Raw genomic sequence first — 71,378 nt, 5'->3', positions numbered from 1 at the left:
AGCCTGGCGTGGGCCTTGATCCCACGACCCTGGGATCATGACCCGAGCGGAAATCAGGAGTCGGATGCTCAACCAACTGAGCCACCCCGGCGCCCTTGGAACCACGGATGATCTTAACATAAGTTAAAATATGTTTAGCATAGTAGTTTCAACATAGGTTAAAAAAAAAAATGCCCACGCTTATCGGCAGAACCCCTCCCAGCAGGGATCCAAGGGAGCACCCCAATAAACCAGGGTCCTTCCTTGCGCTCTTTGTGCTATCACTTCCTAGATGTTCTGATGATATCAAACAACGAAAACGCAAACTCTGGTTGCTTGTGGTCCTTTCACATTCCTCTTTCTCAGCTGCCGTCTGCCCGTACATTTCAGAGTTACAATTTTTTCCCCCCTGCCCCGGGGATGCGTGACGGTATTATTAACTCTAGTCCCCTGGCACCGCACGCAGTGACAGATTTTTTTTTCCTCTCCCAGACATTTTCGTTGGCAAATTCAACCTGCAAAAGGAAGTGTCTTGCTCTCCCAGAAAACGGAATTGCGATGGGGATGAGCCCTCACCGGACGGCAGTTCTCCAGCTACACGATCCTGTCCGTAAGGCAGGTGTGTTATTTAGGAGTTATCTAGAGATTATGCAGCCGTGTTCGACACAGTGAATCATACCTTCTGGCTCTGGGTCACACGGGCGTTGCCACATGCTGTGTAAACATTAGCCTCCGTCCAGTTTCCTAGTCTGCCGGTGGGAAGAAATATTAAGCTTCATAACAAGAAAATTATATGTTAAAAGCCAGTGGAAATAAGTTATGGCCAAAGTGAAAGGGCAGTAGTCGCAGAAACGTCCAGGACTCACAAGTATGTGGATTAATTATCCTAATGTGAATACTCCCAGTGTTTTCAGGGTTTCATTCAATTTTTTTCCTCGTCGGATGGAAACCTTGGTGGCATTGTTTCTACTTCTTTGAGGATGGGAACCCAGGATGGGGGTCCTCCCTGTTGGGGGGGGGAAATCTCGTTTTTCCACTTCTCCCCAAAGAAGGTGGGTCAGGGGGGCAAAGGGTAAGAAAGACCAGCTAACGTTAACCGAGCACTTATCACATGTTAGACACTGTTCTGAGTCTGAGAACTTTAATACGTGTTAACTCGTTTGTGGTACACGCTTTTATTAGTCTGATGTCGCAGATGGCAAGGGTAAGGTATGAAGGAGAGTTTGCACACACGAGAGTCTGTGGCGGGGCCAGAATTTAGACATATGTGATCTGACTCTAAAACCTGGCTCTCAACCTGTATGATTTGTTCTGCCCCTTCAGTTGCACCCCTACCATTTTAAGCTATAATCTGCCCATCATGACTTGTGGATTTTCTGTTAGTGGATTCATCTACTCGCCAGTACTCATCGCTGTCCTGGTCCTTCTCAGACACGTGCATGCACGACAGGGGTGCCTGGGTGGCTCAGTCGGGTGTCCAGCTTTGGCTCAGGTCATGATCTCACGGTTTGTGGGTTCGAACCCCGCGTCGGGCTCCGTGCTGACAGCTCAGAGCCTGGAGCCTGCTTCACGTTCTGTGTCTCCCTCTCTCTCTCTGCCCCTCCCCCACTCGTACTCTGTCTCAAAATAAATAAATGTTAAAAAAAACTAAAAAAAAAAAAGAAAAAGAAAACCCCCACAAGGTGGCAAAAACACGTGAGGTGTCCGAAGCGAGCCCAGGGTCACCTCCGCCTTCCTGCTCTGGATCGCCATGAGGCAAGCAAGCGTCCTTTCCCTGGTATATTTGGTGCCATATTTTTCACATGTTTGCGTTTTTTAATTAAACAAAAATTGTTTTATTGGTGATTTTGTTGCTGGAAGTGGCTTCCAGAGGGAGTGCTGAAATGCTGTTTGGTGTTCCCAAGTGCGAGAAGGCTGTGTGTGATGTGCCTTATGGAGAAAAATACGTGAGCAGGGAGGCCCTGCGGAGCACGAGTTACGGCGCTGTTGGCTGTGAATTCAGCGTTAGTGAATCAACAATAGATATCAAATAGACGGGCTTTAAACAGACGCACGCGTAAGACGGGGCTATCTATTGATTGGTTGATGAAAATATTGTGGTCAAAGACTCACGGGAACCCGGCCTCGTATTTCCCGTACGAGCCACGGTTCAGTATTTACTGATTCCGCGTCCTTGGTGACTTTACGGACTACGACTGCTAGGAAAAATGAGAACCAACTGTATTTACATCGGTGATTTCTACACCTATCAAAACAACTAAGCTTCCATAGTGTTAAAATGTGTCATTAGAGCGAAGCCTCTCCAGCAATGTGGGAAAACGATTGCTCCACTGGAACCATCCTGCTCGCTTGAAGAGTTGAGTGCCGTGTGAGGCTACCGTAAGCCCTTGGGACACAGTGACCAGTGAAGGAGAGCGTTCTGAATCACTTCAGGTAGGTTGGGACAGACCAGCAAAGTGGCTCCCAGTGTAGGCATGAAACCCACACCCTGCTCCCACCCTTCCACTAATAACAAGTCCAAACTTCATAAAAATTAAATTATATGCCAAAGTCCAGCGGGAATGACTCACTGGAGGAGAAACGCTGAAAACATGTCCTGCACCAGGCACGAAGGTGAATCTGCCACCTACGTAGGGCCCAAGTGTGTCTTATGATGATTATTTTGCAAAAGACTTTCTCCTACTGCTTTAGGGTTGACCGCTCAGAGTTGGTTCGCTTCAGTTGAAATTGCCGCCTATCATTCAAAGATTGGGATTTGCTGGTTTTTGTGGTGGCCGGCTGGCGACTGACCTTGGGACAAACCGGGGTTAATTTTCACAAAGAAATAAAGCTGCAGAACTGTGTCTTTTGAGGGCGAGGAGGAAAACTCAGACGTGAATGAGTTTCCTGCCCATATTTACGCAGATGAAGGAATTCGGGTCCTGTCTCCCACCCGGCCCCACCAGCTGGTGAAAGAGACAGCCTCAAGTCTAGACCCCATGACTTCCATTCAGAATTCTTGTCAGCACACTTTGTCCCTAGAGCGGACGGAACAAGTCCCATCTTCTTGGCAAAAAGGAAAGCTAGGGGGTCCTAGCTAGGGCGGACACTAAAGCATTAAGCTGTCTTCCAGCCATCTCTCCACTCTGCCCAGTGGTGGTCAGCGTTTAAGACACCTGAGCTCAGTTAATGCCTGAGTGGTCAAAAAGGGCACCATTCATCCGGCCAGCCACCTTCTCAATGCATACGATTAGTCCCAAATGAGGCTAAAAATGTGTGCATCAGCGCAAGTCCTGCCAAGCCGGAAGGATCTTTCAAAGCATATCTCACTGATCCTGGATAGGTACTTACGCTACGGCCCTTGACATGATGACAGTAGGTCCATTTACTGATCGCTAAGTGCCGGGTACTCTCCTAAGTACGCCACATTTCCCATCATTCAGTGCTACTGAAGGCCTTTGATGGAGGCACGGTCAGCGTGCCCGATGTAAAGTTGAGGAGAGCAAAGCACAGAGCTGTGCTCTATGGGCGAATAAAGAGGGAAGAATTGGAGACAGGTTACCTACTGGTGCGCCAATATTTCCCTCCAGCGGCACGGTCTTTTGTGTGGTAGATGTGGGAATCTACCCAGGGAACGCAGGCCAACAGATGTGGATTAAAATTTCAGCCCCTCCAATGAACCTTCATCCAGATTCTTAACCTCCTGGATCTTTGGTTTCCCCGCTTCTAACTCGGCAATAATAATACCTACCTAGTGAGCAAAACTGTACCATGAATGTCTCTAATTAGAAGGCTTACCTAGAGGGAAATCAAAATGGCCACTTATTTCTACGTGTGGATGAGGGAACTGGGGGAACTCAATGCGCGGGGTTGAGCGAAGCGGGGGGAGGGGGAGGGGGGGAAGGTGTCTTTGGATGGCTGGGTCTACACGCGCTTCACAAAATAACCCACCCAGCTTTCTAGAGATCGAGTGCTTATGAAGTCTTCCATCCTGGAGTCAACTCTTCTGCACCCTTTCTTGAGAGGCTGTTTGCTTTCCTTTGATAGACCACGGTCCGCGAATTCCCGGAATAGTTTCGCCGTAAAAGCCAAGATCCGGGACATCTACGATCCACTCTCTGGACTGTGCCTGTGTTCACTCCCACTGGCTGGAATTTTTTTCTGGGAGTTCGGACAAAGGCCATTTTGTGGCTACTCCCTCTGCCCCCTGCCCAGAACTGGCTCTCCTGGAATGTCCTAATTGCTGCTGAACAAAAGGACGCCTATGTCCCTCGCTACTCCATGGCTGTGCATTGATTCTTTATGGTGTTGGCAGCAAAACAGCCAGTGTTTCTACTCTGTGGTCATTTTGCAGCGGCCGAACACAGCACCTTGGTCTCCTAGGGAAGTGCGAGCGAGGCTGTGGTATGCAAGAAACGACAGGCTCCCTTTACGTAGCAGCCTGTGGAGGAAAACACCTTCGGCTGGTCGCAAGAGTCTGTTCCAATCTGTTACAACCATTCAAACATATGAAATCCACCAGCTGGGTGTGGGCCTCAGAAGAAACGTGGTCCTACCCAGAATGGTTTTTTAAAAGCACAGGGGAACCTGGGCGGCTCAGTCGGTTGAGTGTCCGACTCTCGATTTCGGCTCAGCTCGCAATCCCAGGGTCGTGGGATCCAGCCCCGCGTCTGGCTCCCCGTTGAGCGTGGAGTCTGCGTAAGATGCTCTCTCTCCTTCCCTCTGCCCCTCTCCCCCACTCGCGTGCTCTCTCTCTCTCTCTCCAATAAGAAAGAAAATAAAAGAAAAAATTAAAACAAGAACAAAATGGAGGGCACGATGAAGGGGGTGGACAGAACTCCTATGGGAAAGTTTCTTGAAGTCAGAAATCCATTAAGAGCTCGAAAAGATAAGATTGCATTCCCGTAGACAATAAGGATGAGGGTGGTTCTTGAATACGGAGGGCAACGCAGAACAGCAGGCAAGCCGCCCAGAGGACGTTGTGGTGAGAGGCTGAGATGCAGATATAGTGACGGGAGGGAGACCCATGCGTGGTCTTCAGCTAAAAACACAGGCGCAGCTAGGACTCCAGGGCTTTCTTTGGGGGCAGTAACGAGGGCTGCATTCGGAAGGCCAGGCAACTGCTTCCCCCAGCTCCTACTTCCAGAAGCAATGGTTTTAGTAGCGAAAGTGAGCTCTCGGCACTGAGAGGGAAGGAAGCGCCCCCAGAGGCTACTGAACCCCAAGAAGGATGGAGACCCGTCCACAGCCAGAAAACCCCCTTTGCAATCGCTAAGAGCAAAGTGCAGTGAAAACACACCCCATCCACAGCCAGACAGGGAGGGAATTCTCAATACAAAAGGAAGCATAAGAGTGACCATTCCAGAAGAACAGACACCAGAAAGAGAACCACCGAGCATAACAGGGTGTGTTTGTGGGGGAAAATCATCCTCCAAGGAAATAATAAAAACAGAAAAATACTGTAAAATAAAGGTAGTTAATATCTTATAATGGGTTAATTGGATAATCACCATGAGATAAGAATAGCTGATGTGAAAAAAAGAACCAAGTAGAAATCCTATAAGCTGGGGTGCCTGGGTGGCCCAGTCGGTTGAGCGTCTGACTTCAGCTCAGGTCACGATCTCACGGTCTGTGAGTTCGAGCCCCGCGTCGGGCTCTGTGCTGACAGCTCGGAGCCTGGAGCCTGTTTCAGATTCTGTGTCTCCCTCTCTCTGACCCTCCCCTGTTCATGCTCTGTCTCTCTCTCAAAAATAAATAAAGATTTAAAAAAAATTTAAAACTGAAAGTCTGTCCTTGTTCCACGTCAACTTCCCCTTTCCCCTTCCCTCCAGCCCCTAGAAGCCACTATTCTATTTTCCATCTGTATGAAGTTGACTCCTTTGGGGACTTCGTACAAGTGGACTCATACAGTATTTGTCCTTTTGTGACTGGCTTTTTTTTTTCCCCTTAGATAATGTCTCCACGGTTCATCCATGTTGTAGCCCGTGTCAAAGTTTCCTTCTCAGGAAAGGCTGAACAATATTCCATTGTATGTATATAGCACATACACCCTTCCACCGATGAACCCTTGGGTTGTGTCCACTTTTTGTCTATTGTGAAAAACATGCCATGTTCTGGATTTTTATACAAACAATCAGAAGAAAGAATAAGACAAAAGGTAAGAGATCTGGAGATCCAAAGCTCCAAACACCAAATTCTGAGAAGGTTTGAGAAGAAGTAGAAAACCCAAAGAAACCAATAAGCATAGAAAGATCGAAAAGGCTATGAAAAATCTAGCCTTTATTTATTTATTTTTTCAACGTTTTTATTTATTTTTGGGACAGAGAGAGACAGAGCATGAATGGGGGAGGGAAAGAGAGAGTCAGAGCATGAATGGGGGAGGGGCAGAGAGAGAGGGAGACACAGAATCGGAAACAGGCTCCAGGCTCTGAGCCATCAGCCCAGAGCCCGACGCGGGGCTCGAACTCACAGACCGCGAGATCGTGACCTGGCTGAAGTCGGACGCTTAACCGACTGCGCCACCCAGGCGCCCCGAAAAATCTAGCCTTTAAGAGGATACAAGGCCCAGGTACTTTTCTGGACAAATTCTCCCAAGAAATATAGTAACGCTCCCAGAACACAGAAAAATACGTAGACCTTCCCAATGTGTGCGATGATCTGAACGTTGAAACTGGAAAAGAACAGAAGGAAAAAAAAAAAAAAAAGAGCTGGTGAAAGGTGGCAGACTAAATATACGCGAATGTCTTTTCTCTCTCCCATCTTTCCATCCAAGACCACTCTGAAATAACATTATAGGAGGGAAAAAAAATGTACATGTTCATAAGGCTGAAGAGGGAAGATAGAAGCCACCCACGGACAAGAGAGTTAAACACAGTTCTGGCAGATGGAAAACGGATGGGAGGGAGGAGCTGACTTAGGAAAGAAGAAACTTTTCGGGTGATATAAGCAGGGAATACTGAAGGAAAAAGAAAACTATTTAATTCCGTAAAGTCCCCTGAAGACCCTAGACTCAAAGGCATTAGGTACTTTGGAAAGTTGGAGGCAAGCGGGGGGCTGCAACTAGGCAAGAGGACCATCACCTTCCTTCAGAGCAGCTGGTCTACGTCGCCTCCCTTGCTCCACACAAAAAGCTGAGGGTTTATATTCTGGAAAGATAAGACAGAAGGAGCCCTGGTCTTGGACATTTAAGGCATGGTGCTCTGCTCACACAGTGTCAGCAGCTGCACAAGGGTCGGGGTTTGGGGACTCTTCCCCAGAGAAAACAGGTGCACCCGGTGAAATCTGGAGGTGTCCAGGTACGGAGGCCACCGGCTCATGGGACTTGTTCACATAGAGCTCCCGGTCGCCATCTTGGCACCTTGCTCTGAAACATAAATGGACAGTCAAGGATCACCAGTGACGCAAGTGCTCAAAGCCAACATAAGAAAAGAGGAAAGAGGGGCGCCTGGGTGGCTCGGTCAGTTGAGCATCCGACTCTTGATTTTGGCTCAGGTCGTGATCTCGCAGTTTGTGAGATCGAGCCCCGGGTCGGGCTCAGCACTGACAGCATGAAGCCCACTTGGGATTCTCTCTCTCTCTCTCTCTCTCTCTCTCTCTCCCCCCCGTCCCTCCCCCCTCAAAATAAATAATAAAAATAACCTTCGAAAAAAGAAGAAGAGGAAGGATATTATGCTGGGAAGAGAAGGCAACTGAAAATACTGCACAGTTAATGTTTCCAAAGAGGCGGGAGATGACCACTGCATCCACACAAGAACACCTTTCTCATAAAAAAAGAAAAGAAAAAAAAACTGGATTGCAACGGAAAGCTCTTAGAGATGAAAAGTATCACTAAAATAAATGTGGCAGGAAACCTGGGGATAGGGTCGAGGAGGTCTTCCGACAGCGGAGAAACTGAACGGCAAAGTCATGGCAAGCAGGAGAGAAACGATAAGAACGTTAGACGCTCGATTCAGGGAAGCCAAATCCACCTTACATCGGTTCCGGAGGAAACAGAAAGGAGAAAATTGTCCAAGAAAGAGCGCAGGAAGATTTTCTGGAACTGATGGACATGACAGCCTACATCGTGAGGGCCAGCCACGTGCCCAGCATTACGGCCGATCAAACAAGGGAACGCCGACTGCCTAAGAAATCTATCTTCATAAAATTCCAGAACAGTAGAGATGAAGAAGAGGGAAGGAGAGGGAAAACGAAAGGATGGAGAATCACAGTGATATCACACAAACCGGGAAGGCAGATGACAAAATCCTGAAGGAACATTTTTTTTCAACCTGAACTTTATTACTGAGCCAACCTGCGAATGAAGAGTGAGGGGAGGATGATGCCATTTTCAGATAGACAAGGAGCCGCACATTTTACTGACCGTGAACTTTCGCATAGGAAGTGATATTTATTCCACCGAAGTGAAAGAGAAAACTAGAAATGAAAAAAAAAAAAAAAAAGCCAAGGAGCCAGGAAAGAGAATATTTAATAGAGAGAGGGAGAGGGGAAAAAAAAAGAAGACAACTGCCAAGTCTCAAGATGTCAGCTCTGCGAAGTGAAACTCACATGCGATCTGAGAAAAACATTCCACTGAGTAGGGAAATGTTCCCTGGGGTCAGGGTGCCTTAGTTTTTGGTCCAGATTCTGGCAACAGTGTGACTTTGGGCCACTCACTGAAACTCCCCGGGTTTCACCTGGGTTTCTTTGTTTGCAAAGAAATGAGACGAAGCTGTATAAATTTCTAGTGTCCTTAGATTTCTAATATTCTTTGCAGAGCAAGAGGAAGAGGTCAGTGATTAACTTTTTCCAGAAGGAGAGTGCAGGTGTATCTACTTTTCACTTCCTGTGGAACGAAGTGTTGGTACCAGAAAAAGATAGAAAGAAAAACAAAGCCGCTTGACGTTCCTTCCAGTTCTAAAAGCCGACTACTCCTTCGTTTGCGTGACCATCAGAGTTCAATTTGGGGTGGTCTGTGTGCGTGCAGCTATCGTGAAACTGAACTAAGCCAAGTAAAAATGCACTCAGTGTCATCTTTCTTGAGGTCTTGTGTTGGCCCGAGCCCCTTCTGATGGACCTAGTCGAGGCTGAGGCATCTCTACCAAACATACACACTACTTGTTAAATATTAGCCCATGTTTAGATCCAAGAACGTGTTCTTAAATCTTACGGTTATTTTTTTTTTTTATTTTTTTTATTTTTTTTATTTTTAAAAAAAAATTTTTTTTTTCAACGTTTATTTATTTTTGGGACAGAGAGAGACAGAGCATGAACGGGGGAGGGGCAGAGAGAGAGGGAGACACAGAATCGGAAACAGGCTCCAGGCTCCGAGCCACCAGCCCAGAGCCTGATGCGGGGCTCGAACTCACGGACCGGGAGATCGTGACCTGGCTGAAGTCGGACGCTTAACTGACTGCGCCACCCAGGCGCCCCATCTTACGGTTATTTTTAACCAAGCAAACATCTGAGCAGAAACACAGGTAACCCCTTCCCCCCCCACCCCCCCCCCCCCCCCCCCCCCCCGTTGACCCAACATCCTCAAGCTCTGGGTCGTGTGATATTTGATAACACACCCTAGTCCCCGTTGACTGGTGTCACCACTTGAAGTCCCATGTAAGAAGGAGTCACAGAATAATCAGTGCTGTCTTCTCTGGGTTCCAGACAAGGGGATGATGGCGTGCTTTCTCCTGCCATGCCCGATGGCATGCCTGATGGAATCCACCAAGATTTAAGAGCCAAGCATCCCCAGACCCTGAGTAAAAATCAAGTTTTTTTTTTTCTGGGGCGTCAGGGTGGCTCAGTCAGTTGGGTGGCCGACTCTCGATTTCGACTCCGGTCCAATCTCATGGTTCATGAGTTCGAGCCCCACATCAGGCTCCACGTTGACCATGCGGAGCCTGCTTGTGATTCTCTCTCTCTGCCCCTTCCATGTACTCTCTCAAAATAAATAAACACCCCCCCCCCAAAAAAAAAAACCCCATAAAATGAAGTTTCTTCTGAGGAAGCAAACAATGATAAGTGTCAGAGATGTAGATTTAAATTCTAGCACTGTGACACAGTGGACTAATTTAGTTCTCTAAAATCTTGTTTTTTTTCTCCTCTGTAAAATGGGGTTAATAACACTACCCCTTTGTACAGGGGTTTTGAATTTCAGTGACATAATACATGTGAAGCACACTGTCCTATCTGGGACACATGGAGCGCTCAACATACACTTGCTATTTTGTAGCACTTGTCGTAAGCAAATTCAAGTTTCTTAAGGTACTCAGTAAAATTTTATAGACGTGGAAATCTTGGCAATCACTGTGCAAACAATGTAGTTCCTTCATCCATTGCCAAATCCAAGGCCGTGAAGATTTTCTACTGCGCTTTCTTCTAAGAGGCTATGGTTTCAGCTCTTTTAGGTCGTTGGACCATTTTGGTTAATTTTTGTCATATGGCGTGAGGGAGGTGTCCAACCTCATTCTTTTGCCGGTAGATACCCAGTTGCCCCAGGACAGTTTGTGGAAGAGACTGTTCTTTTCCCATCGGATGGTCTTGGCACCCTTGTTGAAAATCAATTGACTGTAGATCTCCGGGATTATTTCCAGACTCTCAGTTCTATTTCATTGAGTGTGCCTACTCTTACGCCAATAGCACGCTGTCTTGATTGCTGTTGCTGTGCAGTAAGTTTCGAAATCGAGAAGTGTGAGTCTTGCAGCTTTCAACTGCATTTTCCATTTGTTTTGGCTCTTCAGGGCTCCTTAGAATTCCATATGAATTTGAGGACCAGCTTTTCCATTTCTGCAAAAAAGGACATTGGAATTTTGAAGGGGATTGCGTGGACTCTGTGGATCACTTTGGGTAGTGCTGCCATCTTAACAATGACCAATCCATGAACATGGTTGCTTTCTCTTTACTTAGGTCTTGTTTAATTTCTTTCAGCAATGTGTTGCCGTTTTCAACTCGCAAGTATTTCACCTCCTTGGTTCAGTTTATTCCCATGTGTTTTATGTTTGGGGATGATATTATCAATGGAATTGTTTTCCTGATTAGCTTTTCAGATTGCTCATTGCTGCTGTATAAAATCACGACTGCCTTTTGTGCATTGGTCTTGTATCCTGCAACTCTGCTGACTTCATTTGTTGCTCTAGAAGGTTTCCTTCGGAGCCTTGGGGATTTTCTCTATATGACGTCATGTCATTTGTGAACAGAGACAGTTTTACTTCTTCCTTTCCCATCCGGATGTGTTGTATTGCCTACTTGCTCTGGTTAGAGCTTCTAGTACGATGCTGAGTAGCAGGAGTGAAAATGGGCATCCTGTCTTGTTCTTGATATTAGGAAGAAAATGTGTGGTCTGTCACCACTGAGTGTCATACTAGCTATGGGTTTTTCATAAATGCTCTTTATCGCATTGAGAAAATTACCTTCCAGTACCAGTTTTCTCAGTGTTGTTGTTGTTGTTGTTGTTGTTTTAACCAGTACAGGGTGTTAGATTTTGTTAAATACTTTTATGCGCCAACCGAGAGGATCATGTGTTTCTTCCCCTTTGTTCCCTGAATGCAGCGTATTACCTCGACTGCTTCTTACGTGTTGAATCACCCTTGAATTTCAGGAATGAATTGCTCTTGACCGTGCTGTACAATCCTTGGAAAATACTGCTGGTTTTGGTTTGCTGGCATTGCGTTGAGGAGTTTTGCATCTGTATTTCTAAGGGATATTGGTCTGTAGTTTTCTTTCCTTGTGCTGTGCACGTCCATTTTACGCTATGCGGGTTTGCGCGCATGCACACACACATTTATGATTCACCAAAAATCCAAGCTGCTCCAAACACCCGAGACAACGTGTTTGCCCAAATAAGTATATTATTATGCAATACGCCAGGAAGGATAACAACCAAGAAGATGTAGTTTTCCTTAGCGTTGTTGTTTCTCGGTGGAGGTTCTCGAGAAAGATACAGGTCTCTGCAACTTACACCAAGCGGCCAACCCTCATCTACTGAACTATGTACCATGGTGTCAAGTGCTTTGCACACTTCTGTGTACACACCCCTCGACGTGCCGTAAAACATCGGATTCTGCAGTTCTGTCATAAAGGCAGGATCTCAGGTTCTGCATTCCTTATAAGCTCCCCGGGGACACTGTTGCTGCTGGTCTACGGACCACACTTGGCACGGCAAGGTCGCAGCTGTGGGTTAGGTGGGGCTGGGCCCGTTCTTGCTTTGACTACTCAATACTTTGGAAACAAAACTCTCCGATCGTGAAGGCAGCCACGTTCAAACAAGAATGCTTCCGGAGGTGCTCAAGGAACACGAATGCGTGTGTATGCCCGTGCAGGAAGAGCCAAGACTTTGTTAACATGGTCAACTTGTGACATGCACGGGATCTAAGCCATCTGTGTGTACAATTCGACTTGCTTCTTCTACCCCGTTGAAAGCAAACAGAGCCAGGCCCTGGCAACACCGTGCAACTGATGAGCTTTTCCTACAGCGTGTCCAGCTTCTGCTTTTGGTGGCCTATTTTGGAAAATTAAGGCCCCTCCCCGACGTCACGGGGCTCAGCGTCTCGTGCGGCTACTTCCTGCTCATTGCTCAACACTGGGATTGAATCTGTTACCAGTCAGTTGCATTCACTCCGATACCCACTTTTTGGTGGGAGATAACAGGCTTGACTCATGGCAGTGCTGCTAAAGGGCAGGTTCGTCTGCAGGTGCTGGGGACCCTGAGCACGCGTGGGGGAGGAATACGTTGATTGGCCTTGTGGTTAGCATCTGTCCTGGCATGTGGCCTCCACATCCTTTCTCTGGTCTTTCCCCTCTGGTTCCTGCCAAATCACGAGTGGGAGCTGCCTTGCTGTTCCCCTCTCCCGAGGTCATTTTTTCTCCCATCCCAGATGTAGTTCGTGTGTCCCAGGAACTGCACGTACTGTCGCTAGCTCTGGATAACACTTTTGTCGCTTCTTTCATGCCCTGAAAAGAGTACCATAAACTTTCATATGATTTGTACCTTTTGTGGGAAGATATGATGAAACGATATTTAACGCTTATTTTCAAAAGGAAACACTAAAAACATGCACAATGTGGGGCTTAGGTAAATTTAAAATTTGTTTTTGAAAAATTTTGTACTCTCACACCCTTCTTAAAGTTGATGTCTTTTTTTAAAAATTTTTTTTTTTCAACATTTATTTATTTTTGGGACAGAGAGAGACAGAGTATGAACGGGGGAGGGGCAGAGAGAGAGGGAGACACAGAATCGGAAACAGGCTCCAGGCTCTGAGCCATCAGCCCAGAGCCTGACGCGGGGCTCGAACTCACGGACCGCGAGATCGTGACCTGGCTGAAGTCGGACGCTTAACCGACTGCGCCACCCAGGCGCCCCAAAGTTGATGTCTTAAAAAGAAGTATATGTTTAAGAAGTTTTGAAGGACTAATTTTTATGTACTGTCAATATTGATACTTAAACGTGAACTTGTCATATCATTCTTTGTAACATATCCAGTTACGTGCCGTAATGAATAATACCCACATCACCCATGAAAAACTTTTTTTTAATGTTTCTTTATTTTTGAGAGAGACAGAGACAGAGTGCAAGGGGGGAGGGGCAGAGAGAGGGAGACACAGAATCTGAAGCAGGCTCCAGGCTCTGAGCCATCAGCACAGAGCCCGATGCAGGCAGGACTTGAACTCACAAACTGTGAGATCATGACCTGAGCCGAAGTCGGATGCTTAACTGATTGAGCCACCCAGGCACCCTGCACCATTACCCATTTAAAAATAAATGAACAAGCTTATCTTAATGGTCAGAAATTATACCTCAGTTCTTTGAGCTCATTCCCATTCCAATTCCCTCCCTAGAGAAATGCATTTTATTTGTTTATTTTTTACAAGTTTATTTACCTATTCTGACAGAGAGAGAGAGAGAGAGAGAATCCCAAGCAAGCTCCGTGCCATCAGTACAGAGCATGATGTGGGGCTCAGTCCCACGAACCATGAGATCATGACCTGAGCCTAGATCAAGAGTCAGACACTCAACTTCCTGAGCCACCCAGGCACCCCTGGAAATGCATTTTAATGTGATGTGCAGTTAGGCTTGAAAATCTCCCACTGATGACCCTCCTGTACTTCTCTGCCAAAATTTGTATAGAAATCAAACAAAAATAAAATATAAACAAAATAAAAATGTGTATATAAATGAAATTTAACAATTTGTAAATTCTTTGTACCTCCATCACATAAGACTCCGAGCATAAAAATGTCAAACATAAATTTACTTTATTTTATTTTATTTTATTTTATTTTATTTTATTTTATTTTAGTATTAAACTCCCAAAGCAACACTTTATTGGCAATGCACCTCTCGGTGAGATGGATGGGAGATGATTTACTTATTTAGCTATTAGTACTCAGATCACTGTTAAACTGAGCTGAGTTTCAGTGTTATTTCTGTGCCAGTGTCTCCTTTTTATTGATGCTGGTGTTGAGAAACTTTGTTCATACAAATTAGATAGGACTGGAAGGAGAATCCTTATATCAATGCTACTCAACTTATTTTATTTTTTAAGTTTTTAAAGTTTTATTTACTTATTTCAAGAGCAACAGAGAGTGAGCAGGGGAGGGGCAGAGAGAGAGAGAGAGAGGCTCTGGCAGTGCGGAGCCTGATGCTGGGCTTGAACTCACGACCCACGAGATCATGACTTGAGCAGAAACCAAGAGTTGGTCACTTAATCGACTGAGCCACGCAGGCGCCCATATTTTTTAATTTTTTTGATGTTTATTTAGTTATTTTTTTTTAATTTTTAACGTTTTTTTAAATTTATTTTTGAGACAAGGAGAGACAGAGAATGAACAGGGGAGGGTCAGAGAGAGGGAGACACAGAATCTGAAACAGGCTTCAGGCTCTGAGCTGTCAGCACAGAGCCTGACGCGGGGCTCGAACTCACGGACCGCGAGATCGTGACCTGAGCTGAAGTCGGCCGCTTAACTGACTGAGCCACCCAGGCGCCCCTTTTTTCTTTTTTTTTTTTAATTTTTTTTTTTGATGTTTATTTATTTTGAGAGAGAGCAGGGGAGGGGCAGAGAGGGAGGGAGGGAGAGAGAATTCCACGCAGGTTTCATGCTGTCAGCGTAGAGCCTGACGCCGATCTCAAACCCACAAATCATGAGAACATGACCTGAGCTGAAATCAGGAGTCCGACGCTTAACCGACTGAACCACCCAGGCCCCCCTCAGGGTTACTCAATTTAAAATGTAACTCCTTCTGAGTGATATCCCCCCCAAACCCAAGGTCGTCTATCATCAAAACCTGTTTGATGAATGGACACCTGTGTAGGTCTTCCTTCAATTTTGGAGGAAACGAACTAAAAAACCGCGAGGTTGGCAAAATAACTCGTTGCCTAATTATTGGAGTGATTCACTTTCTGGACCATCGCCAAGTGTTTGGGCTGTCCCTTTGTTTGGCTCCCCAGAATGTTTTACACTTGAGGCCAACACACTGTTGAGAATAGGAAGGGTCTTGGTGGAAGGGTGAGGGGATCAGGAGGACCCCTTGAACTTGCTCCCCTCAAGGCAGATCCCTTGTAGGAATAAATACGTACTGAAGCAAAGAAGGGAGAGTGATGCTGTGAAACCATCTGAGGCCGACATGCCCCTTGGAAAGTGTTCCAGTGCCTCCAGTAGGCTCGCCTAACAGTCCAGAAGTCTCCACCGGGTTGCACAGAGTTTCTGTGCCGTACCCAGCAGACACTTCGGTGTTTCCTGAGACCCACTCTCAGAGCCATGGTAGACTCACAGCGCCCTTGTCCCCTGCCATCACCTGCTGGCTCTCTTAGACACCCCCTTCCCCACCCCCCCCCAAAAAAAACAGTGCAGCACCCAATAAATTATTTAAACCTCCAGGATGTGTGTCTCAGAAACCAACGAATCTAATTTTTTCCCCTTAAGTCTAGTTATTTAAAAATAGTTGTCACCTTTCCAGAAGCCTTGGCCGTTTTCTGTAAGCACTGATGACCTCATCCAATGTTGTGGCTAACTCGCAGCCACATATAATTAAGTTCTGTCTTGCCGTGTTTCTGCTGCAAGATGGTGCGAGGCTTCCCTTCCTGCTACGCTGCCGTGGGAGGAGGACGCCGGGAGAAAATACCGCCGTGTGTGGCTCACAAACCTTCCACCGTGACCCCTGTCTTGTTCTGTAAGAAGGGCCATGCGCTCTTCTGCGGGGCAAGGGGGGGCTGTCCCTTCCCCTGTGCTCCTACTCAATTTGCCTAACCACCTGTAAAGGCAATAGCATCATCCCCCCTTCATGGATAAGGAAATCAAGTCTCAGAGAGGTTATGACTCGGTCATTGTCTTGCACCGGTGGAGGGCAAACCCAAGACTACCAGCTCGATCTGTCTTGTTACTGAGGCTGTGTGTCCTCACCCACGCGTCCGGGGCCACCTTAGACAGAAAACACCTCCTTAGCTGCGGCGGGTACCCCGGGGGGGGGGTGTGGGAAGCTGTGTTGGCAGATGACTGTGGTCTTCAGAAACGCCTAGCAGATGTGAGCCTAGAGCGGCGCTCCCCAAGGCCGGACGCGAAAGGCCCAAGGCCGTCCCAGCCGCTGAAGTTCAGCAGCGCGCTTGCGCCCTAGGTAGAGCGTGGGGAGTGGGCGGTGGGACCCACAGCACCCATCACACTGCTCCTGGAGGAACAGCGCTGCGGCGGTGGGGCGTCTGCAGAATTGCAGCGCTGACAGACGGAGTGTCCTCGGAACACTGGGGACTTTGAAAGGTAGGGGGGACGAGGGGGAGAGGACCCTGTTTCGTGGGCAGCTATGAGTCAGACCTCTTGTCCCTGGGGGTGGGGAGGTGGCCTGAGGTTGCCTGCAGGTGATAACACAGGTCATTGTCTTTTCTCTTTGTCTTTTAATTGACAAGCCACAGGTTGTTCTGAATGAAGTAGGAAGTAATACAGTGTGGAGTTTATGGTTTTCACTTTGGACTCAAATGATTTCTAAGGAAGGAGAGACTATATACGTTTATGTGTATATATATAAACCTATATATATACATATATATACACATATATACACACCTATATATACGTATATATATGTATAGATATATATATACGTATATATAGGTGTGTATATATGTGTATATATATGTATATATATGTATATGTATATATACATAGGTGCGTATGTACATATATGTACATATATGTGTATATGTATATAGGTGTATACATATGCATATACATACATACAGGTATATACATATAAGTGTATATGTATATATACGTACATATATATATATACACACATACATATGTGTACTTATACACACAGAGACAGAGACAGAGAGAGATAGAGAGACAAGGGAGAACATATAGGCATATATTCCCAGCAGATACGTGTAAGCAGGCTCCAGGTATTTATGTAAATGAGAAGACATTAGAATATCTTGGGGGGGCATGGTGAAATTTGCTTTTTTTTTTAATGTTTATTTATTTTTGAGAAAGAGAGAGAGAGAGAGAGAGAGACAGCATGTACGTGGGGGAGGGGCAGAGAGAGAGGGAGACACAGAACCGAAGCAGGCTCCAGGCTCCGAGCTGTCCGCACCGAGCCCGACGCGGGGCTCGAGCCCACAGACCCGCGAGATCATGACCCGAGCCGAAGTCAGACGCTTAACCGACTGAACCAGCCAGGCGCCTCTGCTTTTGTGTTTTTGTTTTTAGTCTCGAAGACTCTTCCGCAGGGAAACTTGGAGCTGTGCTGGGTTCACCCAGAAGTACTGTGTGTGGAAGCAGAAATGAAACTCCGAGGTGAATGCTCACAGGCCTCCGGGGTGTGGGGGAGTCATGGAAGGATGCTGGCGATGCGTCTCCCAGGCCCGGGGAGGGAGATACAAGAGAGATACAAAAATTCCTCCTGGTCCTAAAAACAACGACAACGACAACGACGACGACAACAACAACAACAACAAGTTAATTTAAATTCGAAACATAAGTAACTATTTTAAAAATCTCACTCACAGGCAGGAGAAAGGACACCTTGTTTATAATGTCGATTATGGGGGCGCCTGGGTGGTGCAGTCGGTTAAGCGTCCGACTTCAGCCAGGTCACGATCTCGCGGTCCGTGAGTTCGAGCCCCGCATCGGGCTCTGGGCTGATGGCTCAGAGCCTGGAGCCTGTTTCCGATTCTGTGTCTCTCTCTCTCTCTGCCCCTCCCCGTTCATGCTCTGTCTCTCTCTGTCCCAAAAATAAATAAACGTTGAAAAAAAAATTTTTTTATAATGTCGATTATGTCAGTTTAGAAATACCCATCGCAAGCAAAAGAAATCAGGAGGCAGAGTATCTCCTTTGCCTGTAGACGCCCCCTGATTGTATTTTACACCTGAAACTAAGATAACCCTGTATGTTCATTATACGTCAATAAAAGAAAAAATCCCTAAGATTAAAGTAAGGTCTTACTGCCCAGATCCAAGTAGACTCCTTTGCAATAAAGTCTGTAGGGATTCCCAGGCCCCACCCTAGACTTACTGAATCCGATCCCCTTGGGATGAGAGCCTGAAGGCTGCATTTTAAAAGCTCTCTGGGCAATTCTGATGTGTCATGCTCTGTACTTGGGAATGTTCTAGCAGAGCAAAGACGGCTGTGCGTTGTGACTCAGATGAGCTAATTATTGGCCTATGAAGAGCACTTGGTATTTTTATGAGCATTCTAGAGAAGTGTGGGGTGGGGAGGGGGACGATGTTGATTCCCGGCAAGCTTGAATTCTGTTTGCATTTGCTCGTGTCTGTAACATTCTGGCTTCCCATTCCAACGTCTCCACACCCTACCTGGCCTGATCCCTCAAAGATCACTCAACGTCCACTTGTGAACAAAAATGTCTGCTCTGTGCTCCTGTCTCTTTTTTGGGGCCCTGGTGAGCCAGGCTAGGTCAGAAGGTCCTTTTTAATCTAGTTATAGAGCAAACATGGAGGAAGTCCCAGACGACGTGCCTCAGTTTCCATTCTAGTCTGGTCCCGTCATCACTGAAGGCATCCAAAGGCATCCAAAGCCCCCAGAGTCACCTCTAAGCCAAAAGGGCTCCACATTTATGGCTTATATATAGTTCCCTCCACCCTCCTGGTTGGTAGACTTTCCACTCTCTGTCTCCTCCTTAGTTTGGGAGTCTCATCTTGGTTGCTGCAAGTGACAGAGGGGCTATGGAAGTCGGAAGACGGTTCAGTTGCTTTTTCTACCCAAGCACGGACACTAGTCGGCGTCCTTTCAGCTTTTCAATATCTCAAACAGATTGCCTCCCATCTCCATTATTCAACTTATTTGGACACCGATTTGGCTTCCAGTCGCTCCTATTTAAAATCATCATGGCCTTCTGGATAATTCTCAGGAAACTCTCCCTGAAGGATTTGGCAATGAGTGGCCAGAACATCGGGGCCGCCGATGAGGTGGTTCCCAGCTTGGGTTGTAGGCTCTTTGGGAAACAGAGATATCTAACTACCTTGAATAATGAGGGCGGCAGGAAGGAGAGGCAGGTAGAAATAAGAAATCTCACGGAAATGGGAAAATGTTTGCAAACTGGAGAGTCGCTGAGGATACGGTAGGGCCTCAATGACAGGACTGTGTTGTTCCTCCCTGGCAGTCCAAATGTATGAACCTCAGCCAGAATTTCGCAACATCAAACATGCCGACTCAAATACTCTCTGCGTGACTCAAGACCAAACTTTCCAAGAGAGAGGCTCTGCCTTGATTGGGTTTGGTGCTAGGCTACCTCAGTCTTCTGGCCAGACTACAGATGGGCTACCTTTGAGCTAGGTGCCCACTTGTGGTCCAATCAGCTATGGCCAGGGAGAGTGCTGGATGGGAGTAGAGAGCCCATCATAGGAACCATGGCCACTGTCATAGGTTGGGTTCCGTAGAAGCCGACCCTGAGGATTAGTGTGAAAGTGACTTATTCAGAAAGTGTTCCCCTGGAAAAAGTAGTAGAGAAATGAGGAAGTGAGATCTAGACATCTAGACGGGAAGTCAGGAGAGGAGGGGTACAGTATCTAGCCAAGTCCCCAGGAAGGGGGGTTTGGTTCAGTGCCTCAGGGGGAGCTCTGGAGATAGGGTAGGTCCCACCTCAGAGTCGTCCCAGTCAGGGCAAGGCAACTGGGACATTCATCCCCGTGAACTCATGAGTCTTGGGTAACGGTTGGCCTGAGGCACAAACTCCTAGACATTTCTAGCGTTTCTTCTGCAGGCAAGGTAGCTGCTGGCAGCCAGAAGGCAGTCCTTCTTCAGGGAGATGTAAAGCCCAGTGTTGTGAGTGACAGCACTCTGACAGGCTGCACTGACATCATCTGCTACAGCCAGCTGAAGAATGTGCTAGAGAGGCTCTCTTCACCAGAGCGCTGTGGTCGTGGCTGACGCCATAAGCTGACTAAAGTCTTCCCCACGTTGCCTGGCTGTGACGATGACCCGACGAGCCGGGAGCTTAGGTTCGGGTCATAAAACGTGCAGTCGTGTGTCTAGGGCCTGTGTCTACAGTATGGCACCTGCAGAAATGGCCAACCGAGGTCAACATACATCAAAGGCCGACACACAGCAGACAAGGCCACGTTCACCAGACTCTGGCTCCTTTCAGTGTAGGAAGAAGGGAGGAACTGTTTTCAACCATGTCAGCAAAGAGAAATTAACTTCCTTATTAATCACTGAGAAATACCACTTCAAATACCTGATACTAACACAGCACGTCTGTCTATAGAGTCGGGTCCGTTTTTATTTCCGCAAACTCTCCTCAGTTTGAGGAGCGGCAGTATTCTGTATCACCTAGAAGCTAAGCTTTCGGGATTCCCTGGATGACTGTGCGTTCCCTCTTTTGGGGACTCTCCCCACACTGGAGCCCGCACCATCCGGGCTTTCCCGTGTCCCACCGGATGGTAATCTCTTTAGAGATACGAATAGGGACCCACTCACGGGGATACAAGTATTCAACCGTTGGCTCTCAGGGTAAAGTGTATTCGTATACACACATACACACAACTTTATTGTATCCTTGAATGATATAAAGGATGTATAGCTCACAATTTACAAATGATAGTGATATACGATACTCTGTGTTGTAAGTTCCATAGCGCCAACTGATTTTCACAGAGTGCTTTCCACTGATTTTTCGCTAAACTCTTCTGTCTCTGGGCAGCCTACGGCTGCGGTTGATGAACGAGGAAGCTCCAACCTGAATGTCGGTCGGCATCTTCATTTACGTGAACAGGTCAGACAAACACGGGGATGTGTGTTGGAACTTCACTCAACGACAAGAGTGACGTCAAAAATGGTTCTGGGGACCACGGCTGGAAGAACATCAGCCCCGTCCCCAAAGGGCTCACAGTCTCACGGGAGAGACGATATGTAAAAGCATGTGACAAGGCGACAATGACTCTGATGGAAACACAAGGAAAGAGAGCCCTGTGGGAGCCCTGTGGGAGCCTGTCCCACTGGATCAGGAGGCCACCCCAAAATGGGACACTTGGTGCGGCACGTAGCTTCTAGAATCACAGCTCGTCACCTGCTACACAAGGGAGTAGAAGATGGTGTTTAAACTTGGTAGGGTCTATGTGTCTTCGGCTCTCCCCAGGTACTCCACTCCCCACAGGGCGTGCCCTGCAAATTTCACGCTATGACAAAGTCTATACGGTTGAAAAAGCTTAGGGTGAAAGTCTATTCGGTTGAAAAAGCTTAGGGTGAGACACACCCCTACCTACAAATAGCTTAGTAACGTAAGCAAAACACAACAGCGGCCGCTGATAATCGCCTTACTACGGTTGTCGACGATGAAATTCTCCAGGAATGCGTCTCACACTCACTTGGCCCAACCAGTGCCTTGTGAAGCCCTTTTCTGTAAGTGTGAGTGCTGTGTTCTGCGCCTCGAGTCAACGTGGATCTCCTATCCAGTTCATAGGTTGACGGTGCGCCTTCCACAAGTACCCATAGTCAGCCCAGCGCTCAAGGAAAATAAAGGCAAGCCGTTGATAGGGGCGGTGCAAGTTTGAAAAAAATGTTGCACATCTGTGTCTCCGTCCTTCCTGAGAACGAATGGCAGGGGACGCAGGTCAAGATTTACACTGTAATTTTAGAGCGCACTTCAGGACTTACGTTATCCTAGGACTTCGGCTCTTAGTTTTTTACAACGCGATACTTCCGATTTCCCCACATAAATAGCCATTAGATGGACTAATGGAATGAAAAGAATTTAGAAAGAGCGGGCGGGTTAAAGAGACAGCCGGATATAAAGGTAATATATATTCTCTTTTATTTTCACGAGTGCAAATGTTTTTTGGTTTTACGTTTTTAACATTTAAATTCAGGTTAATTAACCTACCGTGTAGGATGGGTTTCAGGAGTAGAACCCGGGGATTGATCACTCACATGTAACACCCAGTGCTCATCCCAACAGGTGCCCGCCTAATGCCCATCCCCCATTTAGCCCCTCCCCCACCCAACACCCCTCCAGCGGCCCTCAGTTTGTTCTCCGTACTTAAGAGTCTCTTCCGGTTTGCCTCCTTCTGTGTTTTGACTTTTCCTTCCCTTCGCCTGCGCTCATCTGTTTTTTGTTTCTTAAATTCCACAAATGAATCGTCTCTTTAATGGTCCGGGGAACACACTTTGGGAGTAACACCCATCTCATGCAGTAAGACTTTTCTTTTTTCCGTGCTAAAGGGCTGAGGAAAGGAGCCCTCAGATTCCATCCCAGCCTCCAAGGGCTGCCCCTCTGGGGACGGAAGCGGCGGTCTGTGATGGGGGGTCCCTGCTTACTTTCTCACTCCCGCTCATGTTTGACAAGCTTCCCACCCCGTCTCCTGCTCTGCCCTCCAGGATGAACAGAAGCTTGTCCGCGACCCCCTCGTGATCTTCGACTTTGAAAGGATCTCACAAAGCAGCCGTGGCCCGGCACTAGCTTTCTAGGCCCATTCTCTTGTGGTTCCTTTGGCCTTTGTGCTGACAAGCAAGCATCTTCTGCAAAGACACTGATCCCAGAACCTTGAGGAGGTTGTGTTTAAGCTCTCTTGGACCAGCCATTGAATCCTGATCTGTGGGCCACTCACCCTCCCTTCTAGATGGTGTCAAAATTATTCAGACTGCCTTATTAAAGGTGTTATCCTATAAAAGATGGCTTTAAAGCCTCCGAACAGGGGACCTTCGCCCCCGTGCCTGCCTTACCTGTTGTTACAGAAAGCGACTCCCCAGGTCTTCAGCAGGTATGGATGTGTGCTGGGCTGCAGTACCTTCCTGACAGGGGTGTGTTGATGAGTTGAAGGTCAATGTAGCATCTACCGAGTCTCCGGCCTGCAGGCCAGAATTCTGAGAATTAATACAAAATGCACACTATTCGTGAGACAAGGTAATTTCAAAAAAAGGTAGCTCAGGGTAAAATGTGTGTTAGGCAAGAAATAGAAAGAGTCGCTGGTAAGGAACATAGGAGGACAGGAGAGGGTTGGGGACCCCTGGTGCCCTGGTGGGGTCTGGGGGCCCAGACTCGTCCTGTTTAGTTCTGTGGCTGGTCTGACGAGCAGCTTTTGGTCATTGGATGCCGTCTGTGGTTTTCCTACTCGGGGATAATATTCTGGGTTTGTATCCATGGTCAGACCTGCTGTGTTGCCTTAGTGGAGACACTGGCGGAGGAACAGATTTTCTAGTTCAGTTCACGTGAGTTGGCCTCTAATCAACCTGGAAAACAGACAGACTCACGTCTCTGAAGGGGCAGAGCTGAGGTCCCTAACCTTTAGTCACCTCACTAAGGTCTGCTAAGGGCCAGCCTGATGATGCCTTACCCTGGCAGCAAGTCCCCTGGTGTCACCCTTTGGTGGGATGTCACGCGGGGATTCCCAGACCAACCAAGAATGTTTAACCGGGGGCTTTTTTTTTTTCTTTTTTCCTTTAGCGTTAACAGTAACTCCCTGGCCACACTGTTCACCCATTAAGACGGCTGCCTTGTAGAAAAGAGCTCCTTGAAGTCTGACAGATCTGAGTTTTAGTGGGACTTCTGCCACTTACTGTTTGGGGGGCCTTGCCTATGTCAGATAACTTCTCCAGGCCTGAAGTTTTTGTGTGTGTGTAAAACGTAAATTCCTACCGCATGGTTGTAAGGAAGTTGCACGGGTGAATAGTGATATATGGAAGACAGGTGACCCAGTGCCTGGGTGAAATAGGGCAGGCTACTGTTTACGGAAATATTTGCGAGAGAGAGAGAGAGAGAGAGAGAGCCCAAATCTTTTCCTTAGAGTGAGGAAGGAGGGGAGGATCACTAGATAATGCCACCAAGGGAGAAGGCTCTGCTAGACAGAGGACAGGTGCGAATGTGGAGTCCTGCCCGTATCCTGCACGTAGAACGGGCCACCAAGCCCCCTGCAGCTGAAGAGTTCCGATTCAGGTGCCGCAGGAAAGGCGGGGGAATCACCTTGGCCTCTCCCTCAAGTGGCGCTTCACCCGGTCACCCCCAGGACCCAGCAGGTCTCCCAGGGAGCCGTGGTTACTAGGCGCGAGAGCGTCCATGGCAACCGCCAGCCACAGGGTTCCTCCCGCGCCCGCCGCCCGCCCCTCCTCCTACGGGCCAATCATCTCCCGGAGAGCCGGCAGGGGCGGCCGTTGAGTGGTCCGCGGGCGATGACGTCACAGGTGGGAAAGGCGGGGCCAGGGCCGGACCGGTAGGGGTCCCAGCCCTCAAGGGCGGGACTGCGCGCCGACAGGTGAGTGGTCTCACCGGCTCCTGCGTGCCGCTGGGACGACCCCTCCAGGGTCCCCTTCCCCAGTGAGGCCCCAACGTCTGACCTCAGAATTGGGGGTGAAGTGGAAACCCTGGAATTCCTCTCCCCCACCTGCACTTCCCTGCTCCCACTCCTCAAAATAGAAACCGTCCAAACCCACTGGTACCCACTACCCAACCCCTACCCGGTGCCTTTGCAACTTACATTTCCCATGCTCTGCAAGGATTGAGGAGTTATTTCTAAATACGGAACCAGCAAAGGGGGCGTCCGACCCCCCGCCCCTGTGCTCCCTCGTGTGATTTCTCAGTGCTGTGCAGTTCCACTGTCGCGCTGTGTCCTGCTTCATTAGCGGGGTTTCTAAGTGCCACCAAGGGGAGGGCCCTACAAACACCTGGCCGCTCAGAGAGGGTTCCTGAGGTTCCCATCAAGGCAGGTGTTCTCCCGCGGCCTGTGGCCATTTGTGTTCCTGCTCTGACCATGAAGCTCTTGTATTTTGACCGTTTAGACCAATTCCCTTTATGTTTCCCCCTGGATGCTTATAATGATGCAGGTAAGCATTTTGGAAATGGGTTAAAATTAGCTGGTCACTGTGAAAAAAGGCAAGCAAATTGTTTCACTACTAGGCAAAGTGTTTTGGGGTTTCTGATAAAATATTCTGCTGTTTCCTTTTTCTTTTTATTTATTTATGTTTAAATGTTTATTTTGAGAGAGAGAGAGCATGAGCAGGGGAGGGGCAGAGAGAGAGAGGGAGAGAGAGAGAGAATCCCAAGCAGGCTCTGTGCTGTCACTGCAGAGCCTGATGTGGGACTCGATCCCAAGAACGGTGAAATCATGACCTGAGCCGAAAGCAAGAGTCGGCCTCTTAACCGACCCAGCCACTCAGGCGCCCCAACTCTTCTCTTTTTAAAATGAAATATTTTCCACAGTAAGTAGAGCATTCAAGCATCCATGCATCCATCATGAGGCCTCCCTCCTATGTACCCCCTTGGGAATCGCATCCCCTCTTTTCCTTTCCTGTCTGGTTTCCACGGCTCCCAAATGCTGAGGTCAGAGGTTGGGGCCTCACTGGGGAAGGGGACCCTGGAGGGGTCGTCCCAGCAGACGTACCTACCAGAATTTAGTGTTTACTTATACTCTGTGTATTTTTATACCTTTACTACTTATGTATTTGTCCAAAAATGAACGTATAGCGTTATTTTTCAAGTTTATATAATGGTGTCATGCTTTACATGCTCTAGGTCATGCATTTTAACTGCCCTGTGATAATGCTTTATGAACTTCCTACTGATGATGTGTGCATACTCCTGTTGATAGGCTTCTCGACCGTTTGCTTTTAAAAATTGTTAGAAACATATTCTGGTACATTCTAATTGCGTACACACTCAACTTTCTCTAGGTATATATCAAAAAGTTGAATTGCTGAATAGGGAAGGTGCCTTTTCTTTTTTCTTTTTTTTTTTTTTTTTTCAACGTTTATTTATTTTTGGGACAGAGAGAGACAGAGCATGAACGGGGGAGGGGCAGAGAGAGAGGGAGACACAGAATCGGAAGCAGGCTCCAGGCTCTGAGCCATCAGCCCAGAGCCTGACGCGGGGCTCGAACTCACGGACCGCGAGATCGTGACCTGGCTGAAGTCGGATGCTTAACCGACTGCGCCACCCAGGCGCCCCTCTTTTTTTTAAAGTATGTTTTTATTTATGTTGAGAGAGAGAGAGAGACAGGGAGTGAGTGGGGGAAGGGCAGAGAGAGAGAGGGAGACAGAATCCCAAGCAGGCTCCACGCTGACAGTGCAGAGCCTGATGTGGGGCTTGAACTCACCAACTGTGAGATCATGACCTGAGCCGAAATCAAGAGTTGGACCCTTTAACTGGCTGAGCCACCCAGGCCCCAGGGGTAAGCACTTTTTTAACTTTACCAGAGACTGCCCCATAGCTCTCCAGTGTATACTCACGTATATTTCCACTCTCGGTGACGGGAGTGCCTTATTCAACATTTTTATTTTTTTTTTGGAAGAAAGAGATTATTTCGCTTTTCCTGTCTTCTTGTTTAACGTCTGCTTAAAAAGAAGCTGCTTGAATGCTGAAATCTGATACAGTTTTTTAAAATTCTGCTGCTCATTAATGTATTGGGGGCAGTGTTTTCTTTGTGTTCCAGTTTGAAACTGGCAGTCATGAGATGGCTATGACCAAGGGGGCTAAGGGGGACTGTATGTGATTATTTCAAGCCTATCTTGGTCACTGATCTGAGGCAGAAGGTGAAGCAAGTCATGTACACCCACTCTACTTGTATCTTCTGCAGAAGATGATCTACAGGTTTTTATACCTTAAAATATTTATGAGTTTAAAGTCTTCCCTAAATATGCTAATAAAATATGTTTATCCAACCGAAGGTCATCTTTTGGATTGTCAGCGGAGCCTCCCAGTACTTAACAATCTTTGTGTGATTGATTGTATTTTTGGCATGTTAATATTTATAGAAGACAATTATAGCATTTTTTTCCCCAGTAGGTAAATAACTATTGCCTCCACATTAAATAAATATAGTCAAACACTGTATTTGACTTCATTTCTTAAAATGTTTTTCGGTCATGCCTAAAAGTATAATAAAAACAAAAAAAACAATCGCATAATTTAGGGTCTGAATTTTTCCACAGCTATTTTCGGTCATTTTTCCAAAGAATTTGCTCGGTTTACTTGCAAATAGGAGACATTTATAGCATCAGCTGATTATCTTAGTATGTGCTGCACGAGCCCTGTTAAGATGTGCCTGGGTTAGAATTTAGAGATTTAAATGTTGTCAAAGGCACATCATCAAAGTAAGCTATAGGCTTTTTAAAAACTGAGGTATTATTCCCTCCTTAAAAGTTTGGTAGAATCCATCAACAAATCCATCTAGGTATGAGGTTTTCTTTGAGGAAAGATTTTAAACTATAGATGGAGTTCCTTTAACTACCAGAGGGCTATTCAGGTGATCAGTTTCCTCTTTAGTCAGTTTTGGTTGTTTGTATGTTTAAAGAATTTTGTCCATTTCATCTCTGTTGCCAAATTCCTTGGCATAAAGTTGTTAGTAACATTGCTTTATTAATGGTCTAATGTGGGCAGGGTGTATGGCAATACCTCTTTTTCATTCTTGATATTGGTAATTTTTCATCTCTTTTTATCCTGATCAGTCTGGTGAGAGGTTTATCCATTTTATTGTTAGAATTTCACTGCTTTTGTTTTTCTGTTTGTCTGTTTTCTAGTTCATTGATTGTTCTCTTCTTATTATTTCTTTCCTTCTACTTTGGCTTTACTTTGCTTCCATCCTCCCCACCCCACTATTAAGAATAAAGTGGAGAGCACTGATTTTAGCTAATTCTTATTTTCTAGAATAATCACTGAAAAATCACTAAACACTGTTTAAGCTGAATCTCACAATTTTGACATGCTCTGTTTTTATTCTCATTCAGTTCAAAATATTTTCTAGTTCCCCATGTGATTTCTTCACTGACCTAGAGGATAAGTAGAAGTGTGTTAATTTCCTACGATTTGAGAAATTTCCAAATATCTTTCTATTCTGGATTTCTAATTTAGTTTGATATGGTCAGAGAACATATTCTGTATCATTTCAGTATTTTATGTTTATTGAGAACTTGTTCAATGGTCAGTATATGGTCTACCTTGGTGAATATTCTGTGCAGTTGGAAATAGTATGTAATCTGCTGTTTAAAGATATTTTTTCTTTCAGTTTTATTGAGCCAAATTGAAATAAATATAGCACTATATAAGTTTAAGGTATACAGCATAATGTCTTAACTTACATGTGTTGTGAAATGATTACCACAATATTTGGTTAATATCTATCATCTCATATAGATACAAAGAATCTGCTGCTTTGAATGGTGTGTTCTATAGAGGCAAATTATGTCCAGTTAGTTATACGGTCCAAATAACTTATTTATCAACCAGTTTTCTGGTTGATGATCCACCATAGCTGTGGATCTATTTCTCATTTTAGTTCTGCCAGTTTTTGCTTTATGTGTTTAAAATTTTATTGATGGTTGAGTAGACATTGAAGATTGTTACATCTCTTTGATTAATCCTTTTCTCCTTATTTCTCTCTTTATTTGTGATAATATCTACTGTTCTGAAGTCTGCTTGATTTGTTATTAATATAGCCACTTCAGAATTCTTTTGATTTGTGTTTACATTGCATCTTTTTCTATACTTTTATTTTTAACTTATCTGTGTTTTATATTTAAAGTGGTTTTTTTTTTTTGAGAAAGCATATAGTTCAATATTGCTTGATAAAAACCAGCTTAAGAATCTGTGCCTTTTAATTTGATTGTTTAAACTATTTATTGTGCATATAATTATCAGTGTGATGGGGTTTTTTGCTTCCCATCTTGCTATTTGTTTTCGCTTTGTCTTATTTTTGTCTCTTTTCTCTTGGATTAATTATGCATCTTTTTAAGTCTTCCATTTCCACCCTATCCTATTAGCTGATTAGCTTTAACTCTGTCCTATTTCTTTCTTAGAGAGTGTTCCAGGTCAGGACCCCTTTATACTCAAATAACCTCATGGTGAGGACCTCAAAGAGCTTTAGTTTATGTGGGTCGCACCTATTTATATTTACTATATTAGAAATTAAATTGAAAAGTTAAAAATATTATTTTTAAAAAAATAAGTATACAACTCATTATAGAGTAATGTAAATAATATGTTTTATTAAAAAGCTATGTTTCTGGAACAAAGATCATCTGGTGAGAAGAGTAGCATTGTTTTACATTTTTGGCAAAGTTCTTTGATCTCTGTCTTAGAAGCTGGGTTCTCCTGTCTACTGTATTCAGTCTGTTGTGATAACACATATCACATCACTTCTGGAAAACTCCATTGTAAATCTTGTGAGAGAATGAGAGTGAAAAAAGAAAATAGCACCTGAGTATTTACTATGAAAACAATTTTGACTTTGTCATCCCTGAGAAAGTTTCAAGCAAGTCTGTGGGTTCTTGGGACATATCTTGGGAACTGATGCTCTAAATTTTACAATCTGTATCTTAAACTTATTGAAGTACATGTTTAAATAACATTATTCCATATTAGCTATGACCCTTGCAATAAGACATTTCCATTTCAGCTCTCCATCATTTGTGCTATTATGACCATATAATTTACTTCTATTTTTGCTATAAACCCCACAGTAATTTTTTGTTATTTCACTTTACACAACCATCTTTTAAAGAAATTTAAAAGTTACAAAAGGATATCTTTTATATTAGCACACATACTTACCATTTCCGATGCTTTATTTCTTTGTGTAGATCCAAGTCTCTATCTGGTATCATTTCCTTTTGCCTGAGGAATTTCTTTTAACAGTTTTTTTAGTGCAGTTCTGCTGATGACCAATGCCCTCGGCTTTTGTTTTCATGGAAAAATTTTATTCCACCTTCATCTTTGAAGGATGCTTTCACTGGATATACAGTTGTAGGCCTACACTTTCTCCCAGCCACTTAAAGATGTTGTTCGATTGTCTTCTGGCTTGCATAGTTTTTGACAAGGATTTTGCACTAATGCTTACCTTTGTTCATGTCTTTGTAGTGTGTCTTTTTGCGCTGATTCGAGTTTTTCTCTTTATCGCTGATTTTCAGCAATTTGATTATGATGATCTTTGAGGTGATGGTGGGTGTGGCGATGATGATGGTAGTGTTGTGTGTGCATCTGTGTGCATGTGTATAGGGTGTGTTTACCCTCTTGGAGTGTTTAGAGCTTCTTGGACCTGGGAATTTATAGTTTTCATCAAATTTGGAAAATATACAGCCATTATTTCTTCAAATATTTTTTCTGTCTCCCCTTTCTGTATGACATTCCCAAGTACATGATTTAGTCTAACACTTGATGATATGCCTGTGTTCCCGAAGATTCTCTCTCTCTCTCTCTCTCTCTTTTAAGTTAAAAAAGCCTGTACTTTGGTTTGATTAGATTTGAACTCACTAACTAGACTATGTCTGATTTGCTGTTAATCCCATCTAGTGGAATTGTTCAAGTGTATACTGTATAAGAATATATTTTCTGTTTTATTCCTAAAGTTGCATTTGGTTCTTTAAAAAATCCTCCACGTCTCTCTTCATTACGTTCTTGTTTTCCTTTAACTATTTCCATGTTGTTTGCTTGTTCTACCACATCTTTCCTGTTGACTGATTTTTTTTTTCCTAATCATTTGTCACATTTTTCTGCTACGTGCCGTGTTTGGTAATTTTGATTCAATGCTGGCCATTGTTATGTTACATACATGAATGTCTTGATGTCATCAGGCAATCAAATTACTTGCAGATTAATTTGATCCCCTTGAGGCCTCTTTTCAAGCTTTGCTAGAATGACTCTTCAGTGCTTTCATTCCAGGGATGGGTCAGCGTCATCTCTAACGTGTGACTCCTCGGGGTCTCCATGGAATGCTCCAGATTATCATCAGCAACGCTCCACTCTGATTGGTCTGGGTTCAAAATGTCTCTCCACCCTCTGTGATCTCTAGAAATTGTTCAGTAACAACCCTGGCATCCTTCTTTGCCAAAGTTTGTGGAGCGTCCCTTGATGTATGTATAGCCTGTTGCTCAGCAAAAACTCAAGCGGATGCCTCCATAGACTTAGGGAGCTTGACTTATTCTGGAATCCTGCTTCACAACTTCCAGCTGTGTCAGCTTCTCAAAGTTCTGATCTCCTCCTCGACTCACACATGTTGACAGGCTCTGATGCGTTTTCATCTGTTTTTCCCATAATCTGGAAGTTGCCTCGAGGCAGAATGCCAGGACAATCAGAAGGCTTGCCTTATTTGTTTCTCTTCTCTCAGGAATCAGAGTCTCGTGCTGCTTATTGTCCAGTGTCTGAAAACAGGTGTTTCATATATTTGGTCTAGTTTTTTAGATGTAAGAGCCTAAGTCTAGTCTTTATTACTCTATCATGGTTGGAGGCGAAAGTCTATATTGAATTTTTAAATATTGCTTAGGCCATGACACTCTCAGTTTCTTTGACCAATAATGACTCGAAATAGAAGATGTTGCCATGCTGTCGTCTTTTGGTTGGTCCTCCTGAATGACTTTTGAGATGGCTGACTGGAGCTAGAACTTCTGTTGTGTGACTGTATAGAACATTGTGTATCATGTAGAATATTGTGTCTCCGTGTGAAACTTACTGCCACCCACGAGGAGCTCTACATCTGTGAACATTAAACAACTGAGTTTTATGCATCAGTTTCCAGATTTTTAAATTACGTCCCATCCCTAATTTAAAAATATAGCACTGGAAACTTTTGTAAACTGTATTGAATTTCTTCATCCGTACGTCTCCTCTGGGTTATGAACCTCAGCATTTCAAAAATCACCACTCAGAGTAGATGACTCATGGTTTGACAAACATGGGTTTAGATGCCTCAGGACCTCAACATAATAGGTGCTGGGCAAACATATGTGGTAATTCTACTCTTGGAATTCCTCGGTTGAAGGACCAAGGGAGTCGCTAGCTTTTATTGTCAAGAATTAAGAAAATCCAAGTAAGAGGGGTCCAGTGCCTGCTTGAAGCTTCTTGCTGAAGGAAAGATGACAAGATTATTTCTAGATTTGACTGGAGAAGAGTTTAGAACTGAAAGTAGCCACAGGGACCCGAAGGGCTCGAGTTGCTCTGAATTTGCTCTTCCGAAAAACAGCGTTTAGCTTTCAAACGGAGGTGAAGAGATGTGACTATTATTAAGGTTTCTTTTTCACCATCACGCTTCTAGGTTTGGCCAGTATAAGGTGTTTGGGCACTGAGGGAGGGAAGAATTGGGAAAAAGTCAGGAAGGTAGGGTTGTGTGGGCCACCACCACTGGCAGTGGGCAGCTGTTTCACCACATGTGGAACGAGTACATTTTGATTTGACCACAATTCTACAAATAGATAATTTTGTGGTTTGGGGGCCAAAGGCCTCAAGACATAGCTATTGAAATAATCATCAAATATTTTTTTTTTCCCAAGACAGGTATGGAATTGGATCTGATTTATTTTTCCTTTTTAGTAAATGGGTCTGTAGACACTGACCCCCAAGTAGAATGACCTTTAGATGCTGGAAAGTATGTCACAGACTATGGCATCTTGCCTTTCTGGACTAATAATGATCAAAAGTTCCAAACAATAGAATACTTTTCAAGGGGTAAGCAGGAGGAAGTGGAGCTCTATGTACTAAGAGGGAGAGAAGTCAGAAACATATATTTTTAAACATGTGTGCTCTAAATGATACATAAAATGATTAAGGTAATTCAATATTTGTATTTAAAAAGCTGTGTTCAGCATCAGGCTCTGGGCTGATGGCTCAGAGCCTGGAACCTGCTTCCGATTCTGTGTCTCCCTCTCTCTCTGCCCCTCCCCCGTTCATGCTCTGTCTCTCTCTGTCTCAAAAATAAATAAACGTTAAAAAAAAATTTAAAAAACGTTGAAAAAAAATTAAAAAAAAAAAAAAGGGGGGGGCTCCTGGGTGGCGCAGTCGGTTAAGCGTCCGACTTCAGCCAGGTCACGATCTCGCGGTCTGTGAGTTCGAGCCCCACGTCGGGCTCTGGGCTGATGGCTCAGAGCCTGGAGCCTGTTTCCGATTTTGTGTCTCCCTCTCTCTCTGCCCCTCCCCCGTTCATGCTCTGTCTCTCTCTGTCCTAAAAATAAATAAACGTTGAAAAAAAAAAATTTTTTTTTTAAATAAAAAAAAATTTAAAAAGCTCTGTTCGTATGTACAACTGGGATATAAGTAGATGCAGGTTTAAAGTAGCTTTAAAAACGATGCAGATGGTGGGGCACCTGGGTGGCTCGGTCAGTTAAGCATCCGACTTCGGCTCAGGTCATGATTTCGCCGTCCGTGAGTTCGAGCCCCGCGTCGGGCTCTGTGCTGACAGCTCGGAGCCTGGAGCCTGCTTCTGATTCTCTGTTTCCTTCTCTCTCTCTGCCCCTCCCCTGCTCACGCGCGTGTGCTCTCTCTCTCAAAAATAAACATTAAAAAAAATGATACCTATGTTGGCATATGAATAGGAAAAATCTGGAAAGAAACAACTATTAATGAACCATTCAATGTCTACTTGGGGGAATGGATGGATATTTATCTTTTACTTTATATACTCTTTTGTATTGGTAGTTGAAAAAGCTAACGTTTATCGAACATTGAATTTGTGCCCAGAACTGTGCTAAGCAATCCAAATACTTACCATTGTCTTGCTTGGTCTTCACAATTGCCCTAGAATGTCTATACTGGAGGTGCCTTGAGGTGGCAGGTTGCCAGGAAAAGGGAGCTAGGCACCTGCCTTGAGCTGTGTTTGCAAAGCAAGCACACGGTTGTTACCCCAACCAGGATCGCTTGGTGTGAGGGATTCTGCCAGGCAACCCCTTTTTATTAACCTCTCCTAACAGTCCAGAGAATTAAGTGCTATTATTATTCCCAATTTAGAGATGAGGAAATTGAGGCACCGAGAGTTTAAGTAACTTGCCCAGTGCCTCACAGCTAGTAAATAGCAGAGCCAAGATTTGAATCCCTGTCTGTTAAAATGCGTTTTTCAGGCTCTTCATGTAGATTTGTTACAAGATAATAAATTTAAATCATAATTAAAAAAAATTCAGCAACTCAGATGGCTCATCTAAAAACTGTGATTTTAGTGTATTCTAGAAACAGAGATGGGAAAAAATCCTTTTGGAGCATATTATCGCCAGTAAAGGTGGCTGTCGAATTAGAACAGACACCTAATATGTTAGGGAGCACTGCTACTAAAACTAAGTCAAATGTGGCTTTTAATTTTTAAATTTTCACCAAAGATGAATTTATGTGACTGTCTATTTTTATGTTACCCCCCCCCCCCCCTTTAAACAGGAGAGATTTACAAACTGTCTGGGCATCATGGAGCCTCTAGGTTCTATGTTAACGGCAACTTACGCCCACCCTAAACCAACACCAACCAATTTTCTACCAGCCGTCAGTACTCTGGCATCCAGCTACAGGGACCGCTTCCCCCACAACAATGTAACCCATCCCTTGAGCCTTCCTTGGAGGCCAAGCACGTACTACAAAGTAGCCTCCAACTCACCAACCTTGGGCCCGTACTGCACCAGATCTCAGAAGGTGTGCGACAATACCATGCTTCCCTTTGTTTCCAACCGAACCACTCTCTTCACAAGGTATACTCCTGATGACTGGTATAGGTCCAATCTAACCAACTATCTCGAATCCGACACTTCCCGACATAATTCCGAGAGGCTAAGGGCAGATACGTCTCGCCTGATCCAAGACAAGTATCAACACACAAGAAAAACTCAGGCAGACTCCACGCAAAATTTGGGAGAACGAGTCAATGACATAGGATTTTGGAAATCTGAGATCACTCATGAGTTGGACGCAATGATTGGAGAGACAAATGCACTCACTGATGTTAAGAAAAAATTGGAGAGGGCCTTGATGGAGACAGAAGCCCCTCTTCAGGTAAATATAAGACCTTTTGATGAAAAAACACTATGTATTTGTGTGAATTTAACCCACTGGTTGAATTACTGAGGTTATTACCTGTTATGTTTTCCTTCACCTGTAGAAGCCAACCTCCTATGAATGCATCTGTAATTAATTTCACCATTGGTAAAACCGTTACGAGTTTCATACAGAACAACCATTTAAATAGAAAGAATTCTGAATGCAAAGCAAAGGAGGCTAACTAGAGACATATTCTTTTTTTTTTTTTTTTTAATTTTTGAGGGAGAGAGAGTGAACGTGAGCAGGGGAGGGGCAGACAGAGGGAGACAGAGAATCCCAAGCAGGCTCTACACCATCAGTGCAGAGCCCTACCCAAGACTCAAACTCACGAACCATGGGATCATGACCTGAGCCGAAATCAAGAGTCGACACGTAACCGACTGAGCCACCCAGGCACCCTGAGGGACATTCTTAAGACACACAACGTTTTATGGTGAGAATGCCATCTTCCCATCTATTAAATGGGCTGCTTGGTCATTGCTGTCCCATTATTTGAGGAAAAAAAGTACCGTTCTTTTAATCTGTCTCGTGAAAGGCCTCCCGTGCGTATGCTGATTCCTTTTGAGGGCACAGTGGAAAATGTTCAAGGAGACCATCTTAGGAGATAGAATGAGTTTGACTGAATAGAGAAATGGGCCTGAGGTCAAGCCAGTTCTGGTGATCGTGGGGGCAGCATTTTAATTTGTTGCTGGCCTCTGGTTGCCTCTCACCCCCGAATGTGTGATGGGGGGGGCCCCCTCCAAGCTCATTCTATGCCCCCCCCCAACCATTGAAAGAAGACATTCTGTATTTGAAGATGCATAAGTTACAGAAATTATTTCTGGAGGTGTATATATATACTGATGAAGCTAACACCATTTTTCTTCACGCTTGTATGGCTCATTTCCCACGTGATGAGCATTTGCAGGAGGTCTTTGTTATGACATCTGTGGCAGAAGGGTTTAGAGAATTAAGGAGCCAGAAGTCTAGTGGGTTGAAGAATTTGTTGGAGACCTCTTCACATAGTTACTTCTTATCTTGCCCCCCCCCCCGGTACCCCCACCAAACACAAGTACGCACAAACACGCACAACTACCAGAAATCCCAAGAAAGAGTGACGGTGCACGAACGATGTCCTTTTATTTTTATTATTATTTTTTTCAACGTTTATTTATTTTTGGGACAGAGAGAGACAGAGCATGAACGGGGGAGGGGCAGAGAGAGAGGGAGACACAGAATCGGAAACAGGCTCCAGGCTCTGAGCCATCAGCCCAGAGCCTGACGCGGGGCTCGAACTCACGGACCGCGAGATCGTGACCTGGCTGAAGTCGGACGCTTAACCGACTGCGCCACCCAGGCGCCCCAACGATGTCCTTTTAAATTCACTTGTCATGAAATGTTTTTTGAAGATCGGAAGCCCTTCCATACTTTCTTCACGCTCTGGCTCATTTTGAGGATTCCTGGTCTGTTCTGCATCCCACCTGACCTTCAGAGTATCCTTGAAGTGACAGCCACTTACGCTCTGCATTTCCAGAGCACATTCAGTGTCTTCCTTTCAGTAGTAATCCTTTCAGTGGGATGGGCCTAATTTGAATATTTTTTTTTTATACAATTTTTGTCCGGATGTTCCTGTGTGCTAGAACGTTTACTATCAGCACAGTGTGAGAAGGTCTTGATTAAGATTAGTGTTTGCTGGGCGTCCGACTTGGGCTCACGTCATGATCTCACAGTCCGTGGGTTCGAGCCCCATGTCGGGCTCTGTGCTGACAGCTCAGAGCCTGGAGCCTGCCTCAGATTCTGTGTCTCCCTCTCTCTCTGCCCCTCCCCTGCTCATGCTCTCTGTCTCTCTCTCAAAAATAAAAAAACATTAAGAAAAATTTAAGATTAGAGTTAGTCACATGAACAGGTACATCTCAGAAGGGAAAACACAGATGATCAACTAATATGAGCAAAAAAGTTGGGGCGCCTGGGTGGCTCAGTTGGTTGAGCATCCGACTTCGGCTCAGGTCATGATCTCACAGTTCGTGAGTTCGAGCCCCGCGTCAGGCTCTGTGCTGACAGCTCAGAGCCTGGAGCCTGCTTCTGATTCTGTGTCTCCCTCTCTCTCTGCCCCTCTCCTGCTCATGCTTTCTCTCTCTTTGTCTCAAAAATAAATAAAACATTAAAAAAAAAAGTTAAAATTCAGGGATAAAAATGAAAATTAAATCAATGATGTATCCATCTTTGGCCTATCATATCTGCAACAATGAAAACTGATGACATCTAGAGTTGGCCAAAGTATGGGAGATCGATACCTTTCTATGTGGCTGGTAAGATTAGTAGAGTCCTAATAGACTGTGGGTTAGTAGAAACTTACGAAAAGCAGGTTAGTGATACACATTAGAGTCATCAGCGTTCCTCTCAACCCCTTAATCCATCTTCTAGTAAATGTGACTTTTCCTATTAAAAAATATACATTCACTGAAAGATTTTGTTCAGTGACACTATGTCCAGATTACAGTATACATGCTATTATATTTTATGCTTAAAAGATTAAGATTATACAGTTGTTCCATGTCAAGAAATAGTCTTTGGAAAAGAGTATTTTAACATTTACATAATGTTCTTTCATACATAATTTATTGTTAGCAATCCAAGCTGTTTTCCACTGGAGTCATTAACCTACTTTGTCTCGAAGAATATTTTATGACCGGAGCCTACCATTTAATGTCAATCCTAAAAAGCATACTCTAAAATTGTGAGGACATTATAACCTTTTTTAAAAAATTGTTTTTAAACTTTTATTCAGTTTTCAGAGACAGAGAGAGACAGACTGTGAACGGGGAGGGGCAGAAAGAGAGGGAGACAGAATCCAAAGCAAGCTCCAGGCTCCGAGCTGTCAGCTCAGAGCCCGATGCGGGGCTCGAACTCATAAGTGATGAGATTGTGACCTGAGCCGAAGTCGGACGCTTTACTGACGAAGCCACCCAGGTGCCTCATAACCTTTTTTTTTTTTTAATTAAAAACAACAAACGAAACAGTGATAGGAATATAGCTAGACCATTTTCTACTTTTCTATATTTTTTCTCTTTAATGGACAAGGCACGTTATTTTCGTAATTAGGAAACAATAAATGGAACTTGAAAAATAATCATTAAGATTTTTGGCTACACAAATATTTTGACATCTTTTTTTTTTTCTTATTTTTTTTTCAACGTTTTTTTATTTATTTTTGGGACAGAGAGAGACAGAGCATGAACGGGGGAGGGGCAGAGAGAGAGGGAGACACAGAATCGGAAACAGGCTCCAGGCTCCGAGCCATCAGCCCAGAGCCTGACGCGGGGCTCGAACTCCCGGACCACGAGATCGTGACCTGGGTGAAGTCGGACGCTTAACCGACTGCGCCACCCAGGCGCCCCAGTATTTTGGCATCTTTAAAGGTAATAATTTGTTTCTTCCTCACCCTCAGTCGAAAATATGTGGAAATAATATCTTGAAAACTATGTTTCAGGTTGTCAGACTATTTCTGTAGAAGAAATTAATGCTAAGTAGTTTTCTCAGATGCTACTTTGTGGGAATCACGTAAATGTCATGTGCTTTATTTTGTCAACTTTCCAAATTAGAGTTTTTTTTTCACACTGATGTGAAGAGCTAACTCTATCTCTTAACTAGCAGTAGGGAGTTTCTTAGTTGTCATGGTGGGTCTCATACTAGATTTCCAAGAAAATGGCTTGAAAAATTGGTATTGGGAGTATCCACTGACTTGTTTTAGAAATAGGTCCTTAGAGCTGCTGGTCACTGATTTTAGTCAGTTTGGATTACTGCTTTCTGTTCTTTGTGTATCTGTAGGTAGCCCGAGAATGTCTATTTCATCGAGAGAAGAGAATGGGAATTGATCTAGTTCATGACGATGTGGAAACCCAGCTACTGACGGTAAATATGGGGGAAATGCACCAGTGAGGAGAAATGTAGTTGTAAACATGCCCTCAATGTATAGAAACAAACAAAAAATGATATTACATGAAGCCATTTATAAGTAAGAAACTATAGTATCCAAATGTTTATAGCATTTACAAAAGACACCTTTTTTTTTTTTTTTTTTTTTTTTTTTTGGTTATACACGTAATAGATGTTCATTGAGAGAGTTTGAAAGATACAGTATAGGATAAAGAAAGATAAAAAAAAATCATCTGAAGTTCACCTGGACAGAAATCACCTTTAATTTTGGAGAATTTCAGTTCATCCAGACAATTTCAGAGAATTTCTTTTTGTTAGTCGTACTGAGACAGCACCCAACTTAAAGACACACAAACAGGTCTTCAAGATTCGAATGATACTGTGTACACAATTTGAATTGTGGTGCATTGTTTTTCTGATAAATGCTCAATGATGTTTATTCTTAGATATGGTCATAGGGAAGGCACCACCGTTCTTTTTAAAGACTTAATTTTTTAAGAGCAGTTTGAGGTTCACAGCAAAATTGAGGGCAAGGCAGAGATATCTCAGTTAGCTCCTGTCCCCATCCGGGCACAGCTTCCGCCCATTACTAACACCCCCCCACCAGAGTGGTACCTTTGTTACAATTGACAAACCTACACTGGTCCATCAGTAACATCCAAAGTCCAGTTTTACCCTTAGGGTTCACTCTTGGTGGTGTAGATTCCGTGGGTTTGGACAAAGGTATCATAACATATCCATCATTGATGTATATGGTATTTTCACTTCCCTAAGACTCCTGTGTGCTCTGCCTAGTTATCCTTCCCTTCCCAAAGTGCTTTATTTAATTTAGAATTCTATTGGGGTCATTTTCCCATAGCATTAGATATACATGAAGGTGTGATTTTAAGGGTTGCATTGGGTTCCACAATGTCAAGGTGCTATCATTAAAAAAAAAAAAATCAATCCTCTCTTTTTGAATAGTGAAGTTGTCACCCTTTCTCACTCCCCCCCTTTTTTTTGCTATTTTAATAACACTGCAGTGTACAAAAATACTATTATTGATAACTGTATTTTTTCTGATTATTTCCTTAGAACACATTTCAAGAGACGTAATCGATATGTTAAAAGGCATGTGCATTTGGGAAGTTTTGATATATAGCCAAATTGCCATCTAGAAGCTGAGATATATATATATATATATATATATATATTTATATTCCAAACCTTATATATATTTCAATATATATATATTCATATATATAATATATATATATTCCAAACCTTATATATATATTTCAATATATGTATTCATATATATATATAATATATATATTCCAAACTTTATATATATATTTCAATATATATTCATATATATATATTCCAAACCTTATATATATATTTCAATATATATATTCATATATATAATATACATATATTCCAAACCTTATATATATATTTCAATATATGTATTCATATATATATATAATATATATATTCCAAACCTTATATATATATTTCAATATATATATTCATATATATATTCCAAACCTTATATATATATTTCAATATATATTCATATATATATATTCCAAACCTTATATATATATTTCAATATATATATTCATATATATATATATAATATATATATATTCCAAACCTTCCACCAATTAAATGTGATTTAGTTCTGAGTTCTTCGGCCTTCACTTCCCAGACTTACCCCCAGAAGATCTCTGCTATTCCTTTAGATGTCAGCCACGATGTGCCTTGAGCCCTTCCTCATCTTTTTTTTTTTTTTTTTTGCCAGATTCTCTATTATGTCTTAGTCCTGTGTCCCTAAGTCCCAGAAATGTATTTCTGTTGGGGTTATAACCCTGTCCCCCCTCCCCCACCTCTTTTTTTGGTTCCTATTTATGAAGCTTAAAAGTGTACTTTTCTTCTACCCTGATGCCTCCAGCCTTTCCCTTCCTAGTTTCGGCGCCACGGTTCTCCAGGCACGGTGCCATCGCTTGACCGTCTTCACCCTTTGTAGTCAGTCTGTAGCTCCTGTAAATTATTTCTCTGATTTGATTCCCACCCCTCTCCTTCCCACTCCGTTCTCCCTACTGGTCCTCCTTCCTAGCTGGTTTATGCAGAATCCCCAAATATCTTCCCTTCGCTCGGATCCATACTACCCATGATCACCAGAGGTTCTGTCCGCTAAAAATCTCTTCCCGGACTCCCGAATCTCTAGGACCTTCCATTGTCTGGCTCTTACGCCTTCTCCCTCTCATTTCCTACTCTGACCTGCTGAATTTCTGCCGCAGGCAATCAGTTCACTATCCCTGAACCAGCTTGGCTGGCCTTTCCGTGACTGGTCCTTGGTAAAAGACGAATCCTTGGTAAGAAGGGCAATTGGACTAGCTAACAGCCTGGACATCAGTAATGGTATCCTCGCAAGTTATCAGGGTTCCTTTTAACATTGTATTAAATTATTTTTAGTGATCTCTTGCCGTGAAGGGTCATAAGCAGAAGACTGTCCCTGGCTCTTCTGCTTTTCTTTACTGCCCGATTCTCTGAAAGAAATATGAGTGGAAATAAGAAACTCAGGGAAATTTGGCCACTACAGAGAGGCCACAATCTACTTTGTAAAAGCCACAGACCCCAACTGCTGCACACGAGTGATCAGGAATAGAGTATCCTGAATATATAGTAGAGTTACAAGTCCCTTCCCAGTTCGAGAACGATAATGTTGTCTAGACCAGTAGCAGAGGCTGCTTTATATCCAGATAACGAAATCTGCAACTAGAACAATGGTTCAACAGTTGAGGGGTACCTTGGTCATTGCCATTCGAGTAACGAGGACACCCATATCTTGCTCCAAGTAGTAATATTAGCATATCTTCTCTTTTTATCAGCACGACTCTACCTTTTTAGAATAATTAAATAAGCACCGGCAAAGACAAGAAGTAGTCTTAAAAGGCCTGCTTTTCGCAAAGGCGGGTGCCTCGACATATTTTCTCGTGAATTCTGTTGACTCTGACTCACATTCAATCAGTGATAGCCATCAAATTCTTCCAGAATGGCTTCTCTTGGGGAACCGATCAGGGTACCGTCTTTTTGGTCCTCCCAGGCCAGGCTAACTCCTTGACCTAGTTAAAGCCAAATGAACCTTTGAGTACCTATTAATATATGAACTAACACTGGGGACAGTTCCAAAGGTCTTTGGTTTTAGGCATTCTCTATTCCATGAACCCTTCTCCCCACCCCCTCCCACCCCCCCACCCTCTCTCTTTCTCCTTATGCCCCCCTCCCCTGCTTGTGTGCTGTCTAAGGGAAAAAAAATGGCCGCCCAGGTGGCTCAGTCGGCTGAACGTCTGACTTTGGCTCAGGTCACAATCTCACGGTTCATGAGTTCGAACCCCACGTCGGGCTCTGTGCTGATAGCTTGGAGCCTGGAGCCTGCTTCGGATTCTGGGTCTCCCTTTCTCTCTGCCCTTTCCCTACTTGCCCTCTCTCTCCCTCTCTCTCTCTCTCTCTGTCAAAAATAAATAAATATTAAAAAAAAGAATAAGAAGACTATATAGTTGAGTAGTAACTGATATTGGAGTGAAGAAGGCCTTTATAGTCAAATTAATGAAGGCAGAGACCAAAAGGGGATATTTAATAGATTTGACATTATAGAAATCATGACTGTCTATGTATCGAAACCACTATGCGAAAATACAAAGGCAAGGGGCAAACTGGTTAAAAATATACATATATTTTAATACTATATGTATTTATGTATACAGTTATGACTTCTGTGATGGGAAAGGATTGCATTTTAAATATATAAATTAATAAAAAAAAAAAACCCAGAAAAAGTGGAGACACAGGTGGTTCACAAAAGAAGAAAGCCGAACGATGAGCAAACGTGAGTCAAACTATTAATTCCATCACGTTTGCTGTTTGGGGGAGGGGTCCTGTCACCCCGGGAACAATGGAGAGGATCTGGTGGTGACCGCATAACAGGTGAGGTAATGAGGTGTACCCTCACTTGTGGTTATACAGGGGCACGGCTTCTGTGAAGGGCAGTTGGGCTGTATTTGTCAAAACCTCGACAAAAGGCATACCCTTTGGTGGTGTCCAAATATTGACTGAGGGTGTTCATCACGGTATTGTTTAATGTCATGGGGAAACGTTCAAGGTTCAAATGAAAAGGCAGGCCACAAACAAGTGCGCGTAGTGTGATCACTCTGTGCTTGAAGTAGTGGCAACAATGACCATGGGCGCTTTTGAAATGTCTTCTCTCTCTCTTCTTTTTTTTTTTAATGTTTTTTTTTTTTTAATTTATTTCTGAGACAGAGAGAGACAGAGCCTGAGTGGGGGAGGGGCAGAGAGAGAGAGAGAGAGACTCAGAATCCGAAGCAGGCTCCGGGCTCTGAGCCATCAGCACAGAGCCCGACGCGGGGCTTGAAGTCACAAACCGTGATATCATGACCTGAGCCGAAGTCGGGTGCTTAACAGACCGAGCCACCCAGGCACCCCTGAAATGGCTTCTTGCTGCTGTCTTGGGTTTCTGGGTTTTCTTATGTGAACACGATCTTCAGAGGGAAGCGAGAAATGTTTATTTAAAACATCTGTGATACAACACATGCTATGTAATAGTGCATGTATCCTGGTGGCATCTGAATGCCATGCGCTTGGACAAGGAGAGAAACTACAAAGGTGTTTATAGGAGTGTGAGAACTGAACTACAGGGCACAGGCAGGGCCGAGGGAGTGCTGGCCTCCCAGTGTGGAGGTCAAGTTTCCATTTGGACCAAAGAGCTGGGTGTGTTGGAGGTTACATGCCCCGCCAGAGGGAAGTCCCTTATTGGCTGTTCCTCTGTCTCCCCAGCTTATCGTCTCTGAAGAGTAGTTGTTATAAAAGAAGCCTGCGTTAAATTCACCAGAATGTCTGTATTTACGTACTGTTTGATTGTTTTGATTAAGGACCAGAGATAAAAATAAAGAAAAATGCGACAGTTTTATCCCCGTCCTGACTAGTTCCTTCATGTAATTTTCCGGTAGCCCCAGAAAAGGGAAACTCTCATTCTCATGTTTAGATTGCAGCATCATGAGGGGATGTCGGTAATTAAGTGGATGTAAAAACTGTTCTCTTGTTTTTATTTGACGCTTTCTTTTTTTTCCCCCCAGGAACCAAGTTGCCCTTTATTGATGTGTTGTCACGTTGTTGGATGTTGTACCTGATGATGAAAAACGTTAATGTGTTTTGTTTTTTAATCGCATAGGAGGTTGACATTATTCTGTGCTGTGAAGAAAGGATGAAGCTTCATTTGGATAAGGCCATCGCTCAACTTGCGTAAGTTGTAACTCTATGTACAACGTAAAATCACGTCTCCAAACTGTGCTATTGTGCCTCCTGTTTACATTTCTCTTAGCGTCTTATGTAAGGATTTGTTGTAGATGGATACACATACACACACGTGCATGCGCACCTATACATTTTAATTTTATTTTAATTTTATTTATTTTATTTTTAAAAAGTTTTATTTCTTTTACATTTTAAAAAAATTTTTTTAATTTAATTTTTTTAAATTTCCATTCAAGTTAGTTAGCATCTAGTGCAACAATGATTTCAGTAGATTCCTTAGTGCCCCTGACCCATCTAGCCTCTCCCCCCTCCCACACCCCCTCCTGTAACCCTCTGTTCTCCATATTTATGAGTCTCTTCTGTTTTGCCCCCCTCCTTGTTTTTATATTCTTTTTGTTTCCCTTCCCTTATGTTCATCTGTTTTGTCTCTTAAAGTCCTCATATGAGTGAAGTCATGTGAGTTTTGTCTTTCTCTGACTGACTAATTTCACTTAGCGTAATACCCTTCAGTCCCATCCACGTAGTTGCAAATGGCAAGATTTCATTCTTTTTGATTGCCGAGTAATACTCCATTGTGTATATATACCAACCACATTCTTTATGCATTCATCCATCGATGGACATCTGGGCTCTTTCCACACTTTGGCTATTGTTGATAGTGCTGCTATAAACACGGGGGTGCATGTGTCCCTTCGAAACAGCACATCTGTATCCCTTGGATAAATACCTAGCAGTGCAATTGCTGAGTTGTAGGGTAGTTCTAGTTTTAGTTTTTTGAGGAAACTTTATACTGTTTTCCAGAGTGGCTGCACCAGCTTACATTCCCATATACATTTTTATTTGGAGGTTGAAATGAGGTTTTTTTCATTTCTATTTATTTTTGAGAGAAAGAGAGAGAGAGAGAGAGAGAGAGAGAGAGAGAGAATGTGCACACCAGTGGGGGAAGGGCTTCAGACTTGGAGTTGTCAGTGCAGAGCCCTAGTCAGGGCTTGAACTCAAACTGTGAGATCATGACCTGGGCCGGAACTGACTGAGCCACCCACGTGCCCTGGAGTGTTTGCTTTAAGTTCATAGTTAAAGAAATCATTTTAAGATGATAAAGAAAGGATTTCTGCCCTAATTTGGAGACATGGCTAAGATTTCTTTCAACTCAGGCTTTCATTCTTTGATGAGAGAGTGACTGGTATATATTCAGCCCAACAGTTGGAGAAGTAATGAATTGTGGCTCACTTTAATGGTGATTTCCATAACTCTTTAAAGACTCAGACTTCCCTGATCTCCCACGGTCCCTGGCACATGCTCCCCAGTGCTCTGGTTGTGCTATTACAGCACTGACTGCTTCCCATTGCATTACAATTGTTCGCCCATCCTACTCTCTACCAGAATACAAATTCCTCTTTTCTTGCCAATAGCAGATAGGAGGTATTTACTACTTATGGTGAGGATTGGGGCAAGGCAGAATAATAATCAAAGGAAGGTCTTAAGCAATGATAAACAGCTGTCAGCATAGAAAACACATTGGTTGAGCCTCTTCCCTAACATGACTAGAAAAATTAATGTTCATCTGGTTATGGGTCATGGAAAGCAGCATCGAATATGTCATCCAAAGGAGAGGCTGCTTCTGCTTATATTAATGTTATCAAGGATAATGTGGGATAGCCTACAGGGTATACCTAAGTGTCATAGAGGTATCTGTACTGTCTGTATTGTTTGCTCACTGTGCCCATCAGGATTGATGCTCTGAAGTTTGGCGAGATTTAGATGGCTGAGATCTCTCTCTCTCTCTCTGTCTGATTGGAAAGGCTCTTTAGTACAGAAATACTGAGGAGAGGTAGAAGATTAGTTAAAGATGACTGAGTGTACATGGTTTGGTTGACCATATGCAGTTTTCCTGAGCTGTAACCACAAGGCAGTGCAGTTCTGATATTACTTCTTGGCTTCTGTTCCCTGGGAATCACAGAACCACAGTTTAGCATGGTTCACAGAATCGTGTCTGTTCTCTCTTCTCCAGGTCCAGTTCCCAATCCTGTTTTCTTTATAACCTGAAACCTTGCAGCTCATCTTCCATGTTCTTCAAGCTTCTTGCCCAGATTGTTCTACTGTGGAACAGCCACATCTTCCTATCAGTCTCATTTATAAATTGTCTCATTCCCAGCCATTCCTGGCCCTGTTCAGGCCTTTGCAGAAAGCTGTGTCTCCACACGTGCACTTGTTTGGAACCTTTGTTAGCGATGCTTTAAAGACCGTGGCTTTCATTTCATACACAGTGGGCAGAATGTCTACCTCATTTCCTGGGTTGGTTTCTCCAGGATTTGTGGGGTTGCCTACATGGTCTTTGGGCTTGGTCCAGGAAAGGTGATGGGAGGAGAGTTTCGTAACTTTATTTGCTTTGGAACACACAACGAAAGCCTCAATTTGGATCTCAGTTGAAAATGGAATGTCATTAGGCAGCAATATGGCAGCCAGGATTTTTCCCATCTTGGGTTATAAGATAGGTTGATGGGATGCTGCCTTTAACACCTTCCTAAGGGAGTTTCTGAGGTCAGGTCAGAGGAAGTCCAGGGCATGTCAGCCCAAGAGAGGAAGGCTATGGGGCATCTTGGTCCCAGACCACAAGTCAGAAAGGCCTTAATCTTAGAGTTTCAACAGAAGAACCTGAAGCAGGAGACTGAACGCAGAAATAGCAAGGGGAGGCAACTCTCCCATCTTTCAACTTTTGCATGTGTTTTAGAGTTCCCAAAATTGTTTTAGGATTCACAAAATGCAGACTACTGGCATGTTGCTACCCTCATTTCCATTTTATGGAAAAAGAATCTGCTCTGATAGGTCAGTTGACTTACCTAAAGGTACAGGCAGCTGGGATTAGTCTAGTCAGTTCAACACAGGCTCTACCAAATGGCTTCCATATGCCAAGACCGTTCTGTGTGCCAGGAATACCGAAATGATGAAGACCATCCAGTTGTCCTGCGTTTTCAAATACTATCTAGATGCTAATGATCCCCCATTTTTTATTTCCATCCCAGACCTCTCTCCCAAGTTCCAACAAGCTCCTTGGTAGCTCCACTTGGATGTCTAATGGACGCTTGAGCTCAATGTATTGGCTGAACATCCGTTTTCTCCCCAGCCTACTCGCCCACAGCCTCACCCATCTCTGTTGATGGAATTCTGCTATTCCAATTACTCAATGTCACCTCTTTATTCTCCGTTGATGTTTAAGCTTCTAGGAGAGATTGGCTCTCTCTTTAAAACACTCAGAATCTGAACGCCTGTCACCTCCTTCACCACTACCCTGTTGGTCAAAGCCACTACTATCCTTCTCCTGCGTAACTTAACTGTACCCATCTGCTAATGGGTCTACCTGTCCCCTGCTGTCTGTTCTCAACCCAGCACCAAATGATCCTTTAAAATTGTAAGTCAGCGGTCTCTCCCTTCACTCGGAACAAAACCTGACTCTTTCCAACATCCAGCAAGGTCCTGCCTGATCTATTTCTTCCTCCTGCAAGTCTTTGCTCAAACACTGCCTCCTTAAGGAGTCTTACTCTGACCGTCTTGTTTAAATAATCACTCACACTCTTGTTTCCCTTTCCCTGCTTTGTTTTCTGCCTTGCTCTGCTAACGAACCACGTGATTTCCTTATTCCTTAGGGGTATTGCCTGTCTCCTCCTGCTAGAATGTCAGCTTCTTTAGAGAAGAGATGTTTGCCTTGTCCATGGATGCATTCGGGCTTGGAGAACGGTGCCTGACATGTAGTGGACACTCAGGCATTTGTTGAATCGACTACTGCCTGAGTAAAGATGTGGCTCACCCGTCACCCATGCCCACCCCATGGGCCTATCTCTCTCGTGGTGAACTGCTGGGTCTCTTCTCTGGCAGAGCAAGAAGCACCATGCATCTGAGAGCTTCTTCCTTCCCAGAAGGGTGGCTGCTGGAACATATGAGCCTGGGGGCCACCAATTCCTGATCTGCTTTCAAGCACTCTCTCCCCTGCCCCAGAGCTTCATTTTGACTCTTGGTTTCTATCTCCTGGCAAACTTCTTCAGCCTCCCGTGAGCACAAACTGAAGTCACTTTTAGATGGAGGGAAGCTGGCTTTAAATGTCTCAAAACTTCTCACAGAGTGGGACTCAAAGAATGGAGGGATTAGGATATAGAAGAGGGAAAAGAAGAAGGAAAGAGAGGCACAGGTGTGGACAGATTACTTTAAACCAGTATCCTTCCTGGAACAGGGCTTGTGTTAGGAAGATGGGCCCCAGCCTCAGGGCTTCAAACCTTCTGTTTGTCTACACCTCTTCTCTCCCAAGCCCCACCACACACCATGGGAGGGGCAGTGTGGGCAGGGTTCTAATTACTCGCATGTATGGACACCTTCAGGGAGGGCGCCTGTTAATTGGGAAGCTGGACGTTGTGTGCAAGAGGAGAGACCCAGACCGCAGTGGTGGGTGGGTCCCTGCACAGAAGGGCATTTACCCTTCCTCATATCAAATTGTTGCCTAAACCTGAAGTTCCGTTTCCCCCACTCGGTGTTACAGAGCTAACAGAGCTTCCCAGCACGAGCTGGAGAAGGACCTGAGTGACAAACAGGCAGCTTACCGAATCGACGATAAATGCCACCATCTGCGCAACACGTCGGATGGTGTCAGCTACTTTCGCGGAGTGGAGAGGGTCGATGCGACGTAAGTTGGGCACGAAGCACTTCTAGGATTTTGATGTCATTTGATTCGTTCTCTCTCCCTTCAAAATGACGCAGGTTAGAAGTGGAAAACATGGGAAGAGAAGAGATCCTCCCTGCTTTGGACGGATCTTCAGTAAGCGTGCATATTCCTCCGTCAGGCCTTGACTCTAGCATCCTGTATTATTTTGTAAAAGAATATTTGTTGTTTACACTTATTGTGGCGAGCACTGAGTAATGTATAGAATCATCAAATCACTGTGTTGTACACCTGAAACTATTAGGACGTTGTAATCCACTGTACTTCAAGAATACATATTTTTAAAAGCTCAAAAAAAGAATATGTGTTTATAGTTCTACCTGTGAAAATAACAGCTACTTGAAGCAGAAACTGTGGGATAAAAAAAAACAGCTTCCTGTTTTATTATCACTGCTTGTTGCTTAAAAAAAATTTTTTTTAACGTTTATTTATTTTGAGAGACAGAGACAGAGTGCAAGTGGGGGAAGGGTAGAGAGAGCAGGAGACACAGAATGTGAAGCAGGCTCCAGGCTCCGAGCTGTCAGCCCAGAGCCCAACTTGGGGCTTGAACCCACAAACTGTGAGGTCACGACCAGAGCCGAAGTCGGACGCTTACCCAACTGAGCCGCCCAGGTGCCCCATCATTGCTTGTTGCTTTAAATGTTGAACATTAAACTTGTTCCATCAGTGGTTTCCATGCCAGGCCCCTGGATGCAGTCTTGGGTTCATGGTCTTTTTCCAATCATTCCCTTTAAAAAAAAAAACCCAACTTGATTGAAGTGAAATTCACCTACACTGAAATACATTTGGTGTACATTTGGGTGGGTTTTGACAAATTTCTATGCCTGTATCACCATGACCACAGTTGAAATGAAGCATATTTTCCTTGCCTTGGGGCACCTGGCTGGCTCAATTGGGTAAGCATCTGACTCTTGATTTCCATTCAGGTCATGATCTCACAGTTCGTGAGCTTGAGCCCGCATCGGGGAATCCTGCTGGGGATTCTCTGTCTGTCCCTCTCTCTCTGCCCCTCCCCCCATGAATAAATAAACATTAAAACACGTTTAAAACATGCTCACCAGAACATTATCATTCTCTTCACTCTTTGCTATTCCAGTAAAGGGTTATTACTATATTACTGTTTTCGTTACTACTTCCTTGATTACTCCTGAGGTTGGATGTTTCTTCATATGTTTATTGGGCCAGTGAGACACATTTCTTATGACTCAACACGCTGATACCCTTCATCAATCCCCCCAGGCCTCCCGACTGGACTTAGTGTATGCTTTGGATTTACAGAAACATTAGCAGGAAAATAAGGAACAATTAAGAAAAGTTTTCGACAAGCTTTGCTCTGATGTTTATATTTTAGGCAATAAAACCAGGATTCATTGCTATGGGGTTCTGTCTTTCACAAAATGAATGATTTCCTGCAGACCATCTAGGCTGATTCATCCTTGTCACCCACGTATGATTCTACTTTTTTTTTTTTTTTTCCCCTCCAGGGTCTCAGTGCCCGAGTCCTGGGCCAAATTTACGGATGACAATGTTCTCCATTCCCAAAGTACGCGAGCGGCCTCTTCCAAGCTAAGGGACGACATTCACAACCTGTTGGTTGTGACTGCCAATGAGATGTGGAATCAGTTCAACAAAGTGAACTTGTCTTTCACCAACCGTATTGCTGAGACTGCAGATGCTAAAAATAAGATTCAGATTCACTTAGCGAAGGTAAATCAGGTGCCCGTGGTACCCCTTGGCTGACCCGGATAGATGGGGCAGGGGGCTCTGAGATCACAAATCTCTCACCGCTGCCGCCGAGATGCCGTAAGACACATGACCTCCTGGCCATCCAGACTGAGAAAAATTAAAGCCAGTACAAAGCACGCCATTTATTTTAGCCAGGTAGCCAGGTGTCAAAATGAAATCGGAATCCACTTGTGTTTGGAATACAAAGAATGCACTGTGCATGGAAAGGTTCCTAGTAGTTAATAGAAACAAAAATATTATGGTTAAAGTTTAATGGATCGCTGGATGTAACTAGGAAGGGAATGTATTATTAGAACATATGGCAGGGATGTTTTCTGTTCAATTATTTCAGGCCCTTTTTCTGGCATACAAAACCCAAACCAGGAAACGATTAGGTGGTTCAAAGTGTTTCTGATATTGAACTTCTTAAAGTGCTCTAAGCATGAACGTTTTACGACGACAATAAAAGGAAGGACTTCAGCAGAAGTCGAGTGTTTCAAGATAAACAAGGAGCTCTTTCTTTCGCGTCTCTCTTGGAGCCGTTATGATTTCTGTGGATTAGGCTGCGTATGGGTTTTCATTTCTTATTTTAAGAACCTGACGCATCCAGCCATGTTGCTGGAAGGTGATATTATCCCCCTGGGGGCACCAGGCTCTCCTGGATGGCAGCAGTTGAAGTCCCCTTCTCCTGGTGTCTTCTTTGGGCAGGAGATCTGCTGAGCCGGGCAGTGCGCTACAGAAGAGAGAAGTAGGATCGTCCGTCGTGTCCCCAGGAAGCTCGTATTTGTGGAGCTTCCCAGCGACACACGGGAAGCTCATGAACAATTAGTAACGATAGCAAGTTATAAACCGCGGTCGCCAGATACTAAATACAGAAAGCGTCACCGGGGTCTGGGGAAGGAAGCGAACATTCAGGCGGAGTGACGTCTCCAGCAAAGCCTCAGGAGGTGGCCGGTCAGAGGCGGAGGTCAGGTGTGTAAACGGATGGCGTGTGTCCTGGGAAGAGAAACTTGCCAAGGCGGGCTGGAGCCACAGGGTAGGAGACATCAGTGGGAAGGTGTCCACGGGGCAGTCCGAAGCTATTCCAAAGGCCTCTAGAAGGCTCGCGTGATCGGAGTCCCTTTGTTCAACGAACCTGTATTTACTTCTGCATCAGTTGGCTAAGGTTGTCGTAACAAAGCACGACAGACCGGGTGGCTTATACACCAGAAATTGATTTTCTCACAATTCTGGAAGCTGCAAGTCCCAAGATCGAAGAGTCAGCAGGGTAGGGTTGGTCTCTTCTGAGGTCTCTCTCCTTGGCTTACAGATGGCCATCTTCTCCCTATGTGTCCCATGCTCTTCCCTCCGTGCCTGCTTGTGTCCTAATCTCCTCTGCTTATGAGGACACCAGTCGTACTGGACTAGGACCTACCCTAATGACCTCATTTAAAAAAATTTTTTTTTAATTGTTTTTGAGAGAAAGAGAAAAGGCACATGAGCGGGGAAGGGACGGGGGGTGGGTGGAGAGAGGATCTGACGTGAGGCTCGAACCCACAAACTGTGAGATGGTGACCTGAGCCGAAGTCGGATGCGTAACCGACTGAGCCCCCAGGCGCCCCCCCCCAGGCGCCCCCCTCCTCCCCAATGACCTCTTTTTTAACATAATTGCCTCTCTGAGAGGCGCTTTCTTCAAATACAATCACATTCCGAGACACTGGGGTTAGGACTTGGACACAGGAACTTTTGGGGGGCTGGGGAAGAGAATAGCATTCAGACCCTACCAGCTGCATTCGAAGTACTATGCTGGGCACTTTGGCGGGTAAACACATATGGGCAACACATTGGTCCTGCCATCTTGTATCTTAGAGAGACCCAGAGGTTGGGTGACCCTGGGATGTGTCTCCAGGCCACAGGAAGGTGGCCGAGGAAGGGAAGAGTGGTGGACGGATGGGGAGAATTGGGAGTGCAGAGGTCAAGGTCGTGGCAGAAGGCGGAATGGTCAGGGTCTAGGAGAAGAGACCAGGGAGGGATCCAGGGTGATGCAGTTTGGGGGCGGGGGGAACCCTCTTTATGAAAAGAGAATAGAAAGTCAGGACCCCCAAACTTCCAGTGCTCCTCTCACGCAAGTGAGACACCCAGAAACTTGAACTTGATTGGCTTCAAGGCAAATCGTCCACCAGCAGGAAAACGCCTCTATGAGGCTATAAGAAGACAAAGAGGCAGGACGTCCTGATTGAGGAGGGAAGTAAGGGCCACTCACACCTCCTGCCTTAGGCACACACGCGCGCTGCTAAATATTTAACAGGTGATCTAGCGGTTGTGGGTGGGAAGGAAGCTCCAATTTGCAGTCTTTGCTCATCTCTATCGTGTAAATACTCTCCCCACCTGGCAGGTGGCACCTGGACCTGGGAAGAGATGCCCACAGTCAGCTCTCCGGAGATTCCCAAGGGACGGGGCTGGGAGGGATCAAGGAGCTCAGAGAAACCCCCTCCCCACGGGAGGGCAAGGGGCCCTCTCCTCAAATGCAAGAAGCCTCAGGCATTTGCTCCTCTCCCTACAGACCCTGAAGGAGATCTTCCAGACTGAGATGACCATAGAATCCATCAAGAAGGCCATCAAGGACAAGTCCGCCTTCCTGAAGGTGGCTCAGACCAGACTGGACGAGCGCACCAGGAGACCCAACATAGAGCTCTGCCGGGACATGGCTCAGCTATGGTGAGGCGGGAGAGCGCCCCTGGCAGGAGGGCCAGGCTGGGGGGGATGCGCCTGGGGGGGCAACCCACCAGCCCGATGGTGGCTCTGTGGTCTTCATGAAGGCGCTTCCTGCTTTCACACCGGTCAGATCGCGGAGCACAGTGATGCTGATTCTGTAGGATCCTCCTTCAAGAGTGTTCGTAATTATTCATGATGGGCACGACGTTGCAATTGAGGAGGATGAATGATAATTCTGGGGGTGGGTGGTGGTGACGGAGGCCCCACAGTTTGAAAGTATTTAATGCCACTGAACTGTATGCTTACAAACAGTTGAGATGGGGGCGCCTGGGTGGCTCAGTGGGTTCAGCATCTGACTTCGGCTCAGGTCATGATCTCCCAGTCCGTGCATTCGAGCCCTGCATCGGGCTCTGTGCTGATGTCTCAGGGCCCGGAGCCCGCTTCGGATTCTGTGTCTACCTCTGTCTCTGCCTCTCCCCTGCTCATGCTATGTCTCTCTCTCTCTCTCTCTCTCTCTCTCTCTCTGTCAAAAATAAACTTAAAAAAATTTTATAGTAAATAAATGGTAAATTTTTTGCGTGCACAATCCACCACAAAAAAAAAAAAAGGAAATGATACCAATACTATATGCAAAAAAAAAATGATAACAAACATTGAGGCTCATTCATTGGGGTCAGTGGGGCATCCAGGCTCCTCTGCACTCTCCTGGGGTCTGGGGTTTCCAGAACACCTCTCTTATAAGTACCTGTCTTGTAAGTGTTGTTTCCTGTGTGTATTTCAGTGCCTGGGACTCATCAGAAAAGGGGCGTGTGGTACCAGTTCCAATGACCCCTGTCTATTTGCTCTCACTCACTCGTTCTCATTGGCCTCTCTTGGCATTTAATATCTCCTCTCCTCATCAAGACCATCATCGTGGTCCCCTAGGACCCTTTTTGTTAGGCTCATTTCAGTGTATTCTGTTCTCAGTAGAAATCAAAAGCAGCTGGCCCTCGTCACGTCCTGCACATACACAGGAACAGGAAGAGTCGGAGGCCGCTGAACGCTAGATGCATCTTATTAGGGTGATGATTTTAACTTCAAACATCCCTTTTTGGGATGGGTTCCTGGGGAATTGGCCAAAGCTTCCCCCCACCCCACCCCACCCCCTCCGCTCCGCCCCACATTCTGGCTTCACGTCCAATTTCCCAACACCTGCCAGTTTGCCTTTTCTTTCTGGATTTCATCATTGCCCTTCTCAGGTCAGGAAAAGCCCCGTGTGGAAGCAAATCGAACTTATAGCAAGTGGAGGCGCAAAGGGGCTGCGCTTGAACTTCCAGATTCCTTTCTGGTGCCGGTGTTGGGGGGGTGGGGGGGAAGGCCGCCCGCTGGTCTTGTCTCCCGCCTGGTTCCCAGATGGGGTTCCCTCATCATCACAAAGGATTTATCCTAGGGCTAAAACAGCTTTGAGCCCCGGCCAGAGACACAAGTGTGGGTTCCTCGGAGGCCAAGGGAGATGGCTGTGAGGGCAACAATCCAACGATGGTGAAGATAAGAAAGAGGGCGATGGCCGGAATAGAGTGGCTGCTTGGCTCTCGTTCAGTGCCGGGGCCTGTCCTCAGCCCTCCAGGACCTCACTGACTACCCGCATTTTACAAACAAGGAAACTGAGGCACCAGCGGGTTGAGCGACTTGGCGCGTGGAGACGCAGAGTGAGTCCTTGCCCACCGCACTGCAGAGCCCCATTCAACCCAATCAACCATCTCTCTCCCGGTCTCTCACGGGGGTGGTGATTGTACCATCCCCCTACAGCGGGCCCATCTCACCCGACCTCCTCAACGTCCGTGTGGAGTGAGTCGGCAAAGCAGGAACTGCACCCCCGTCTCCCTCGCAGAGGCTGAGACAGAGGGTCACAGAGGAGATCGTTCCTGCAGAGCACCGTCCCCGCGCAGTATGGACGTTGTGTGCGTCGGATGCTAAGAAGCGTGCTTCAGCAGATAGGCCAACGGAGCGGCTGCCTTTCTCCTGGCGGGGCGGCCATCCGGGCCATCACAGAGCAGCGCACCCAGGCTGGCACCACGCTTCCCCAAGTGGGTTCCAGGGAGCCCCTCCTCACACGCAGCCCGGGCATTATTCGGGGTGAGCTGACCTCCGCCACCCTGGAGGACAGGCAGGTCCCCCGACGGCCAGTCTGCAGCGCCCGTTTGCTTCCCAGGACGCCGGCAGTGAGAGCAAGGCCCATCCGGCCCCTTTAGGATTTGCTGGCAGGTTGTGGCTCTCTGAAAATATTATCAGGGGACGCTGAGCGAAGTTTCCTTCTCTGAGAGTTTCTGCAGCGGCACCAGAAGGGGAGACGGGGATCCATACATTGTTCACACTGCCCTCCGACCGACACACAAGGGGCTGCTTTTTAAAAGGTTTCTGAGCAGCCGTCTAAGTCGTCTAAGCAGACAAGGAGGCATTCAGGGCTGCGTGATTGTTACTTTCTTCCCCCTTCAGGGCTACGCAGAATTCACTCTCCCTTTGCTTCCTGTAGAACCCACAGTATGTCTGTTGCCCCTGCCCCTTTCCTGACCTCAGGACAAAACCGACTTTTGTTTCCGTCAAGATTTCTCGTTAAAGTGTTGTTGCCAAAAGATACGGTCCCAGAGGAACAGCCGTGGAATTTGGGATGACGATTGAGGGAGGGGATCATTTTCCTCATTCACCCTCATCCTTCGGAGAGGAACCCTTTGGCCGTGTAGACGAAGAGACGAGAAAGACCGTGGACTCAGGGGAGTGAGTGAAAAATTGCAGTTTTCGTGTCTAGACTTTTGTTTTCATTTCAAGTTTTCCGAAGGGGTTCTTTCAAAAGCAATGCTAAAACACTTTTGGCATCTTTGGTGGGAGGCCAGACCAGGCTCTGCTTCACTTAAATAATCTTGGTACGTTAAAAAAAAAAAAAAAAAATGACGGTAGCTTTATTTGTATTTGAACGCAAAATGTTTTTTCAGTTCTGTAATGCCCCTCCCAAAATGAGTGGTTTCAGCAGAACAGCTCTCTGTGATCTGTGGAGAACAAGGAAGCCCGCGGTCAGATGTGGCCTTGAAAGATGAGTGAGAAGGGGCGTCTGGGGGCTCAGTCGGTTGAGCGTCCGACTTCGGCTCAGGTCGTGATCTCACGGTTCGTGGGTTCGAGCCCCGCGTCGGGCTCTGTGCTGACAGTGTGGAGCCTGCTTGGGATTCTCTCTCTCCCCCCTCTCTCTCTGCCCCTCCCTCTCTCACTCATGCTTTCTATCTCAAATAAACAAACTGCAAATTTTTTTTAAATGGTTAAGATGGTAAATTCTATGTTGCGTGTCGTCTGTTGCAATTAAAAAAATAGTATCCTGAAAAAATCGCACATTTATCTGGAATTCAAATTTAACTGGGCATCCTGTATATTACCGGGCAACCCTACATTGCGGGGATTACAAATAGGAATGAGACGGTCTTACCCAACGGGGTCCTGTATCCTGCAGCCAGCTTCCCGGGTCTCTGCTTCTGTGTTTTGCTTGCAGGGAGCGGAGAGGGTAGGGGCAGGAAATAGGACCCAGTTCCTTATTATGGCCAGTGAGGCTCCTTATTTCCTTCTTGGTTTCCTGGATAACCGCGTGAAGCTTGTCAATTCATGTAGACCGCCTGCCTGTGGAGAGGGCAGTTCATCAGTCCCCCAGCTCAATTTCCTTGTCTGCAAAACAAGGAAGCTGGGCTTGATGACCTCTCACATTTATTTTCCAGCTGCAGGGTTCTGTGAAGCTATACGGTTGCCTTGGTACAATGATTTTCTCATGGCCTGGGTGTTTTTCTATGATGGAGAAATCCCTTTCTATCTCTAGGGACACCGTATCTTTATTCTGTTCATTGTCACTGTTCTCTTTATATTATTACTGTCTATTTTATGTTTTTAGGGGCGCTCGGGTGGCTCAGTCGGTTAAGCGTCCGACTTCGGCTCAGGTCACGATCTCGCGGTTTGTGAGTTCGAGCCCCGCGTCGGGTTCTGTGCTGACAGCTCGGAGCCTGGAGCCCGCTTTGGATTCTGTGTATCTCTCTCTCTGCCCCTCCCCTGCTCACGCTCTCTCAATAATAAATAAACGTTAAGAAAATTTTTTAAAAAGTAGGCTCCATGCTTAATGTGGGGCTCAAACTCATGACCCTGAGATCACGAGTCACATGCTCTACCAACTGAGCCAGTCAGGTGCCCCTGTATTACTGTAGATTTTGATTAATTCCGTGCCCCTCCAGTCTGCTGACAAATGAATTCCCAAATAAAGAAGACGTTAATTTTTTTTTTAAAGAAGACCTTAATATTGAATCACTAGTTATAATTTGGTAAATTTGAAGTTGTGTTTTCAACAGATTAGAGTCAGACAGGGGAGCAGCACGGTAATTAAAAGCAGCTGGAGGGGGCGCCTGGGTGGCTCAGTTGGTTAAGTGTCCGACTTCAGCTCAGGTCATGATCTCACAGTCTGTGAGTTCGAGTCCCGCGTCGGGCTCTGTGCTGACAGCTCAGAGCCTGGAGCCTGCTTCAGATTCTGTGTCTCCCTCTCTCTCTGTCCCTTCCCCGCTCATGCTCTGTCTCTCTCTGTCTCAAAAATAAATAAAAACATTAAAAAAATTAAAAAAAAAAATAAAAGCAGCTGATGGCTAGTTCCATGCAAAACTATAAGGAGAGTTACCTAAATTCCTATGCCTTGGTTTTGTCATCTGTAAAATGGGGATAATCGTAGTATCTACTTTGTGGTGTTGTGTTGGGGATTAAATTGTCTGATCATGGAAAGTACTTAGGACTGTATATGCATATGCATATATATTTATATATATATACTACATGTATAGAATGTATATAATACACATATACATGTTATATACTATATTTATATATAATAAAGTAGTTAAGAAGTGTGTTGCTATCATTATTATTGTCTGTTTTTTTAATTTAAAAAAATCGTTTTAACATTTATTTATTTTTGAGAGACAGAGAGAGACAGAGCATGAGTAGGGGAAACGGCAGAGAGAAAGGGAGACACAGAATCTGAAGCAGGCTCCAGGCTCCGAGCTGTCAGCACAGAGCCCGACACGGGGCTCGAACTCATGAACTGTGAGATCATGACCTGAGCTGAAATCAGATGCTTAACACACTGAGCCCCCCAGGCGTCCCTGGTTTTTAAATTGTATTAAGTTTATTTATTTATTTTCAGAGAGACAGAGACAGCATGAGTGGGGGGTGGGGGGGCGGGCAGAGAGAGGGGGAAAAAGAGAGAGAATCCCAAGCAGGCTCTGCTCTGCCAGCACAGAGCCTGATGTGGGGCTTGAACTCATGAACCGTGAGATCATGACCTGAACTGAAATCAAGAGTCAGATGCTTAACCGCCTGAGCCACCCAGGCACCCCTATTATTGTCTTTTTATAAACTGTTTCCTATTCTTTCTCTTAAGTGACCACGTAGTCCTCTTTCCTCAGTGTAATTGGCCAAATCCGTGGGTAAAGGAGCGCCTGCTTAACTGCTCCTCAGGAAGAGAAAGACTTTCTAAATACAAACACGGTGGAAGGAATCACCAAAAGAGAGAGAGAGAGAGAGGGAAAGATTTGGCTTACTGTAAAAAATTGAAATCCATACGTATAATAAAAACATCATAACCAAAATCAAAAAGGCAAAAAACAACTTTGGGAAAACATTTGCCAGAAGGAAGGCAGACCAAAAGCAAAACAAAACAAACAAACAAAAAAAAACAGCAAAAAAACAAAAAACAAAAAACAAAACAAACCAGCATGCCTAATACTGGAAGAGCTCTCTGCAAATGAATAAGACACAAGTAATACCCCAGTAGAAAAGAGAACAAAAGAGAGAAGTGGCTCAGAGCAGACCAGGCAGTTCACCGTTGACAAGGTCAACAGACGTTTGGCGAAGTTTCACTGATACTCACGGAAACAACAATTAAAACAATATTGACCCATGTAACTTGAGGAGATGCTATAGGTTTTTCCATGGAATGAATTTTTTTTTTTCCTCTTTTATCTTAATGAAAAACGTGTCATGTTTCTTTTTACCGCCACAAGGTAATTGGAACTACAGCCTGTTCCACAGTTTTATGTAGCTGATTTCAAGCACGATCAGTTTCCGGTTTATTATGTTTTCCGCCTTTACAAGTACGTTGACTCTGGGAACTTGAGGCCTTACCTGGGGACGCTGCTGGGGGGCAGGGGCATTATGATCTGAGGAATGTCCCATTAACTAACCCCTCTCACTGTCCCCCCCCCCCCCCCCCCCCGCCCCCAGGCTATGTTGACAGTTTGTGCTGCATTTTAGCCACTGAGTAAAGTCCCTAACAATGAAAATAATTTCCATGATGAAATAAATATAAGAAAGGCCAGCTGAGCTTTGATTCCCCCCCCCCCCCATTTTTACTATTTAAAAAAATATCACACTGTCACAGGTTTACAAGTTTTGCCTCTGTTTTAAAATATGACATTTTGGGGGCGCCTGAGTGGCTCAGTCGGTTAAGCGTCTTGACTTCAGCTGGTTCATGACCTCGTGGTCCGTGAGTTCGGGCCCCCGTCGGGCTCTGTGCCGACAGCTTGGGGCCCGGAGCCTGCTTCGGATTCTGTGTCTCCTTCTCTCTCTGCCCCTCCCCCACTTGTGCTCTGTCTCTCTCCGTCTCTCAAACATAAATAAATGTAAAAAAAAAAAAAAAAATTAAAGAAAAAATATAATATTTTTTTAAAAGTAGAATCCACTCCCAGCGCGGAGCCCAGCGTGGGGCTTGAACTCCCAACCAAATCCTTGCTTTTTGGATTCTGGGTGTGGTTAAGGGGCGTGGCCCCGGCCTGGTACCGGAACCACAAGGGAGCCCAAGCACTGGTTCCTTTTTTTCTGACGTCGGGGTGCCCTTGGGGCTGCTGGGGGCCTCAGCCCAGCAGCCACCATCCAGTGGGAATCCAGGAACCACGCAGGCCCTTCATTCAGCACATAGCCGGTCTCGGGGGAGTGACTTCCGCCAACCTAACCGGGCGCTTCTCTGCCTCCGCAGCCTTGTCAATGAAGTATACGAGGTGGACGACACCATCCAGACCTTGCAGCAGCGTCTGAAGGAGGCAGAGGACACCTTGCAGTCGCTGGTCCACACCAAAGCCACCCTGGAGCACGACCTGGCCGTCAAAGCCAATTCCCTGTACATCGACCAGGAAAAGTGCATGAGCATGAGGAAGACTTTCCCCAACACCCTTCGGTTGGTGGGCTTCTGTTAGGGACCTCCCCCCCCCCCCCCAGGAGGAGGGCAAAGAGAACCAAAGCCACAGGGCTTTGGTGGCAGCATTGAAATCAGCTGCTCCTCTATTCACTTATTAAAGGATTGCGTTGATAGAAAGCGTCCTGTCCTGGAAAGTCTTATGTTTCCTTCCAAACCTTAATTTTCTACTATTTACTAGGCTTCTGAGCTATAGGAAGGAAATAAAGACACCCGATCTAAAGGAGAAATTTAAAAAGAGAGAGAGAGAGAGAGAGAGAGAGAGAGAAAGGATTATTTGTATTATCCTCGTTATTCTCTGTGTAACACGAATGGGTTGGGAAGTAGAAATGTATCTCCTCTGAGGGTGGTGGGGGCCGGAATCACAGATAGGGTGGATTTTCAGCTCTGCCTCGAAGGAAACAGAAAAGGAGAAAGACCCTTGGGTACGTGGGGTACCTTGGGGGTAGTCTGAGCCAAAACACAGGCGGAAAAATACACAGTGCGTTGGGAGCCATAGTCAAGGAGACCAGGCTGTGATTCATGATGGCGGGGCACGTGAGGTGGGGAGGCCTTCAACTGCAGGTCAAGGAGTTGGGGGAGGTCCGGGCGGGGAAATGGCCCGATGAAATCACGACTGAGCAATGAACTCAGAGAGGTGGCCGTAGAGGCAAAGACGGGAGAAATGCAAAGCATATTCTAACCCATCGACGGGACTTGGGGAACTCTTTCCAAGGGAACTGAGCGTCAAGGGGTGTGGAATGACAGAGGCGTTGACCCTGGATGAGCTGCAAAATGGGGCATTGCTTGCATTCCAGGAGGTCCTGTGGTATCTCAGGAGTTGTTTTGCTTAAGTAACTTTTTCTTTACTGTAAATGAAAAACATTTGCATGCCGTATTTTGGAAACTAGAGAACACAGGCACACACAGACTCCTAAAACACACCCCTTATCATAACACCCAGCAGTGATCATGGAGGTTTGTCAACATCTTACTGCCTGTGCTTTTTTTTTTTTTAATTTTTTTAATGTTTATTTATTTTTGACAGAGAGAGAGAGAGAGAGAGAGCGCATGAGCAGGGAGGGGCAGAGAGAGAGGGAGACACAGAATCCGAAGCAGGCTCCGGGCTCTGAGCTGTCAGCACAGAGCCCGACGCGGGGCTCGAACTCACAGACCGCGAGATCATGACCTGAGCCCAAGTAGGACGCTCAACCGACTGAGCCAGCCAGGCACCCCTTACTGCCTCCTGAACTTGCATTTAACCATCTGGAATTCAACCTCACAGGATGTCGACAGCGTTTGAATCCTTTGATGCAGAAGCCCCGACACGGAAGGTGGGGTTACTGGAGGGAACGGTTTTCTCTCTGGGTCTCCTGCTTCTCGCTTAGGGTAGCCCCGTGTCTCCCATTAGCTAGCTAGCATCTCCGCGTGTTCTCTCTGCTCTCATCCAACCGCTGATTAACCCCAAACCCCATCTCTCTCTGTTTCCTAAAACTTTCTCAGACCTGGATCAGTCAACTTCACGAAACGTCTCAAAAGGCTAGTAGAGTTGACGTAAGCACGATAAGCTCGGACCAGGGTTCTTTTTGTGGTCTCAGTATATCATTTTAGAAATCAGACTGTAGGCTTTGCACCCTCTCCCTTCGCCTCTAATGGAAACAAAGATGTCTAAGTGCCACTCGAACACTTAGGCAATTCGAGCGATGAGGTGTGGATGGTCATCAGTTTTAGACGATAGTGACCATAAATTCCGCATGTCTTTTATTTGTTACATGCTTCGGGGAAAATCTTGCTGACATTTTCCATGAATTGCTCCCTTTTTGAAGGAATATATGCTTGCGGAGTTTTTTTCGTTTTTCTAACTTAAACATAATGTTCCCGGAATTGCAAGAATGTGATGGGAAGACGACGTAGTTCCGACACAGAAAAAGGCTGGTTTTCTTGTTAATTTTGGTAAACCGTGGGCAAGGCTAAATTCTACAAATAAACATTCGGTTTCTCGTCTTAAATGTCACGGCCACTTCGCGAGGGTAAATATTCGAACGCTGAAATCCACGAACAGCCAAGAATCGCCAAGTGTGATCCTGTTGAAGAATCACCAGCCTGCAAATATCGACACGTGATGCAGCTTTATATATTCGGGCCCCGAAGTGTCTTTCATAGTATGTGGCTTTAAGAAGGGCTTCTGGAATGCCACAGGCTTCCACCTCCCCAGGCATCGTTCAGATTTAGAAATGCGCGTAACTGCCCCTAAATAGCCAAGTCCACTGTAATTTTAGCAATTTCCATTCGTGCCCCCGGGGAAGTGTTGTCATAAACGCCTCACCTGGCACTTTTTGGAGTCCTGAGTTCAGGCTGTAAATAGCCGAGGTGGGGTCTAGTTGGGGGTTATAATTTTTGTTTCGCTCCAAAAGCAAGGACGGAGCCCTTCCCTTCGTAGGCAGGGCTGACCCAAGGCACCTGGGAGGAGGCAGAGTGGCCGCTCAAGGTCGCGTCCCCAGGCTCCCCCTCAGACTCCACTCTGCTGGCCCTGACTCCTCCACTGTTCCCAGCAGCACCGGGTTCACGGTTGGCATCATTGCCAAGGCCCGCCTTCTACGCAGAGTGTGCTGATGGTCTTTCTGGAACCCTGTATATTCATGCATCCGTGGGGAAGAGAGACAATACTTAATCTCCTCACCAGAGATGGACAATCTGTTTCACCTTGCAGACCAGCTCTAGATCAGAGTAGTGTGCACTTATGGAGTGTTAAGAAGGATTCTGAGGCCCCGTGGGAGCCGGGACAGGTAAGCGTCTAGAGGTGCCATAGGCCAGTGTCATCGGCAAGAGTTACCTGCCCAAACACTGTCAGCCCTGCTCTCAACGATCTGAATTCTCAGCTCAAATCTTTCTCTGTCGGCATCACAAAGGTTCCGTCTCGTGATCTCTGGCTCATTCCCTCTGCAACCTGCTGTTTGCTAATTTTGCTAGGGGCTCCTAGGAGACCCTTTCTGTGGCCAACTTCTTCCCTCTAGCCAAAGGACCTTCTAAAAGAGCTGGCCGAGTCTGAAAATCAACTCCGGTGGCCTCATGGCACAGGGAAGAGGGAGCTTGTTGGGGACCCGGAGGCTTCGACCACGGCTTTAAATGGTACCTCATTGTGTACGGAAGTATAGGGCCGTGGAAACCGCACAAATTACGGGTATTTCTCCATTACTATGTTTTTGTCCCCTCCCTGTAAGGTGAGTTGATATCTTTGGACGAAGTTTCAAGACTGGGGCGCCTGGGTGGCGCAGTCGGTTAAGCGTCCGACTTCAGCCAGGTCACGATCTCGCGGTCCGTGAGTTCGAGCCCCGCGTCGGGCTCTGGGCTGATGGCTCAGAGCCTGGAGCCTGTTTCCGATTCTGTGTCTCCCTCTCTCTCTGCCCCTCCCCCGTTCATGCTCTGTCTCTCTCTGTCCCAAAAATAAATAAACGTTGAAGTTTCAAGACTCTAGTCTTGGGTATGTCAGCCCCGCAGTCACTCAGACATAAGGACGCTTTTCCTATCCCCCAGCCCCCCACCCAATGGTGCTCTGCTTGCCTGAGATCATGCTCTTTCTGGACACCCATGTGGTTGCTGATGGCGAAACTCGTTTTATATATTGGGAGGGGGTGGGGGAGTATCCGTTTATTTGCAACAAGCTGGTCAGTTTCACCTTTCAACCCCAGGCCCTTTGATGTAGGTAAACATCTCTTTGAGAGAGATGAGGCCAGGCAACCTGAGAAGAAAACAAATAAGCCAGAGACACAGCCAAGAATTAAGAGCACCACCCACACCACAGTATGAGAGACTGAAGCATTGATGCTTTATTTATTTATCTATTTATTTATTTATGAGAACAGAGGAGAGAGGAAGAGGGAGAGAGAGAATCTTTAATTTTTTAAAAAAATTACATTTATTTATTTTTTGAGAGAGTGAAATGGGGCGCGAGCAGGGGGGGGGCAGAGAAAGAGGGAGCTGCAGAATCCAAAGCAGGCTCCAAGCTCCGAGCTGTCCGCACAGAGCCCGACGCGGGGCTTGAACCCACGAACTGTGAGATCACGACATGAGCCGAAGTCGGACGCTTAACCGACTGAGCCACCCAGGCGCCCCTAAGGAGAGAGAGAATCTTAAGCAGGCTCCCCACTCGGCACACAGAGGCTGATGCGGGGCTTGATCTCAAGGCTGTGAGATCATGACCTGAGCAGAAATCGAGAGTCAGACGCTGAAGTGACTTAGCCACGGAGGCTAGTTATAGTTATTATGTGACTATATACATAGATAGATATGGTTATATATGTAGTTATAAGCATGGTTACATATAGTTTTAATATCAATATATATTGTTACATATAGTTTAAATGTTAAAAATAAACAGCTGCCTTGGGGCGCCTGGGTGGCTCAGTCGGTTGAGCGTCTGACTTCGGCTCAGGTCATGATCTCGCGGTCCGTGAGTTCGAGCCCCGCGTCGGGCTCCGTGCCGACAGCTCGGAGCCTGGAGCCCGCTTCGGGTTCTGTGTCGCCCTCTCTCTCTGCCCCTCCCCCGCTCATGCTCTGTCTCTCTCTGTCTCAAAAAGAAATAAAAACGTTAAAAAAATTTTTTTTAAAAATGAAAAAAATAAACAGCCGCCTTGATTACATCAGTCACATAGGTGACTTTATATAGCTTTTCGTCACTGGATTGATTTTGTCGACCAGTTTCATTTCTATAGTCATGCAAGAATATTTGCCACCGGGTCCTTCAAAATGACCAGTTTGGAACTTGTACAAAGTCCTTCAACTACGTGCAACCCGCACGAACCTCTCCCTCTAGTTTCCCTGTTGCCATCTCAAACTTAACATTAGAGAAGGCCAAGCTCCTTTTAGTTTTCATAAATGGAGCCAAACTACGTTATCGTGCTGTTTGTGCAGCATATTTGTGTATTGTACTCTGAGTTAGGTCATATCTCTTGCTTGGTAGCTATGTATTTTTAAGGTTATTTTCTGGGTCTTAGTTCCCCTAAATGGTCTTCAATCCAAGTTCCTATTTTTCTTCTCTCTCTCTTTTTAAAGTTTATTTATTTATATTGAGAGAGGGAGAGAGAGAGAGAGAGAGAACGAGCAGGGGAGGGGCAGAGAGAGGAGAGAGAGAGAATCCCAAGCAGAATCCACGCTGTCGGCACAGAGCCCGATGTGGGGCTCGAACCCACGAACCGTGAGATCATGACCTGAACCAAGGAGTCAGACGCTTAACCCACTGAGCCACCCAGGGGCCCCAAATGCATTTTTCTGACGGCATCTTCCACCTACGATGCGCTTAGCGGGATGCAACCACAGCGTAAGTCAGGGAAGATCTGTATCCCTTTCTGTCTAATATAGTTAGAAGAGATTGTTCTCTCAGGAAACCGCCCCATACAGTCATTATCTCGCCCCTGATGGGTCTTTCTGTCTCATCCTTGAGCCTCTGAGCCTTCTCCACCTCAAGAGGTGAATAAACATCGTCCTTCTCTTCTTGAAGGGTGAACAATACACACAGCTCAAAACTATGAAGGTGTTTACTCATCGACTCTTTCTATGTTTCGTAATTAGACTCCTTCCTACATTCCCTATCACGGTCACAACACAATGCTTAGTGTTTGTTTTGTTAAGGTGTCCTGGTGTCTCCTGAGCTCCCCATGAGCAAAGAAATATGTTGTGAACGAAGGGTCTCAAAATCCACAAGATGAGATAGGGAGAATCCAAATCGAGGTAACAATGGGAGAGACCGAGTTCTGAATTCTCTTTTCCCTCCAGAGGAAGTCAGGGAGCTATTTTTGTGGCTATAACTCCAGCTCAGACAACAACACAAAATGCACATATGCGGGAAAGAACCTATTTTAGTTGACTAGCACCAAAATGCTGGTGTATGTGGTCAGTAAACACAATCATTTCCTATCTGGGACTGAAGGCTCTTTGGGAAAAATATGCTTCCAAAGACCCAGGGGCTATATACAGGTGTTGTTTATGGCCAGGACTGGCTTCGCGGGCATGAGACCTGTCAGCCACTCAGGGCCCTGGGCTCAGAAAGGCTCATACCTAGTGAATGCTCTCCTGTCACCGTCTTGAAATTCTTAACGATTTTTGAACAGGGAGCCCTGAAGTTTCATTGTTTACCGTGTCCCTTAAAGTCTGTAGCCAGTCCCGACTGTGGGAGTTTGAGCTTGATTTCACTTGCGATATGCAGGCACGGGAAGGTCTTAAGCAAGGAGGGACATACCTCAGTTTCTGGAAGACCACTCTGGTTTTGATGTGAAGAGTGGAACTGGACGCTGATGGCCCTTTAGGAACTTAGAGTACGGCTAGCAAAACCAAATATGGCCGAAGGGTATCACTAACATAATCCGTTATAGGGGCACCCGGGTGGCTCAGTTGGTTGAGTGTCCCGACTCTTGGTTTCGGCTCAGGTCATGATCTCATGGTGCAAGCCCCACTGCAGGGAGGTGGAATTCTCTGTCTCCCTCTTTCTCTGCCCCTCCCTCGCTTGTGCGCGCGCGCGCGCGCTCTCTCTCAAAATAAATAAATAAACGTTAACAAATAAAAGCAGTACGTTATGCAACTATACTGAAAGGATCCTGGACAATTGAGGGAGGGTCATCTAAAACAGTCTCATGGTTGGGAGAAGCTGTAACCTCCTCCATGGCTCCCCCCCCCCCCCAATCTTCTCTTCTCTGAGCTAAATCCCACCCAGCGCTTTTTCCCCTCTACAACCCAAGTCTCAGTTTCTTAATTCAATGAGGAAGCTCGAAGGCCTGAAAATCGCCATTTCCCACTTGGAGCTTCACAATATCTTTTGGGATTGCCTCGTTTCTTCAGCTTCATGCTAGAGGCTTCTATATAAGATGGGGCTACTTTCCTCCCTTCCTCCTTATCATTCGGTGAGTCCAGATAACTCCCAGAGGATTATGATGAGGTCTCTCGGTTGTTTATCTGAATCTCCACTAATCTAATTCCTCAGATACACAGGCGGCACATCCCAGAGTCACTCGGCTCTCTCTTTCACGTAATGCAGCTGCGCTTCTGTTGCCGGTGAAGCTCCCGTTCCGGGCCTTTCCGATAAGTACTATTTTATGACATCATTGCCAGCCACGCCATCCTTATGATGTGTTTTCTATCAGCCCGGTCCAACAGCACTTTCTGCAGTGATAGAAATGTTCCATAGCTTCTCGATCCAACATGGTAGCAACCAACCACGCGTGGCTATTGAACGCTGACCAGCGTTCCACGTGAAAATGTAGGGCACCAAAGCTCAGGAGTGCTAGTTTGGTTGTTCCATGTCATGGAGCCAGCATAGGGCAACTCCAGAAATCAACCTGGGTCTTCTGACTCTGGGTGATCTTTTCCCTAGACCATGATGGGTGGTCTCAACAAGCATTTATTTGCAAAGTTTTACAGTGTCTATTAGGCGCCTTAGGTATTTTGGGGATGCCAAGAAATAAGATAGCTTCATTGGGTCAAAAAGGGGTTAGCAAAAAGGGCAGAGGATCACTCTGTTGACCTCTAAAAGCAAAGAAAAAGAAGGACAGTCGCTGTGTTCACCTTCAAGAGTCCAGAGGTGTTACTACGGCTGTTGCCCAAGACGGATCGAGTCCTGCCTCTGTGCTCGGCAGACAAGTCTCTTTGATCCCTGGAGGTTCTTTGGGGCTTGACACACACAAGCTACATGCGGTCAGTCTCCTCTGCTGTGACACTCCAAGGTCTTTGGGTTTGGTGACAGTGAGGCTAAGTAACTCGTCCAAGCCCACACAGCTACCAAGAGTCTGAGTCTGAATTGAAATCCAAATCCTTTGGACCCCAGTATTAATTACGGTAGCGGTGGGTAGGGATGCCGTAAACATAGTCTGTGCACGGACTCGGGTGGTCTTGAGTGCCAGGCTAAGAAATTCGGATTCGATCCACTGGCAACAGTCAGCCAGAGAAGCTTTTAATGAACTTCTCGGTGGAAGCTATGGAAGAAGCGGGAGGTAAGAAGAATGGGTCAGTAGTGGTGTTGGAGTGGAGAGATAGGAGGGCTTCAACAAGAACCACGTATCAAGGTTTTGTGACTTAGGGGGGCCTTTCTCTCATACCCAGAAGATGTCTTAGAGGCACTGGGGACAGTGGTGGCATTGGAACGTCAAAGCCAAGCTCTGTTCTAGGAGTCCGCCAGAAAGTCAGCAGCTCATTTTTAGGTCCGGAGGACCTTAACGGGCTGTGGACCAAGCTGCACAAAGTTCCCGCTGGCGCCTGATGAACACAGAGCAAACCATGCCAGCCATGTTCTTTGGAATCGAGGGAGAGTCAAAGTTAAGTAACCCGTTCAAGGCCACCAGCCAGCCAGTCTTGGAAGAGAAGTGTATACTGAAAGTACAGGAAGAACTAAGAGGCAGGGAGGTTGCCCTCAAAAAAGTCAGCGGGGTTCCAGAGCGGGGCGGTGGCGAGAGAGAAGCGAGGTGAGTCCGGGCGGTGTAGTGACTGCTGTGACATTGTGCAAGGGGTCGCGGGAGGTTGAAGATCAGAAATAGACGTGAAGGACATAAGGGAGGTGGCTGATAACTTTTAATAGTTCTCTTTGGGGAGCACAGCGTGGCCAGATAACACAGGAATTTAAGGGAAAGAGGACTATGCTCCATGGGTCGCAGGGCAGACCGGCAGTGAAAGGAAGGGCAGAAAAGCAATAACCAGAGAAACACAAGGAGGTCAGCACAAGTCCCTTCAAGACAGAAAAAAACATGTTCACGTTTGTAAGCAAAGGGACAGAAGCCAGCGGACAGAGTGAGACATTTCACAGACTAGAGGAAGCACACTCTACAGTCTTTAAAAAAAAAACAACAACACTCTCTCTCAGGGCACCCGGGGGTTCAGTCGGTTAAGCGTCCGACTTCCATTCAAGTCATGATCTCGAGGTTCGTGAGTTTGAGCCCCGCGTCGGGCTCTGTGCTGATGGTTCGGAGCCTGGAGCCCGCTTCAGATTCTGCGTCTCCCTCTCTCTCTGCCCCTCCCCTGCTCGCATGTGCTCGCTCTCTCTCTCACTCAAAAATAAAGATTAAAAAAAATTAAAAACAATACTCGTTCAACCCTTCTTACTTGCTTATTATTCCTGAAGCAGTATTTTTAAGCTGTAGTAATTGAAAGTGGGATAGGCAGACAGATCAATGAATCAGGAAGCCCAAAAACAGTCCCACAAATATATGTGGATCTGATAAAATCAATGCATCATAACAGCGGGAGAAAAAAATGGATTATTCAGTAACTGGCTATTTGCAAAAAAAATTAGGTTAAAATTTCATGTGATACACTAACATAAATTGTAGCTGGTTACAGAGGTTTGTTTTTTTTTTTTTTTAATGTTCATTTATTTTTGAGAGACAGAGACAGAGAGAGAGGGAGACAGAGGATCCCAAGCAGGCTCTGTGCTGACAGCACAGAGCCCGACGTGGGTCTCAAACCCACAAACCGTGAGATCACGACCTGAGCGGAAGTCAGACACTTAACCGGCTGAGCCACCCGGGTGCCCCACGGAGTCTTAAAAACCGTGAAAGTACTCAAAGAAAATGTAGGTAAATTTAATATTAATCTAAGCATATCAAAAGCATAAAACTTTTTTTAAGTTTATTTTGAGATGGAGAGAGAGAGCGGGGGAGGGGCAGAGAGAGAGAGAGAGGGAGAGAATCTCACTGACTGTCAGTGCAGAACCTGACGCGTGGTTCGAACTCACAAACGGTGAGATCGTGACCTCAGCCAAAGCCAAGTGTCAGACGTTTAATTGAGCTACCTAGGAATCCCTCAAAAGCATAAAATTCTAACTCACAGCTCTAGGCCAACGAAACTAGAAGCGAATTCTAGGTGGTTCTGTTAGAAAACATTTGATGTAGAACTAATGGAGAAAATCATCAAATATTGAGGAGTCAAATGGTTTGCAATTGAGTTCTTTGCATCAAGCATCCGACTCTTTAAGAATCCTCATTGGGGCGCCTGGGTGGTTCAGTCGGTTAAGCGGCCGACTTCGGCTCAGGTCACGATCTCGCGGTCCGTGAGTTCAAGCCCCGCGTCAGGCTCTGTGCTGACAGCTCAGAGCCTAGAGCCTGTTTCAGATTCTGTGTCTCCCTCTCTCTGACCCTCCCCCGTTCATCCTCTGTCTCTCTCTGTCTCAAAAATAAATAAACGTTAAAAAAAAATTAAAAAAAAAAAGAATCCTCATAAATTGCCAAGTATACAGGTAAGGTATGCCACTGGCCACATGGACAAGTCATTTGACATCACTGAAGGAATTGATCAATTAAGGAATTGATTGATATTAGAAAGGCCATGAAGTAATTCTTTAAAACACACACACACACACACACACACAAACACATATACACACACAGAGCTCACTTGTAATTTCAAATACTCGTTTGAGTGCCTTTATTCCAATACAGTCTGTGTAGAAAATCAAGTCTTTGTTTTTCAATGTTTATTCATGTTTTGAGAGAGAAAGCGTGAGTGGGGGAGGGGCAGAGAGAGAGGGGGACAGAGGATCCGAAGCGAGCCCTGTGCGGAGAGCGGAGATCCCGACTCAGGGCTCGAACTCATGAACCATGAGATCACGGCCTGAGTTGAAGTCGGGCTGAGCCCTCCAGGAGCCCCCGAAATAAAGTCTTGTACTTCCTGCCACTACTGTCACACCACG

The 71,378-nt window shown here is 45.5% G+C and overlaps 1 protein-coding gene and 1 long non-coding RNA gene across 4 annotated transcripts; one reads left to right on the top strand and one right to left on the bottom strand.

The window, feature by feature from the left end:
• Positions 1-17,561: 17,561 nt before the first annotated feature.
• LOC123604642 lies at positions 17,562-24,415 on the bottom strand. Its single transcript, XR_006715412.1, has 3 exons — positions 24,330-24,415; positions 23,093-23,233; positions 17,562-17,824 (listed from the first exon to the last, which is right to left on the bottom strand). It is a non-coding gene; the product is annotated as an uncharacterized LOC123604642 (long non-coding RNA).
• Positions 24,416-24,535: 120 nt separating this feature from the next.
• On the top strand, positions 24,536-60,854 carry TEKT3 (tektin 3). Of its 3 annotated transcripts, none has more exons than XM_045487430.1 (8): positions 24,536-24,618; positions 34,485-35,090; positions 38,943-39,026; positions 44,284-44,354; positions 48,895-49,038; positions 50,559-50,781; positions 53,342-53,496; positions 60,518-60,854. In XM_045487430.1, exons 2-8 carry the CDS (start codon positions 34,512-34,514, stop codon positions 60,732-60,734), a joined length of 1,473 nt encoding a protein of 490 aa, XP_045343386.1. In that variant the 5' UTR covers positions 24,536-24,618; positions 34,485-34,511; the 3' UTR covers positions 60,735-60,854. The 3 variants fall into 3 exon arrangements, with proteins under 3 accessions (XP_045343386.1, XP_045343385.1, XP_045343387.1); XM_045487429.1 differs by lacking the exon at positions 24,536-24,618 and adding an exon at positions 24,939-25,186; XM_045487431.1 differs by lacking the exon at positions 24,536-24,618 and adding an exon at positions 32,633-32,792.
• The last annotated feature ends 10,524 nt before the right edge of the window (positions 60,855-71,378 follow it).

The sequence above is a fragment of the Leopardus geoffroyi genome, chromosome E1, assembly GCF_018350155.1.
Source record: "Leopardus geoffroyi isolate Oge1 chromosome E1, O.geoffroyi_Oge1_pat1.0, whole genome shotgun sequence".
Taxonomy (NCBI): Eukaryota; Metazoa; Chordata; class Mammalia; order Carnivora; family Felidae; genus Leopardus; species Leopardus geoffroyi.
The sequence above is the reverse complement of the archived record's forward strand: the minus strand, read 5'-3'. Positions and strand labels throughout refer to the sequence as shown.

Bases quoted from the DNA above. Each gene is read 5' to 3' on its own strand.
- TEKT3 (XM_045487429.1), top strand. The intron at 39,027-44,283 runs GTAAATATGGGG...TTAATCGCATAG, and splicing joins TGGAAACCCAGCTACTGACG to GAGGTTGACATTATTCTGTG. The intron at 50,782-53,341 runs GTAAATCAGGTG...CTCTCCCTACAG, and splicing joins TTCAGATTCACTTAGCGAAG to ACCCTGAAGGAGATCTTCCA.